Consider the following 72089-nt stretch of genomic DNA (forward strand, 5'->3'; position numbering starts at 1 on the left):
ACACCATGAAAAAATGTTTATTTCTTTAACTTCTATTTGATCTGTCTTCAAATAGTAGATCCCATCACCTGGAATATACTGATGTCTTATGTATTCCCCTATATTAGGGCGACATCAGACAAGAGTGTGTGCAAATACACTTGGCTCAGCGCAACATATTTGCACAGTGAACGAGGTTTGTTTTCACGCGTGCCTGCATGTTCGCATGGGAAGGGGACACCTCGAATGGTTATAGAGCCTAATGGGGTCCAAATGTGTTCTTCTCCTGGAATTGTGCAGTGTGTTGCACATTTGCGCTTGTATTAAGTGCAATTTATGCACCTCGCATACATTTCTATGGGCCATTTGACATGCAAATATGCATCAAAATAGAGCATGTTTTATTTTTTTGCATGTGCACAAATTACACGCGCAAAATTTGTAAACGTGAATGACCCCATTGACACCTATTCTGTGCATATTTTGTGGGCAAAAACGCACGCAAATATGCCTTTTGAAGTCGCCAACCCCTTAGTGACGGAAGTTTTTGTTTATTTCTATTTTCCTTTTTTCCTCCCCCCTCTTAAAAAATCATAACTTCTTTATCTATCCATTGATGTCGCTGTATGAGGGCTTGTTTTATGCGGGACGAGCTATATTTTTCAATAGTGCTATTTAATGTACCATACAATGTACTGAAAACCTTTTTAAAAATTCTAAGTAGAGAGAAATGGAAAGAAAATGAAATTCTGCCATACCATTTTGGAAAACACACAACTTTTTGATTTTTATTGCACTTTTTCTTGGAGACCGGGTGAGGGTGACTACCCACTAGCGGTTTTTTTAGGCTGCATTCACACGAACGTATATCGGCTCGGTTTTTACGCCGAGCCGATATACGTCGTCCTCATCTGCAGGGGGGGGGGGGGAAATGGAAGAGCCAGGAGCAGGAACTGAGCTCCCGCCCCCTCTCTGCCTCCTCTCCGCCCCTCTGCACTATTTGCAATAAAAGGAGGCGGGACTTGGGTGGGGCTAAGTCCCACGAATTAGCCCCGCCCCGTCCCACCTCTCCTCATTGCAAATAGTGCAGAGGGGCGGAGAGGAGGCAGAGGGGGGGCGGGAGCTCAGTTCCTGCTCCTGCCTCTTCCATCCTCCCCCCCTGCAGATGAGGACGACGTATATAGGCTCGGCGTGAAAACCGAGCCGATATACGTTTGTGTGAATGCACCCTAATGCTGCGAATTTGCTGCTATTATTTCTTCCAATTGTAAATGGGACTTTCTAATGTTAAAAACGCAAAGTTGCGTCGCGTTCCGGTTTCAACATTAGGAAGTCCTATTGACAATTGGAAGAAAAAATAGCAAATTCGCAGCAGAAAAAAAACCGCTAGTGGATAGTCAACCTGACCAAAAAAGTGCATTTCTGGAGTTTTTTTTCTGATGACGTTCATTGTAAATAATAGGTAAATAATGCATTATTTTGACGTGGCGATACCAAATATGTATTTTTGTTTTATGATTTAGGTTCTTTTATCATAAATTTGGCAAAAGGGGGGTGATTTAAACTTTCCAAAAAATGTTTTTGTACAATTAGTAAAACTTTATTGATCTTATTTTTACTTTTTTTTTGTTCCCCTAGGGCAGGGGTCCCCAACTCCAGTCCTCAGGGACCACCAACAGCTCATGTTTTCAGGATATCCTATGGTAAGAACACCTGTGGCAATGTCTGAGGCACTGATGATAATTACATCACCTGTGCAACACTGAGGAAATCCTGAAAACATGACCTGTTGGCGGTCCCTGAGAACTGAAGTTGGGGAACACTGCCCTAGGGGACAACAACTTGCGAAACTTTGATTACTCCTGCAGTATGATGTAATACCATAGCATTACGTCATACTGGGATCTGACAGGCAGTCTATCAAGCCACCCCACGGGGATGGCTTAACATGCATTCTGCCATGACAGCCCTGGGGCATTTCAGAAGGCCCCGGCTGCCATGACACCCGCACGGCTCCTTGCGATCTCATTGCGGGGGGCCGTACGGGATCCCCAAACATCATTCGGGAATTTAAAAGCTGCTGTCAGACTTGACAATAGCATTTAAAGAGTTAATGAGGCACAAGGCTCATTGCAGCTGTGGCCACCGGGTGTCGGCTGTAAGAAACATAGCCTTGCGATCTCCCTTCATACACGTCCTTCATATGTTCGTAAAAATACTATAGGGCGGTCACTAAGGAGTTAAGTATGGCTTCACACAAGCGCATGCACAAAAACACTCGCCACAGTGCAGCATATTTGTGCATGAACAAGGTTTGTAGAGGTACATGTGTCTGAGGATAGTACTGTAATTTTTGCTCACCCAAGGCCAGTTCACATACGGCGACACACCTTTTCCTTGGATTTCTAGGCTAATTAACCCCTTAATGACACGGCCCCCTTTTTTTTCCATTTTCAAATTTTCCGCCCCCCTTTAAAAAAATCGTAACTCCTTTATTTATCCATTGACGTCGCTGTATGAAGGCTTGTTTTTTTGCAGGACGAGTTGTATTTTTTAATGGTGCTATTTAAAATACCATATAATGTACTGAAAAACTTTAAAAAAATTCTAAGTGGAGAAAAATGAAAAAAAAAAATGACATTTCGCCATCTTTCAGTGCGTCTTGTTTCTGCGGCGCACAAACTGCAACAAAAATGACATGATAACTTTATTCTAAGGGTCAGTTCGATTGCTACGATACCAAACTTGTATAGTTTTTTTTTTACTGCACTACTCTTTTTTTTTTTTTCAAAGACATTTCATTTTTTCTTAATTATCTTCTGCACGCAATAACTTTTTTTTTTTTCTGTCGACGTAGTTGTGCGAAGGTCATTTTTTGCAGGATGTCCTGTAGTTTGTTACTTCCAATTCAGAATGCGTGCGACTTTTTGATCGCTTTTTATTGAGTTTTTTTCTGGGAGACAGGTAACTAAAAAAGTGCATTTCTGGTGTTCTTTTTTTTTTTTTCGGACGATGTTCACCGTGCGGGGTAAATAATGCACTAATTTGATAGATCACACTTTTTTACGGACACGGCGATACCAAATATGTATTTTTCTTTTATGATTTAGATTTTTTAATTATAGATATGGCAAAAGGGCAGTGATTTAAACTTATTACTTTTTTTTTAAACAATTAATAAAACTTTATTAATCTTATTTGCATTTTTTTTTAAGCCCCCCTGGGTGACTACAACATGCGATGCTTTGATCGCTCCTGCAGTATGATGTAATGCTATAGCATTACAAATCCCACCCACAAAATGTGGAGAATAGAACCCGCTGATTTCATTGGTTTCATTGTCACTTCTTTTTTCTGCAAAAACATCGGGAACTAATTAGGCTGCACAGCTCCGGTGTGTCCCGTGCCTATGTGAACAGTCCCTGGCAGCGCAGAAATTACAGTAAGAGCCACAGATACACGTGTGATAGCATGATGATCACAGTGCAAAAGTCATGCTATTGTGAGCATTTTGACGCTTATGTCCTTCTGAAGGAGCCATAAGGTCAGACTCACAAGGGCGTGTTTGCGCACCAAAGGCCCCATAAATGTCTATGAGAGGTGTGCAAATGCGCACTCAAAAAACACGCGATTGTGCAATACATTGCACAATTTCGCTGAGAAAAGAACACATCTGGAATAGAGATGAGCGAACGTACTCGGTAAGGGCGATTTCGCAATCGAGCACCGCGATTTTCCGAGTACCGAGTACGTTCGCTCATCTCTAATCTGGAACTAAATAGCCTTTAAAATCGGGCCGCAGCTATATCCGGTGCTCATGTGAAAAAGCCCTGCAAGCGCAAAAATGCACGTAAAAGCACATTGTTCATGGCAAATATGCGCTCTGCTACCGCTTGCATTTTTGCTCATACGCCTGTGGGAGTCTGACCTAAACAAAATAAGTAAAAAATCTTGTTTGCGCATAACTTTTATTTTACTACAATCTGTGTCTTTTTCAGGATCGTTTTACACAGATGTATTTGTGTACATTTTGCACATGAAGAAAATTGCGTACGCAATATGTAGTGAATTCTTCTATATTTTCCTATGTATTTGCACACCAATGGCTGTGATTGGTTCATCAAGCGCTCAAGAACTAATCCGAGCAATCTCTTGCTGGAGGCGAGGTTTCCAACCCCTTTACCAGAAATAGATAGATACTCTGTCAGCGCTGACAAGTGCACAGGAAGCCTATAGGAGAGTCGAAGAACAGTGGGATGGACTCGGATGGCTCCTGCTAGGTGAGTATTGTTTTTTTTTTTTAGCCTCCCTCACACAATCGTTTTTTACAGCGTTTAGTGCTGCCTTTTCAGCGCTGCACTAAATGCCGTTCAACACTTCCAATCATTTCAATGGGGCTGTTCACACAAGCGTCAAAAATGCAGCGTGTTTAATGTTGCGCTTTGACAGCGATGCATGTCCTATCTTTGGCTATTTTCAGCCCTGCGTCGTCCATTGAAATGAACGGGCAGCGTTAACAGCGCTGCTGAAAACGCAGCACAACTTGGTGCCGTGCTTTGGGCAGCGCTAGCTGCACTACCAAAAAAAAGTTATACTCACCGATGCTGGCGCTGCCCGGGTCCCTGGTGCTGCTTTTCGAGGCTCCAGGCACTTGTCAGAGGATCTTTTGCTATTGACGGTATTTGAAGACCCCGCCTCCAGCAAGAGATTGCTCTGATTGGCTAATCCAGTGCCAATCACACCCTGCGCCAATCACAGCCAACCACAATGAATGAATGGCTCGTGGGTCAGCCAATCAGGGCAATCTCTTACTGGAGGCATGGTCTTGAAGCCCCGTTACTAGCAAGAGATGCTCTGCAGGCACAGACAAGTGCCTGGAAGTTTGCAGGGATGGCATAAGGCGCCTACTAGGTGAGTATTTGATTTTGGTTGCTGTACTGAAAACGCAGCCAAAACACTGGCATAACGCACGCCAGCGCTGCTGAAATTGCAGTAAATGCAGTGTTGAAAAACTCAGCGTTTCTACAAATGTGTGTGTGAGGGAGGCCTAAGAGACTCCAACTCCTGTATAACAAGACCAACATGATATTAAAAGTGTTGCAAAGTCCATCATGTTTGTGACAACGACTCACACCTTACTGACTGCAGCCATGGCTTTGTAGCACTTCGCAGTCCATAGAATATAATGTTCTGGTGTTTTGTGGTTTGCTGTAATGTAAAGCCCTTAAATAACCAGTTACCCACAAGTTGTTCTAGACAAGTATTTCCTGTATTCTCACAGTGCTGCTCGACCGCAGCTCGATATGTTAGCAGCGGAAAGCATGTAATAACGTCTCTTATACGTGACAGCTTTACATTTAGTTTGGATGGTGATTCCACCACTATCCAACCAGCTGGTTTCCTCTTACAAAGCCTCACTCAAACAGTCACTTCAGATGCTCTTTTTACCCATGAGAATAACTCTGTATTTACTAACATTGTAACAGTTTGGAAGCTAATAATGTTATTATATATCCTAAATGATAGAACATTAGGCAATGTTCACATATTGTCTATATTGTCAGGATTCAGGCGTGGATTCTACTCACATGCTCTGCAAAAAGTCACTTTAAAATAGCATACGTTTAGGGCTCAGTCAGATGGGCGGTTTCTTTTGCGCAAAACACATGCGCACAAAAATTCGAGTGACTGAAGCCAGCGTCATGTTAAAAAAAAAAGCACTTGGCTGCGTTCAAAATTCACACATAAAGTGCGTTGTCCGCTATTCCCTGCTGCGGGTGTGACAGCTGCAGCAGGGGATTCCTTGGATGTGAAACCCCTGGATGCTATCACATCCAGGAGTTTCACCTTTTGGTTATTGGGGCCGGTGGCAGCAGCGCCGACCCCATTGAGAACATACAGGGAAGATCGCGATCCTCTGGCACAGCTGTGACAGCTGTGGCCAAGGATTTCTTTATCTCCGTGGGGAGTCCCCTCATCACTGAACATTGTGACAGCATTGTCACAGTGCCCAGTGACAATGGGACTCCCTGCGGGGATGAAGAATTCCCCTTCCACAGCTGTTGCACAGGAGCCTGATGTTTTCCCATTACTTTCAATGGGGCCGGCGCTTTTGCAGCTCCATTGAAAGCAATGGGCTGCCGGCAACCTCTGCAGTGATTTTCAGGGAAGGGCTTTAAATATAAGCCCCTCCCTGAAAAATCATCCCTAGAATGTGTAAAGAAAATCGAAAAAAAAATATATACTCACCTCTCCGCCACTACCAGGCCTCAATGAATGGCTGAATTCGATGAATGGCTGAGTGCTGCCTCTGATTGGCTAAGTGCAGGGACCAATCACAGGCAGTGCTCAGCTGTCTTTTAAGGCAGAGCGCTGCCTCTGATTGGTCACTACGCTCAGCCAATCAGAGGCAGCCCTTTCAGCAGCCAGGGGGCTCAAATCCCCGCCTGCTGAAAGCACTTCAGAGCAGTTCAGTAGGACAAGCGGCTAGACGCGCCTGAGCCTCGGCAGCGGCGAAGAGGTGACATATATATATATATATTTTTTTTTTTTTGCACATTCTAGGGATGATTTTTCAGGGAAGAGCTTATATTTAAAGACCTTCCCCAAAAATCACTGCAGGGGTTGCCGGCAGCCCATTGCTTTCAATGGGGCTGCAGAAGCGCCGCCTCATTGAAAGCAATGGGAGAACATCGCACTCCTGTGCCACAGCTGTGACAGCTGTGGCAGGGGAATTCTTCATCCCCACGGGGAGTTCCCTTGTCACTGGACACTGTGAGAATGCTGACAATTTAGACCTTTGTTTCTTATTAGAGATGAGCGAACGTGTTCTTCCGAGCTTGATATTCGTGCGAATATTAGGGTGTTCAGGATGTTCGTTATTCGTAACGAACACCATGCGGTGTTCTGGTTACTTTCACTTCCTTCCCTGAGACGTTAGCGCGCTTTTTTTGGCCAATTGAAAGACAGGGAAGGCATTACAACTTCCCCCTGTGACGTTCAAGCCCTATACCACCCCCCTGCTGTGAGTGGCTGGGAAGATCAGGTGTCACCCGAACATAAAAGTCGGCCCCTCCCGCGGCTCGCCTCAGATGCCTGGTGAGTTAGCTGAGGGACAGTGCTGTTTGTACCGGAGCTGCTGTAGGGAAAGAATTGGTAGTTAGTGTAGGCTTCAAGACCCCCCAAAGGTCCTTATTAGGGCCACTGATAGCTGTGTGTTGGCTGCTGTTAGCAGTGCCATTTTTTCTCAAAATCGGCTCTGCAGAGCGTTGCACCCGGCATTAGGGACAGAAGTGCTGCATAGGCAGGGAGAGTGTTAGGAGTGAGTGTAGCCTTCAAGAACCTCAACGGTCCTTTCTAGGGCCATATTTATCCGTGTGCAGTACTGTCCAGGCTGCTGTTAGCTGTGCTGCATTTTTTTTTGCTTCTCAAAATCGCCTCTGCAGAGCATTCCACCCTCCATTGATACTGCAGGGAAAGAATTGTATAGGCAGGGCCACAACACAGTTATTATTCATAGAATATATGCAGTGCTGCCTTTTGCTTGTAAAACAAGTGAAAATAATTCTATTTGTCCTGCCTCTGTCCGTCCTAACGCCGGTGGACACGTGTCGGCTGCGTCTGCAACCTGTAAAAATCATACGCACCCAGCTACGTTTTACTCCTGGCTTCGCCATTTGCTTTCCTTAATTGGGAAAAAAAATACCTGCTCTGCCACAGTTAATAACTCTGCTACCCTCACGTTCTGTGACACATTAGCAGGAAAACAGCACAGTTATTAAACTTCTCATGTTCATAGAATATACGCAGTGCTGCCTTTTGGTGCAAAAAAACGGAAAATAATTCTATTTGTCCTGCCTCTGTCCGTCCTAACGCCGGTGGACACGTGTCGGCTGCGTCTGCAACCTGTAAAAATCAGACGCACCCAGCTACGTTTTACTCCTGGCTTCGCCATTTGCTTTCCTTAATTGGGAAAAAAAATATCTGCTCTGCCACAGTTAATAACTCTGCTACCCTCACGTTCTGTGACACATTAGCAGGAAAACAGCACAGTTATTAAACTTAGATTATTCATTCACTAGAGGCAGTGGGGCCTTTCGTTTTCAAAAAAGGGAAAAAATTATATTTGGCCTGCAGTCTTGCGCCAATTTATTAGCTGCCTGTGAAATCAAATCACTGGTAATACAGCATGCTGAGAGGTTGGGGTAGGCCTAGAGGACGTGGACGCGGCCGAGGACGCGGAGGGCCAAGTCAGGGTGTGGGCACAGGCCAAGCTCCTGATCCAGGTGTGTCGCAGCCGACTGCTGCGCGATTAGGAGAGAGGCACGTTTCTGGCGTCCCCACATTCATCGCCCAATTAATGGGTCCACGCGGGAGACGGTTATTAGAAAATGAGCAGTGTGAGCAGGTCCTGTCCTGGATGGCAGAAAGTGCTTCGAGCAACCTATCGTCTACCCGCAGTTCTGCGCCGTCCACTGCTGATAATCCGAATCCTCTGTCTGCTGCTCCTCCTCCCTCCCAGCCTCCTCACTCCACTACAATAACACCTGCTCAGGAGCGGGAACACTCCCAGGAACTGTTCTCGGGCCACTGCTTAGATTGGGCAGCAGCGGTTCCTCTCCCACCAGAGGAGTTTATCGTCACTGATGCCCAACCATTCGAAAGTTCCCGGGGTCCGGGGGAAGAGGCTGGGGACTTCCGCCAACTGTCTCAACAACTTTCTGTGGGTGAGGAGGACGATGACGATCAGACACAGTTGTCTTGCAGTGAGGCAGTAGTAAGGGCAGTAAGTCCGAGGGAGCAGCGCACAGAGGATTCGGAGGAAGAGCAGCAGGACGATGAGGTAACTGACCCCACCTGGTGTGCAACGCTTACTCAGGAGGACAGGTCTTCAGAGGGGGAGTCAAGGGCATCAGCAGGGCAGGTTGTAAGAGGCAGTGCGGTGGCCAGGGGTAGAGGCAGGGCCAGACCGAATAATCCACCAAGTGTTTCCCAAAGCGCCCCCTCGCGCCATGCCACCCTGCAGAGGCCGAGGTGCTCTAAGGTCTGGCAGTTTTTCACAGAGACGCCTGACGACCGACGAACAGTGGTGTGCAACCTTTGTCGCGCAAAGCTCAGCCGGGGAGCCAACACCAACAGCCTCAGCACCACCACCATGCGCAGACATATGATGGCCAAGCACCCCGCAAGGTGGGACGAAGGCCGTTCAGCGCCTCCGGTTTGCACCCCTGCCTCTCCCCCTGTGCCCCAACCTGCCACTGAGATGCAACCCCCCTCTCAGGACACAGGCACTACCGTCTCCTGGCCTGCACCCACACCCTCACCTCCGCTGTCCTCGGCCCCATCCAGCAGTGTAGTTCAGCGCACCGTCCAGCCGTCGCTTGCGCAACTGTTGGAGCGCAAGCGCAAGTACGCCGCCACGCACCCGCACGCTCAAACGTTAACCGTCCGCATAGCAAAATTCATCAGCCTTGAGATGCTGCCGTATAGGGTTGTGGAAACGGAGTCCTTGAAAAGTATCATGGAGGCGGCGGCCCCGCGCTACTCAGTTCCCAGTCGCCACTACTTTTCCCGATGTGCCGTCCCAGCCCTGCACGACCACGTCTCCCGCAACATTGTACGCGCCCTCACCAACGCGGTTACTGCCACGGTCCACTTAACTACGGACACGTGGACAAGCACAGGCGGGCAGGGCCACTACATCTCCCTGACGGCACATTGGGTGAATTTAGTGGAGGCTGGGACAGAGTCAGAGCCTGGGACCGCTCATGTCCTACCCACCCCCAGAATTGCGGGCCCCAGCTCGGTGGTGGTATCTGCGGAGGTGTATGCTTCCTCCACTAAAGCACCCTCCTCCTCCTCCTCCTCCTCTGTCTCGCAATCAAGATGTGTTAGCAGCAGCATGTCGCCAGCAGTCGGTGTCGCGCGGTGTGGCAGCACAGCGGTGGGCAAGCGTCAGCAGGCCGTGCTGAAACTACTCAGCTTAGGCGATAAGAGGCACACGGCCCACGAACTGCTGCAGGGTCTGACACAGCAGACCGACCGCTGGCTTGCGCCGCTGAGCCTCCAACCGGGCATGGTCGTGTGTGACAACGGCCGTAACCTGGTGGCGGCTCTGCAGCTCGGCAGCCTCACGCACGTGCCATGCCTGGCCCACGTCTTTAATTTGGTGGTTCAGCGCTTTCTGAAAAGCTACCCACGCTTGTCAGACCTGCTCGTAAAGGCGCGCCGGCTCTGCGCACATTTCCGCAACTCCCACACGGACGCTGCCACCCTGCGCACCCTGCAACATCACTTTAAGCTGCCAGTGCACCGACTGCTGTGCGACGTGCCCACACGGTGGAACTCTACACTCCACATGTTGGCCAGGCTCTATGAACAACGTAGAGCTATAGTCGAATACCAACTCCAACATGGGCGGCGCAGTGGGAGTCAGCCTCCTCAATTCCTTTCAGAAGAGTGGGCCTGGTTGGCAGACATCTGCCATGTCCTTGGTAATTTTGAGGAGTCTACCCAGGTGGTGAGCGGCGATGCTACAATCATTAGCGTCACCATTCCTCTGCTATGCATCTTGAGAAATTCCCTGCAAACCATAAAGGCAGCTGCTTTGCGCTCGGAAACGGGGGCGGGGGAAGACAGTATGCCGCTGGATAGTCAGGGCACCCTCCTGTCTATTTCTCAGCGCGTACAGGAGGAGGAGGAGGAGCATGAGGAGGATGAGGAGGAGGGGGAAGAGACAGCTTGGGCCGCTGCTGACGGTACACCGGCTGATTGCCTGTCATCCTTTCAGCGTGTATGGCCTGAGGAGGAGGAGGAGGAGGAGGATCCTGAAAGTGATCTTCCTAGTGAAGACAGCCATGTGTTGCGTACAGGTACCCTGGCACACATGGCTGACTTCATGTTAGGATGCCTTTCTCGTGACCCTCGCGTTGCACGCATTCTGGCCACGACGGATTACTGGGTGTACACACTGCTCGATCCACGGTATAAGGAGAACCTGCCCACTCTGATTCCCGAAGAGGAAAGGGGTTCGAGAGTGTTGCTATACCACAGGACACTTGCGGACAAGCTGATGGTAAAATTCCCAGCCGACAGCGCTAGTGGCAGAAGGCGCAGTACCGAGGGCAAGGTAGCAGGGGATGTGCGTAGATCGAGCAGCATGTACATCCCAGGCAGTGCAACAGTCTTTAAGGGCCTGGCCAGCTTTATGGCTCCCCACCAAGACTGTGTCACCGCTCCCCAGTCACGGCTGAGTCGGCGGGAGCACTGTAAAAGGATGGTGAGGGAGTACGTAGCGGATCGCACGACCATCCTTGGTGACGCCTCTGCCCCCTACAACTACTGGGTGTCGAAGCTGGACACGTGGCCTGAACTAGCGCTGTATGCCCTGGAGGTGCTTGCTTGTCCTGCGGCTAGCGTCTTGTCGGAGAGGGTGTTTAGTGCGGCTGGGGGAATCATCACAGATAAGCGTAGCTGCTTGTCAACCGACAGTGCCGACAGGCTAACACTCATCAAGATGAACAAAGGCTGGATTTCCCCAGACTTCTGTTCTCCACCAGCGGACAGCAGCGATACGTAAGCAATACGTAGGCTGCACCCGCGGATGGAAGCTACGTTCTCTCTCACCATCCAAAACGGGGACATTTCTGCTTCATCAATCTGTGTCTAATATTCCTCCTCCTCCTCCTCCTGCTCCTCCTCCTGAAACCTCACGTAATCACGCTGAACGGGCAATTTTTCTTAGGGCCACAAGGCTCACTCAAATAATTTTTCTGAACAATTTTTATAAGTTTCAATGCGCTTAAAATCATTGGAACTTTAACTTGAACCAATTTTTCGTTACACTGGGCTGCCTCCAGGCCTAGTTACCACTTAAGCCACATTAACCAAAGCGATTAATGGGTTTCACCTGCCCTCTTGGCTGGCCATGGCCAATTTTTGGGATGTACATTAGTACTGTTGATACAGCAATTTTTGTGGGCCCTCGCCTACAGTGTAATCAAATTAATTTTTAGCCCACCTGCATTACAGCTGACGTTACCTCAGCTGTGTTGGGCAATGCAATGGGATATTTTTGTGTACCGCTGGTGGGTTCCAGGGAGCCACCCATGCTGTAGGTGCACACGGAGTTTTTAACACATCTGTACACTTGTAAAGAACCCCAGTCTGACTGGGGCATGCAGTGTGGGCCGAAGCCCACCTGTATTACACACAACATTACTACCTCAGCTGTGTTGGGCAATGCAATGGGATATTTCTATGTACCGCCGGTGGCTTCCTGGCACCCACCCAGGCAGTGGGTCCACAGGGAGTTTAACCTACATGTGTCCACTTCTAAAGAACCCCAGTCTGACTGGGGCATGCAGTGTGGGCCGAAGCCCACCTGTATTACACACAACATTACTACCTCAGCTGTGTTGGGCAATGCAATGGGATATTTCTATGTACCGCCGGTGGCTTCCTGGCACCCACCCAGGCAGTGGGTCCACAGGGAGTTTAATAGAGATGAGCGAACACCAAAATGTTCGGGTGTTCGTTATTCGTAACGAACTTCCCGTGATGCTCGAGGGTTCGTTTCGAACAACGAACCCCATTGAAGTCAATGGGCGACCGGAACATTTTTGTATTTCGCCGATGCTCGCTAAGGTTTTCATGTGTGAAAATCTGGGCAATTCAGGAAAGTGATGGGAATGACACAGTGACGGATAGGGCAGGCGAGGGGCTACATGGTGGGCTGCATCTCAAGTTCACAGGTCCCACTATTAAGCCACAATAGCGGCAAGAGTGCCCCCCCCCCCCCACTGTCAGCATAAAGATCGTCCTCCTCTGGCACAGCTGTAACAGCTGTAGCAGAGAAGAACGATGTTTGCCCATTGAATTCAATGGAACCGGCAATACAGCCGACTCCACTGAATGCAATGGGCTGCCGGCGATCGCAGGATGAATGGTCGGAAAGGGGTTAAATATATAACCCCTTTCCTGCAATTCATCCAGAAATGTGTTACACTAAAAATATATACCGGCGTATAAGACGACCCCCCAACTGTCACCTTATACGCCGGTAATACAGTGGAGCAAAGAATAAAAAGCATTACTTACGTTTTTAGATGATCTGCGGCGCTCCTGCAGGCTGTCACTCCCTCCTGGTCCACGGCAGACAAGCTTTCTCCACGAAAGACTTTAAATCCCTGCCTCCAGAAGCACATGTGCCTTCAGCCAATCACAGCCAATGACAATGATGTCATTGAATGGCTGTGATTGGCTGTGTTTCTGGAGGCGGGGATTTCAAGGCTTGAAATCCCCGCCTCCAGAAACACAGCCAATCACAGCCATTCAATGACATCATTGTCATTGGCTGTGATTGGCTGAAGGCACATGTGCTTCTGGAGGCAGGGATTTAAAGTCTTTCGTGGAGAAAGCTTGTCTGCCGTGGACCAGGAGGGAGTGACAGCCTGCAGGAGCGCCGCAGATCATCTAAAAACGTAAGTAATGCTTTTTATTCTTTGCTCCACTGTATTGCCGGCGTATAAGGTGACAGTTGGGGGGTCCTCTTATACGCCCCGTCGCCTTATACGCCGGTATATATTTTTAGTGTAACACATTTCTGGATGAATTGCAGGAAAGGGGTTATATATTTAACCCCTTTCCGACCATTCATCCTGCGATCGCCGGCAGCCCATTGCATTCAGTGGAGTCGGCTGTATTGCCGGTTCCATTGAATTCAATGGGCAAACATCGTTCTTCTCTGCTACAGCTGTTACAGCTGTGCCAGAGAAGAAGGATTTGTCTTCTATATGTTCTCAATGGGGTCAGCGCTGCTGCCGCTGGCCCCATTGAGCGCATATAGAATGCATCCATAGCGAGCAGCGGGAGGGGCAGATTTCAATACTCGGGTGACACCTTATCTCCCCAGCCACTCACAGCAGGGGGGTGGTATAGGGCTTAAACGTTGCAGGGGGAAGTTGTAATGCCTTCCCTGTCTTTATATTGGCCAAAAAAAAGCGCTAACGTCTCAGGGAAGAAAGTTTAATTTACCAGAACACCGCATGGTGTTCGTTACGAATAACGAACATCCCGAACACCCTAATATTCGCACGAATAGCAAGCTCGGACGAACGCGTTCGCTCATCTCTAGAGTTTAACCTACATGTGTCCACTTCTAAAGAACCCCAGTCTTACTGGGGCATGCAGTGTGGGCCGAAGCCCACCTGTATTACACACGACATTACTACCTCAGCTGTGTTGGGCAATGCAATGGGATATTTTTGTGTACCGCCGGTGGGTTCCAGGGAGCCACCCATGCTGTAGGTGCACACGGAGTTTTTAACACATCTGTACACTTGTAAAGAACCCCAGTCTGACTGGGGCATGCAGTGTGGGCCGGAGCCCACCTGTATTACACACAACATTACTACCTCAGCTGTGTTGGGCAATGCAATGGGATATTTCTATGTACCGCCGGTGGCTTCCTGGCACCCACCCAGGCAGTGGGTCCACAGGGAGTTTAACCTACATGTGTCCACTTCTAAAGAACCCCAGTCTGACTGGGGCATGCAGTGTGGGCCGAAGCCCACCTGCATTATGCACGACATTACTACCTCAGCTGTGTTGGGCAATGCAATGGGATATTTCTATGTACCGCCGGTGGCTTCCTGGCACCCACCCATGCTGTCAGTCCACAGGGACTTCACAATAGGGAGTTGTACCTGCCTGTGTCTATGAATTAAAAAGCCTGGTCTAACTGGGGCATGCAGACAACTTGACAGAATGAATAGTGTGTGGCACATAGGTTCCCCATTGCTATGCCTACGTGTGCAGCTCCTGATGGCGGTGGCACAGGATTCTATTTCTCATTGCTTCTGTACAGCATTGTGGGCTATCGACCCGCCCCTTTTAAAGAGGGTCGCTGCCTAGCCGTGCCAACCCTCTGCAGTGTGTGCCTGCGGTTCCTCCTCATGGCAGACGCACTTCTAAATAGACATGAGGCTGGTGTGGCATGAGGGCAGCTGAAGGCTGCGCAGGGACACTTTGGTGTGCGCTGTGGGGGGGAGGGGGGGCGGTTGGTCAGCATGTAACCCAGGAGAAGTGGCAGCGGAGTGTCATCCAGGCAGTGATTGTGCTTTGTTGTAGCTAGTGTGGTGCTTAGCAAAGGTATGCCATGCTAATGAGGGCTTTTCAGAAGTAAAAGTTGTTGGGAGGGGGGGGGGGGCCCACTCTTGCCGGTATTGTGGCTTAATAGTGGGACCTGTGAACTTGAGATGCAGCCCAACATGTAGCCCCTCGCCTACCCTATCCGTTTCTGTGTCATTCCCATCACTTTGTTGAATTGCCCAGATTTTCACACATGAAAACCTTAGCGAGCATCGGCGAAATACAAAAATGCTCTGGTCGCCCATTGACTTCAATGGGGTTCGTTGTTCGAAACGAACCCTCGAGCATCGCGGGAAGTTCGTTCCGAATAACGAGCACCCGAACATTTTGGTGTTCGCTCATCTCTATTTCTTATCAATTTTCTTGACTTTATTTTACCAGGAGTTTTACTTGGTAAACCATGAATGGGAGCTTTCTGGAACCCTCAAACAGTTGATTGGCTGAATTGAGAGTTGGACCCCTACATTTTATATTGACAGCCTATTCTACGCATAGTCTATCAATTTAAAAGTCTTCGATAACCCCTTTTCTTTTGTCCACCCTCTAATGATAATGAGACGACTGCTGGCTCCATGTGAAACCTTGGGTAGTGCTTGATGGAAATATAACTTCACAGCAGGAATTAACAGTTGTTGTCAAATCCTAATTTTTAACCTAAAGACCTATCAAAATGTATACATGCTTTTGTTTCTCCATGGCAGGGCTACTGCATCAATCTGATTGTGCTAAAAGGGCGGTTGGCAAATTACCTGCAATCAAAGCAGTGCATCTGCTAAAAAATAGACTGACCACAAAGCCTAATAATAGACTGATACTTTCTATTTGTAGAGAAAGCTCTGCAGCACTCATCTCACCAACATCACAGGCAGGATTACACTGACAGGTAACACCTATATGTAGATAACCTAGAATACATCATTCACTGTTGTTGATCACCTGTGACTTTTTATTTCCCTCCCTGCAAAATGACTCCTGAACGGGTCCCAGACCATTTCTAGAACGGTCTCCCATACAAAGTCAATGGATCCCCTCCTGATAATTGGTTAAGGTGGATAGCAGCACTACCAATATAACCAGGAGTGGAGAAACATGTGGTGCACGATCCAAACACCAGGGTCCGGACTTAATAAACCCATTAGACATGAACTCCAATCAGCAACAGACCAGATCAGCATACTGGAACTTGTCAATCCAAATGTATAAACCTCTTTATTTCTCAGCATCAAATGACAGAGCTGTGACGTTTCGACCTTAAGGTCGAGTTCCAGTGTGCTGATCCGGTCTGTTGCTGAATGGATCCCCTCCTGTCGATGGTGCGAATTGCGCAAGACGTTGCTGTAAAGCACAGCTCTAAATGCTGTTAAATACAGCTCATGCAAGATGGCCACCCCCATAGTGATATATAGAGAACAGAATAAAAAAATTCAATAGGCAGAAAATAAAAACAGAATAGAAAAATGTAATGTGTTTCATTATCTGATTTTAATTAATAAATAATATTTGGTTGCATAGTCCCTTTAATGAGCAAATTGTCACCTGGGTGTTACCATTTGGGGGCATCACAACACACTCACATATTGCTTAATCAGTGCTATCAGCATCCCACTCTGTAGGAACATACCCATTTGTCAAGTTCAGTGGCAACACCTAGTTGTCAATTTATTCAGAAATGTCTAAGAGGAACAACAGAGGAATGGCAGAACAAATATTTATAAGAAAAGATGTTGCAGGATTGTTATTTTATTTATTAAAACAGACATATTTTATTTTAAAAAGTTTCTTAAAATTACACGACCTTTTTTAAGGATAAACAGCAGTGCGTGTTAAAAGTCATTTCTGCTATTATATATTAAGCAAGCTGGATGATATATTGGGAATCAGGTTAAAGGATTTTCCAGGATTAGAAAAACATGAATCCCTTCTTTCAGAATAAGCACCTATCTATTGATTTTGCATCTTAACTCCATTGATGTGAATAAGGCTGTAGACCGGCATGACACTGTCTATGGAAAAAAAGCAGCCAGGTTGTTTTAGTCCAGGAAAACCCTTTCAGTACATTCCTGGATATATTCTATATATTTGATAAAAGGCCAGAAAAGTCCAGAAGAAGCTGCTGATCTGGTTCATAAGATACATATGCAAAGGTTGATAAAGCCTGGGTACGTTAAATCTTCACTTGTCCACGCATTGGTGTCTGCAAAAAAAAAAAAAAAGAAACCAGCAGTGATCAAACAGGAGGGGCAGTTTGTGTGAGAGAATAGGGGAAAATTAGGGAAAAGTCTGATGGAGAGGCAAAGGGACATGTTGGTAACAGCAGGATTAGGTGAGGTTATGAATATGGTAGATATGTGCTGGGAAGACTTGGGGCAAAAGATGTCTGTGGTTCAAATTCTACAGAGACAAGACATAGCTGGAAGAAGTTGTCATGACAGCCAGGACCAGATAGAGAAGATAAGAAAACAAAATTCCGCAGCATTTACAGTACAATGCAAGTGAATGATATTTTACTAATCTGCTTTACATGTCTCAGATTTCTTCTGCTACAGAAAAGCACAAATTTGGAAAATGCTGCGGTTTACCAATCTGCAGCATGTTTATTTATGTTATGGAAATTGCGTTTATCTGCAGTAGATTTTTTCCATAAAGACCAATAGGTAACTTAAAAACTGCACTATAATCCGCAAATAGAGTATTGTTGCTTTTATTGCAGCTTTTCTACTGTGGAAATGCACTGAATCAGCTGGAAAATCCTTGTTTGTTAACAATAAAGATTGCCAGAAGCAGGAACTTCCACTACCATATCACAAAAACGGAAGACATTCCAGAGTGGAAAATCCGCACATAAAAACACAATTACATATGCAAATTCCACACAGCTCATTACTGTGCCATCTACAGAAATACAACAGAAATTCTGCGGATTTTCTGCAGTTAAAATGTTCTACTTGAAGGAACTCTTAAGGTGTCCATACCCATTAAATGAAACTCCACCAAATCTGCCGAAGGGGAAGTCCCAATTCTATCCTGATGGCCGACATCGGGAAAGAAGAATTGAACTTATTGAACTTCAACATGCTTGATCCTTTGTTACCACAGAAGATAAGCCACTATCCAAGAAGTCTGTCAGTGTCTTATTCTTCTCTCACCATTGAAATAAACAGGTATGACTGTGGGAGTCAAGTACTGTGACCTTTACTCTTACCTGACCAGACCGGCATTAAGGCCATATGCATGATCCATCTATTTACTAGGTTTATCTGTACTGCCACTTTTCTATGGACTTTTTATACCTTTGTTAAATGTGTGTTCATACCTCACATTATGAAGATTTTGGCACTCAAGAGCAGATTGAAGGCTAGGGTTTTCGCAAATAATGCCCTCATTCCGAGAACAGTGAAGGAGAGCATATTGATTTGTTCTGTGCTCTGAACTGGAAGATAGCAACGATTTGAAGGAATGTAAAAACAAAATTTATTAAGTTAGTGGATTTAAGGAAAACAGGTAAAACAATGAGAATTTCCTGAACAATCATGAAATATGTCTTCTAAGTATATTAGTCTGTCATCACATGCCACCGTTTCTTGGATAGCATCTATACTGAAGTTGAAAACTTGGGCACCCTGTCAACCAAAAGAATTCTAATCTTATAATTATACACCTTGTGAAGTGGGAGAAACCACTAACTAAATATAGCCCGAATGTCATTCATTTCTAAAACAAGGTGGCTTCGGCTTCTCTCAGCTGTTATTGCCAGGAGAAGCTTCGTCTGGGCATACCTAATTGGAAATGTAGCATGACATAGCAGTCATTGAAAATAATGGCTGTCTATGTAATGTATTAACATGTTGGGTCTACCAGAGTAGGATCCTTCTTTGTAATGTCCATATACTGAAATAGAGCATATGGATGGATGTTATCTTCCTACAACACTGAGACAACAGCTGTAATAACCTACAGGGCACTTCCTAACATCTCACAAAATATCAATATTGAGAGAAAGAACACCAAAGCAGTTTAGTAGATACTCACTGTTGGTGTAGAGTAGATAAACAGGGCATTATTATCATACGGTACAGTTTAGAATGTATCACTTACGAGATGTTTCTTCTCTACAAGTGTTGTTTTTCTCCTCCTCCAATGGATAATCAATCTCTGCATGGACAGGAAGCAGTTTAGTAATTGGCTATTCTAGTGTTTCAATGACTATTGTGGTCTACTTGTGACAATACTGCACATCACACATTTACTGTATATAGTGGTGAGAATTCTAAAATTATTTACAAAGTCTCAATTTTTCAGTCTTTGAATAACTGTATGGAATCTGTTCAGGCTTAAAGTAACTCTCTAGTCTCAGACAAACCAAGATAGCTGTACAGCTTCTCTGACTACTTGATATGCAAAAAGGAGATGTTACAATGCCTTAGCAGTGCCATTTATTGGAAGGTAGCTCTTCTCCAAGTCAGTGTCCAATGTTTTAACAGATCTTATTACTCAACTGTACATGGTGTGGTACTGCCGTAGCAAGAATGACCTGTAGGGGATTTCAGAGCGCAGTTACTGTGTTTGCTTAGTTAACCTGCACCTGGCAGGGTGCGGTCACACAGGTTAAAGTTCCCCTCCCTCATGAGCTCAGTGTCTGGTGGAAGTGATAGCTCAGTGGAGCAGAATGGCTGCTAGCCAGAGGTCCAGTGTGGACCAGTGAGAGGCAGTGAAGGAGCCATGTCAGGGACTCGGAGCCTGGGACCCAGGGCGAACTAGCTTGGGCCAATCACCTGTGTGACAAAGGAGGATGCCCGCTGGATGGTGGGGTTAGTGGCTAGGAACATGTGGGCTGTAAACCCTGGACTGTGTACATGAACTGTGATATGCTGTATTGCAGTGACATGAAATAAATAATGGCAGATGGCAGTTTTAAAGAAATCCTGTCTCTGGAGCATCGATCTACATATGTGGTGTCCATTTCCTGTCCGAGAGGTCGGATATCCTCAGGCGAGGAACCCTACATGCCACAATGGTTATCTTCTCTTTCTGATGAAGACTCTGGTTTTTGCATATTTTGCCAGTCATGTTATAAGGCCTGTTAAAAGGCTGGACATTAACTTGAAGGAAAGTTACCTTCCAATCGGTGGTGCCGCCAAGGCATTATAATGTCTGACTACCTGGTGTACACTGGATTTACAATGCTTTGTATGTTTTACATTAGTCTAACCTTTCACACTAGTGTGTTGCCTGCACTGAGCCTTTCAATCTCTTTGTTCGATTTTGGAACAGAAAAATGGAATTAGAACTAAAATAAACGTTTAAGTTTGATTTCAATTGTTTGTTTAAAAAAAACAACAAAAAAAAACTGTTTTTCTTTTTTACAGTCATATAAAACAGTCATATAAATAGAGCCGGAAAAAAGCAAATAATTAATAATGATTCTAATTACTCTGAGAAACACGCCAGATAAAGCAAGTAAACAAATTTTCACCTTTTGACTTGGCAGTCGTGTTTGGCACCAACATTTGAGGTTGTAGAACTTTACATATCGAGTTATTCGACTTTACATTCTGAACACTGACTGCGCTGTAGAATCCCTCATTAGATAATTTTGTACTAATATATTCTTGCTTGATGTCATTAACGAAAATTTCAATATCCTTAGGGTAGAAATCCTTTGCCATACAGGCGGTGGAAGCTTGCTGTTTCGCTTCTAATTGGAACACTTGAGGAGCTTTGGTAGGCTGCTCTTCTGGAATAACAGGAAAATCAAAAATTGGACGGTGGTAATTTTAATAGAATACAAAACAACACAGGCATGACTCTAAGGCCTCATGTCCACTGGACATTTAGAATTAGCAAATCCACGCAGGTGTCCTGCACGCATGATCCGCGCCCATAGGGATGCATTGGACACCCGTAAGTAAATACCTACGGATGTCAATTTTCCCTGCCGCGTGGATCGCACGTGCAGGAAAACACCCGCAGCATGGTCCATTTTCTGAGGGTTCCCCGCAGGCTTCCCTAGAAGCCTATGGAAGCTGGCAGAGGGAAAAAAGATCCGGCCACGACGGACGGGAACCCGCAGCGTCCGGACATGTGAGTTAAATCATTTTTCAGGTCTCATGTCCGCGGGAAAGGAGGGACCCGCTGCGGAATTTTGCATGGAGAATCCGCGCGGGCCCGAATTTCCTAGTGGACATGAGGCCTAAATCTTGCATAAAAAATCAAAACAATAAGAAATAAGTATAATTGGTATTGATCCAGAAAAGTGCATATCATATTATTTATCCCAAATAAAAATTAGCTGCAGCACCAATGGGTTAAAGTAGATTTAGGTTTTAAGCTATAGTCGTTTTAATATAGGATTCTAATAGTTGAGGTTGTTATGGTTTGGGTTGGCAAGAATATTTTGATTATTTGTTTTATAGTATTCATTAAATATCATGTTTTATTACATTTTGGGAAGGGGATGTGGAAACATGATTTTTTTTAAAGGCTGCTTACCATACAGTTTAAATTTTTTTTGAACTTCATTCTGTAAGGTCATTACAATTACTGTGATACCAAATACATGCAGCTTTTTATGTTGTAGTACTTTACACAATAAAAGCATGTTTTATGGGAAAAAATAAATAATTTTTGGGTTGACACATTCCGAGAGGCATATTTGTAATTTTCCCATTGATGTAGCTTTATGTAGTCTTGTTTTATATAGGATGAGTTTTCATTCGAGCCATTTTGAAGTGCTTATAATTCCTTCACTAGGTCTTGTTATTCTTTGTGGGGATGGTAAAATCAACATATTTTGTTGTTCAATTATTTATCCTTTTACTTCTTAGAACAGTACTATGATTTTTAATTAAAAGAAAAGTTTCATTAATTTTAGCTCTGTTAAGCTTTATTTTTACACTTTTTGTCCCATTGATGCTTTGTAGCACTTGGTATGCTAAAGCATTATTGCCTGTCAGTATATAGTCTCATAGGTATAGCACCAGCCAGAGATGGATATATCATTGATCGTTAAGGGGTTACACTAGATTACATTTCAGATGAATATCACATAAAAATGTATAACTATAGCTATATACCCATCCTTTGTAAAAGTATCAGTGAATTATATTTTACAAGCAACATGATAAATCTGTTTTGGGACCATAATATGACCTCTGCGTTCTCCTATTCAAAACTCAGAAACAATGTTTGCCTCAAGTACCCAGCAAACACTAAAACATAAACTTTTTTCTTCTGTTCTGCTAAATGATAATAGACTTTATCATGACTTTAACTACACATACGCTTAGTTACTGATATAGTTATGATATACATGTATTATATAGTTACTGATATACATGTAGCATTGATTATAACTATAAAATAGTAAGAATATTAAATATCAGAAACCTAAGCTTGTAACTAATACAAAATATAGTTGATACAATTTAAATATACATGTAAAAATGTATTATTTATAAACTAAAGACATTGGATGCAAAGTAGACAAATTTAATGTAGAAAAGATATGAAAAAATATTGAATAAATGCAAATGATTTTGATTTAATAATAAAGTATGAGATAATGGTCATGGGAAAATATTGCATATGAAATGTCCAAAAATGAAAGTTGTTATTCAATTCCTTAGGAAACAGCCTGTTGGGGTATGTTTCTAAGGGGTGTAAATGCTGCAAATTTACACTGAAGAACTGCAGCATTAACAGTAGCAGTGTGATGGATGAGAGTTGAACACATTTCATTAACATGTTGTGCAAAAAATCTGTATAAAATCTGCATGGAATTTGACATATTTTAAATCTGTAGCACATCACATATTTTAAATCTGTAGCACATCCCATATATGCTGCAGATTTTCATTGTGGATTTTACTCTGTGGCAAATCCACAGCATTTCCGCATGGAAATCCATAACATCCATGTAGTTGCAGATTCCAAGCTGAATCATGGAATATTTTCAACTATGTGACCTACACAGTGAGCCTGTCCCATGGAAACATATAATAAAAGTGAGTTAAGACAGGTAGGCTAAAACACTTCATATTAGTAACTGTATATTGAGCTATGAAAGATTGTACTGTAACCAGATTCATATTTCATTATATTAAATGCCCTAAATTGGAGCTGAACATTTCTTGTGTACTTTTACTGTTTTTCAAGTCAAGTTATAAAAATCAGACATTTATACTATGCCTTGAATATTACTAATACATTTGATTTGTTTTAATTTAAATGTATTTCAGTATGTTTCTAGATCGTATTATATATAGTTAAGATTTTTCTAGAATTCTGTACAATAAATCATTTCTTACAAAAGCTGTAAAATTAATAAGGTCTAATAAAGTCTAATAATCTTTAGAACCCACTCAAGATGATATAGATTTAAACCTTACTTATTACCGGTAATTGCTATTTAACTACTGCCAAACTTTCTGAAGTAAATCAAATCTCCTCAGCTTTTCCAAAAATGTCCTACAAATGTTAGATATAGATATAAATTGAGCTACATTAAGGAGTTTTAGTCACTTACTTGGCCGGACATCAAGCCTTGTTCCAGTTCCAAAAATGAGACCATCTGTATCAGACACTGTGTTAGCTCACTGTCACAAAACTTACATTACTTTCAGTTAAAATTATGAAATTAGCTCTTAGAGAATGACGTTTCTCTCTGGCAGAAATGTTTACAATGAGCATGAAGAGAAATGAAAGAGTTAGTTATGACTATTGTAAATATAAAATAGTAAAGAGTAATATTAGTCCCTGAAAATGTAAACTTTACTATGATGTATAGGATATTCTTTATTTTGCTTATTTTTGGCAATACTTATTTCTTTATGAGAGTCAGGATATAAATAAGTAATCTTACCAGTTGTCAGTTTTATGTTTAATCACATTTTACTTCATCTTCAGTCTTTTTGGAGTTCAGGCTTTGTGTACTGGTGAAAGCTGTGTTTAATCACTGTGGTAACCCAGTACACTGTGAAATAAGCTAATTCAAAAACATCATCCTACAGAGCTCATATATATAGCAACTAGCTGATATACCCGGCTTCGCCCGAGTTACTTTGGTACTGGTGTTTATCTGGTGTTCACACGGAAAATCTTATGAAGTAGTGGTTACTTTTTTTTTTTTAACTCGTTTTATTGAACAATATGTATTTCGTACATTGCATGAATAAACAACTTTGGTTACATCATAGGCTCTTGTGATTATGTAATTACCTTTGAATACGTTACATTAACATATGCTGGTATTGAATACAGTGTGGCAGTATATTTGCTCATGGTGTCAGTGGAGGGCCGTAACGTGTTTTACCGGTTCGTTCTATATACGGTTGCTCTCAGTAGGCTTTGGAATCTGTCTTGCGTGAATATTGTACTTGTTGATCCGCACCATCTTTCCCATACCTTATCGAATTTCTCGGGGCATTTTCTGTTTTTGTACACTATTTTTTCATATGGTAAGATAGCATTCACTATGTTCTGCCATTTTGAGAGTGTCGGGGGGCATCTATCCATCCATTGCAAGGCTATTGCCTTGCGGGCGTAGAATAGTGTCTTAGTGAGGAATACCCTGTCATGGTATTGCCACTGCTCTTCATCTAGAATGCCCAGTAGGCATACTGCTGGGTCTTGTGGTACCGGTATACCCATCAGTTGGGTTAGGAATTCTGTGATTTCTCTCCAGTATGTGTAGATGTTGGGGCAGCTCCATATTAGATGGTTGAAGTTTGCATTGGAGGCTCTACATCTATGGCATTGGTTTGTGGGTATCCTCTTCATTTTGTGCAGTCTGATCGGTGTCAGATAGCACTGGTGTAGTATATATAATTGAGTCAGTTTGTTGTTTGCGGCTGGTGATACCGCGGTGTACGTGGACATTGCGGTTTCCCAGTCTTCACTGGTGAGAGTGGGGATGAGCTCTTTCCATCTCTCCACCACTGTCATTGGCATTTCGGGGATCTTGGATTGTAATAGGTGGGTGTACAACGCCGATATCAATCCTTTGGGTCCCTGGGTGCACAGTATACCTATTAACGGGTACTGAGAGAAGGGTTGTCTGGGTTCTGGGAATTGTGCTGTTAAGGCGTGCCTAAGTTGTAGGTACCTGTAGAAGCCCGTTCTTGGGATTTGGTGTAGTTGTTGTAGTTGCTCGAAGGAAATTAGTACTTGGTCAGTATATAGGTGTTCTAAAGTAGTGACTCCTAGATTTATCCAGAATTGTTTGGTAGATTCGCCAGGTGTGGTAATGCTCTATTGTCCCATAAAGGGGTCTCCAGAGGGGTGCCATCTCATTGGTCAGTAGCTTGCATGCCTGCCATACATTGGTCGCAAGTCTATGGATGGGTAGCATCTGTTTAGTCAACAATCCTGGTTTCTCCAGGAGGATCCAAAGAGATGCTTCCGAAAGGAAAAACATCAGGTGGTGCTCGGAGTTGGGGAGAGAAGAGCCCGATAGCCAGTGGCGGATATATCTGACCTGTCCCGCTAAATAATAGAGCTTGAAGTCTGGTAGTGCCATTCCTGCCATTTCTTTAGATCGCTGTAATGTGTCCATTCGAAGTTTAGCTCTGGTGTTCCCTTAAATGAATGATACTATTAGGGAATTAGTTTTTTTTGAAGAATTTCTGTGGTATTGTTGTTTCTGCGTGTTCTAGGCAGTATAAGTACTGGGGAGTATTATCATTTTTATGAGGTTTATTCTGCCTGCTACCGACAGTAGCACAGAGCTCCAGGATTTCAGTTTTAGTTGTAGGGTTGTTAGTAAGGGGGTGATGTTTAGGTCGAGGCTCAGGGTATGGTCCCTGGTAATATGGATCCCGAGGTATTTAAATTGGGGGGTGACTTGTAGGTTACAGAATACCTCCCCCGTCTGCCAACTCTCTGGTCTTAAAGGCATATATGCGGATTTCTGCCAATTTATACGGAGGCCTGAGAAATTCCCAAATTGGTTTATTAGGGTGATAGCTAGAGGTAGGGTGTTCTTGGGGTCCGACATATATAGTATTATGTCGTCTGCATATAGCCCTATCCTGTCTTCTCTGGGTCCCACTTGGACACCCCTATATGAGGCGTGCTGCCGGATCCTCAAGGCCAGGGGTTCTATGGCAATTGCGAACAGGAGAGGGGAAAGCGGGCAGCCCTGTCGGGTCCCCCTGTGAAGCAGGAAGGAGGTGGAGGTCAGGCCATTTACCACTACTCTAGCCGTCGGTGCCTTGTATAGAATAGAGATCCATCTAATGAATGCATCCCCGAATCCAAACTTCCGTAAGGTCCTCATCAAGTATGGCCATTCAACCGAGTCGAATGCCTTAGCTGCATCTAATGAGGCCAGGGCCCAGTCCGATCTCCACCTCCACCCCACCTGCGTAATTACCTGCGTCCTTCTAATGTTATCTGACATGGACATTCCAGGAATGAAGCCTGTTTGGTCTGGGTGTATAATATCTTTTATGGCTTGGTTTAGGCGTGAAGCCAGTATTTTAGTGAGGATTTTGTAGTCCGTATTCAGTAATGAAATTGGCCTATGCGAACTACAGTCTTCTGGGTTTTTTTCTGGCTTTAAGATGAGGACTATGGTGGCTTCTAACATTGATTCTGGGAGCTGCTTTTTATCGAATATGTGGTGGTATAGGGAAAGTACGTGTGGTATTATTTATTTTTTGTATTGTTGATAGACCTCTATCGGTAAACCATCCGGCCCCGGGGTTTTGTTCTTTGCCATGTCGTTTATTGCTTCCTCAATCTCCTCGTTTGTTATGGGGGAGTCTAATAGGGACTTGTGGGCGTCTTGTAGCTCTGGGAATATTATATGTCTGTTAAGTAGATTTCCAAGTCCTCTGGTGAATAGTCAGTCCGTGTTTGGTATAAATCAGTATAATATTGTTGAAATCTATTTAGGATCTCTTTTGGGCCTGTGAGTGTTGCTCCTTGGGCTGATTTGACTCTCAGTACCGTCGGGGGCGCAGTTTCCTGCCGGGCCATCCAGGCTAATAGTTTGCTAGATTGATTTCCCAGTTCAAAAAAGGACTGTCGAGTATAGAAAAGGTTTCTCTGGGCTTTTTCTCTTAAGTATAGTAAGTAATTCCTGCCCGTCTGGAGCCATCTGTCTCTTTTAGTGTCTGTTGGGTCTGCAATAAATTCTCTCTCTAGCAGTTTGCATTGCTCTACTAATTTTTCTCCTTCTCGTGAAGTGGCTTTTTTTCATAAAGGAGATTGAGGATCTGAAGCATCCTCTGAGGTAAGACTTAAATGCCTCCCACACTAGCGTCTTGTCTGAGTGTGCCTCATGTGCTTCATAGTAGATTTGAATCTGGTCCGGTATGCGATCATTAGGGACGAACAGCGAGAGCCAGAATGGATCTATTTTAAGTCTTTTATGTATAGTCAGACTTGGGTTTTTAAGGGCCATACGGATTGGTGAGTGATCCGAGATTCCACGAGGGAGGAACTCTATGGAGTTGACTTAATAAAAATAATGAAGGAGACCCGAATAAGTAATCAATTCGGCTAAGCACGTGGTTGTGGACTGCGTGGCAGGTAAATTCTTGTGGTAGTGGATGAAATATGCGCCACAAATCCAGCCACCCCGTCACTGATATGATAGAAGCCAATCGGGTCATGCCGATGTCTCCCCCCCTCCGAGCACAACCCCCGAATCTGTCCGTAAGGGGGTCCATTACCATATTCATATCCCCCATGCAGATAATGGTTGCATCTGGTGAGAATGACGCAAATTGAATGCCGTCTGCTAAAATAGCTGTTGTTGCTGGTGGTGGGTTATAGCAGCATAAAAGGACATATGGGTCATTATTGATTTTAGTTCTTACAAATATATATATCTCCCCTCTGGGTCTCTTTTAATTTGTTCTACTTCCCATCTTAGTGACCTTCCTATTAGTAGAGACACCCCTCTGGAGTATGTCATGTGACACGAGTGAGCGGACCACTGAACCCATGGCTTTAACAGGACTTTTGTAGTTTCGGGTGTAAGGTGGGTCTCCTGCAGACATAGTACATGCGGCCGCCAGGATCATATTAAGGAGTTTATTGCTGATCGCTTTCTGGCTGATCCCATGCCCCTGACATTCCATGACACGAAAATTACCTCCACCATAGACAAGGACAGGTAGATCGAGTCCATATAAATTGCTCTGTAGTTTTCTGTCTGTCAGGAGTTCCGCCATGACACCCGGTTATATTTTTATCATACGTCATGCAACTGTATTTCAGTACATTTCTAACAACAATATAGAGCACTTGATGTATACAACATTTAAACATTGCGGTAATATATTACCAACTTAGAACTTAAACAACTTGTCTTTAGACAAAGATTAAATTTAAATGCTTTCTCTACTGAGATAAAATTCGTGGCGAACTAGTATTGGGGGGAACCTACATAGTTTAGCTTTAACCTTGGCTATACTTGAGGTATTGTTATGTTAGTGAAATCATAGTAAAAGCCGGCCTTAGCCTGGTGAGTTTTTACTGGGTGGGCCCCCTTGGGGTGGAGTTTCCTCCTCTCTGGGCTTTTCAACTTCGCGTTTATTCTATTTGAGTGTTGAATTGAGCTGAGGGGGGGGGGGGGGGGGGGAAGAGACACGGTAGGTCAGGGGGGGTGGGGGAGGTGCAGGCTGTTAGTACTTGGGGAGAGGTCATCTTGCCGCTGTCATCTGAGGGGTGTGGGCTGAGTATTTATCCTAGGCAGTAGGGGATTCAGTTCTGTGTCTCAGGTTTGGACATTAACACATTATTTCTAGGGCGTTATTACTAGCATACATTAAAAGAGCTTTAGGTATACATTTGCATATTTATACGAGAGTCCCGTCACCTAGAGGAAGGAAGGAAAATGGTTATGTATACGTTACAGTCCTTCTGGTGGACGTCTGGTAGCCAGCCAGTTTTCTGCTTCAGATGGTGAAGTAAAGAAGCAGGTGTGTTCTCCATCCACTACTCGTAGTCGTACCAGGTATGCTATGGAGTACGATATTTGCAGGTCTCGTAGTTGCCTTTTGATTCCGAAGAATGATGCTCGTTGTTTCTGGAGATCTGCTGAGAAATCCGGGAATATGGATATTGTAGCGTTGTCGTACTGCAGGGGACCTCCTTTTCTTGCAGCTTGTAGGATTATGTCCCTATTGCGGGAGTTAAGTAGTTTCGCCAGTAAGGGTCTAGGTGGTGCCCCAGGTATGGGTGGTTTCATGGGCACCTGGTGGGCTCGCTTGATTACAAAGACTTGTGAGAGTCCTGCATTAGGGAAAAGTTCACAGAGCCATTTCTCCATAAATTCTTCCGGTCTCTGCCCATCAGCTCGTTCTGGTAGACCCACTATGCGTAAATTATTCCGCCGTGAACGGTTTTCGAGGTCGTCCGCTTTTTGTCTCCAATATTCAGCTTTTTGTGTGAGGTCACGTATCGCGGCTGACATTGGGGAGACAGTGTCATCTAGTGTAGAAATTCTATCTTCTGTGCTTGTGACTCGTTCTCTCAAATTTTGAAGATCTTGCCTTAGTAGGCTTACGTCCACCTTTACTTCATCGATTTTGCCAGTAAGAGTAGCGGTAGACGTCTGTATTGCGGATAGAAGTTGTTCAGACAGTTGTTGTAGGGTTTGGACCGTGCCCTCAGGTGGTCTTGGGCTGGCGTCTTTTGCCGCTGATGTTCCTGCTGTGACGGGTGTAGTGGGTTCACGGCCAGGGTCTCTATGGGCATCTCCCCTGGCGAACGCTTTTAGTTTGTCGGCTGCAGGGTTCTGTCCATTGTGATATCTTTTGGTGTTTCTCTTTTGAGAGAGGTGTTCTATAGGATATTGGATTCCCGACAGGGGGCCTATAAATGTCTCTGCTCTGTTGCACAGCCTCCTTGGGGTATGTGCTTTGTGTATTGATTAGTGGGTACTCCGCTGCTTAGGGGCTGCTGTGGCTGCACTTTAATGGTTGCTGTGGCACAGGTAGCGCCCTTTGGTCAAGCATGTAGTGTTCACAATATTCTGGGCACTGCTCTGTTCTCCCCCCTTTCCTCTGGGTGGCTGCTGGCTGTGCTGTATCTTCTGCTTGCCAGGAGCCAGTAGTTATGCACTCCTGGAGGTGGCCTCGGTATCATGGTGCTGGTGAGTATTTCCCTCACTGGGCTGTATGGGCTGCTTTCTGTGCTGCTTGCTCTCTGCAGCGTCCCCCTCGGCCCCCCCGCGGTTGTGGCGGGAAAGATCGCAGCTCCCGTTCTCAGGGCTATATATGGGCGCCGCTTCGGCTACTCTCCCTCCTGCCTCCCCGCTCAGTCAGCTCCATCCCCGCGCTGTTTCTGCCACTCCAGGAGCCTCTTCCGTGCGCTCCCCGAGTCTCCTCTCTCCCCGCGGCCAGCACTGTGTTAAAGATGGCGGCGGCAGCGGTCGCGGCGTCGCGGGTCCGCTGCCGATGTTACCTCCGCGGTGGGTGCTGTGTTCTCTCTGCGGGCGGCTCGGCCTCCTCTCCCCTCACTGCAGGTGGTGTTTGTTGGGTCCAGAGGCCCTCAGGATGGGTTCAGGATCGTGTTTTGGTCGGCTTAGGTAGGAGCCTCTCCTACATGCGGCCGGTCTGCTCAGCTGCTTGGCCATGCCCCCCAAGTCGTGGTTACTTTAGAGATACCAAGGAAAAAAATATGTTCACCATTTTGCATGGTTCTTTGTGTTGCCAAGGAAACACCACATGGAGGTAATCATGCGACATTTCCTTTATATAAAATGACATCAGGAAGTGAGAGAATTAGGTTACGTATGTAAAATTTGGACGCTAATTCTTTTGCGCTAAAATTCAATAATTGAGTTGGGAGCCATTAACTTTTCTTATTTATGACATTATCAATGCCCGTGCCAAATTTCAAATTTCTATGACATCGGGAAGTGAGAGAATTACATTACGTACGTAAAATTTGGACGCTAGTTCTTTTGTGCTAGAACTGAATAATCGAGTTGGGACCTATTTACTTTTCCTATTTTGGACATAATCTATGCTCGTGCTAAATTTCAAGTTTCTACGACATCGGGAAGTTGGAGAATTAGTGGCGAGTCAGTGAGTGAGTCAGTCAGTCAGACAGTGAGTCAGTGAGGGCTTTCGTCTTTATATATATAGATTTGATGTGATCTTTAGTCTTCAGTTTAACCTTTATATTTATTTTAATTGATACTACATATTACATTTTAATATAATATAACTAGAGATGAGCGAACACCAAAATGTTCGGGTGTTCGTTATTCGGAACGAACTTCCCGCGATGCTCGAGGGTTCGTTTCGAACAACGAACCCCATTGAAGTCAATGGGCGACCAGAGCATTTTTGTATTTCGCCGATGCTCGCTAAGGTTTTCATGTGTGAAAATCTGGGCAATTCAAGAAAGTGATGGGAATGACACAGAAACGGATAGGGCAGGCGAGGGGCTACATGTTGGGCTGCATCTCAAGTTCACAGGTCCCACTATTAAGCCACAATACCGGCAAGAGTGGCCCCCCCCCCTCCCAACAACTTTTACTTCTGAAAAACCCTGATTACCAATGCATACCTTAGCTAAGCACCACACTACCTCCAACAAAGCACAATCACTGCCTGCATGACACTCCGCTGCCACTTCTCCTGGGTTACATGCTGCCCAACCGCACCCCCTCCCCCCCACAGCGCACACCAAAGTGTCCCTGGGCAGCCTTCAGCTGCCCTCATGCCACACCACGCTCATGTCTATTTAGAATTGCGTCTGCCATGACGAGGGACCGCAGGCACACACTGCAGAGGTTGGCACGGCTAGGCAGCGACCCTCTTTAAAAGTGGCGGAGCGATAGCCCACAATGCTGTACAGAAGCAATGAGAAATAGAATCCTGTGCCACCGCCATCAGGAGCTGCACACGTGGGCATAGCAATGGGGAACCTATGTGCCACACACTATTCATTCTGTCAAGGTGTCTGCATGCCCCAGTCAGACCGGGCTTTTTAATTCATAGACACAGGCAGGTACAACTCCCTATTGTGAAGTCCCTGTCGACCCACAGCATGGGTGGCTCCCTGGAACCCACCGGCGGTACACAGAAATATCCCATTGCATTGCCCAACACAGCTGAGGTAGTAATGTCGTGCTTAATGCAGGTGGGCTTCGGCCCACACTGCATGCCCCAGTCTGACTGGGGTTCTTTATAAGTGTACAGATGTAGTAAAAACTCCGTGTGCACCTACAGCATGGGTGGGTGCCAGGAAGCCACCGGCGGTACATAGAAATATCCCATTGCATTGACCAACACAGCTGAGGTAGTAATGTTGTGCTTAACCCTTTCCAATCCAATTTGTATATGGTTTTCCTAGGGGGCTTACTCTTTTTCTGCCGTTATACAACGGCGCTATATGCTGGCTAAAGCCAGTACTGCATGAGCTGACACGTAGGATAGGCTCCAACAGCAGAGAGGCTGGCAATATACAGTAAGAGAACCCCGACGGACGTCTACCAACAACGGAGCTGTACAGCCTTAAACCCTAATGTCTTCACAGGTCACACAGTGGACTGGAAAGGGTTAATGCAGGTGGGTTTCGGCCCACACTGCATGCCCCAGTCAGACTGGGTTTCTTTATAAGTGGAAACAGATGCATTTATAATTCCCTGTGGACCCACAGCATGGGTGGGTGCCAGGAAGCCACCGGCGGTACATAGAAATATCCCATTGCATTGCCCAACACAGCTGAGGTAGTAATGTCGTGCGTAACACAGGTGGGCTTCGGCCCACACTGCATGCCCCAGTCTGACCGGGGTTCTTTACAAGTGGACACATGTAGGTTAAACTCCCTGTGGACCCACTGCCTGGGTGGGTGCCAGGAAGCCACCGGCGGTACATAGAAATATCCCATTGCATTGCCCAACACAGCTGAGGTAGTAATGTCGTGCGTAATACAGGTGGGCTTCGGCCCACACTGCATGCCCCAGTCAGACTGGGGTTCTTTAGAAGTGGACACATGTATTAAAAACTCCGTGTGCACCTACAGCATGGGTGGCTCCCTAGAACCCACCGGCGGTACATAAAAATATCCCATTGCATTGCCCAACACAGCTGAGGTAACATCAGCTGTAATGCAGGTGGGCTAAAAATTAATTTGATTACACTGTAGGCGAGGGCCCACAAAAATTGGTGTACCAACAGTACTAATGTACATCCCAAAAATTGGCCATGGCCAGCCAAGAGGGCAGGTGAAACCCATTAACCGCTTTGGTTAATGTGGCTTAAGTGGTAACTAGGCCTGGAGGCAGCCCAGTGTAACGAAAAATTGGTTCAAGTTAAAGTTCCAACGCTTTTAAGCGCATTGAAACTTATAAAAATTGTTCAGAAAAATTATTTGAGTGAGCCTTGTGGCCCTAAGAAAAATTGCCCGTTCAGCGTGATTACGTGAGGTTTCAGGAGGAGGAGCAGGAGGAGGAGGAGGAATATTAGACACAGATTGATGAAGCAGAAATGTCCCCGTTTTGGATGGTGAGAGAGAACGTAGCTTCCATCCGCGGGTGCAGCCTACGTATTGCTTACGTATTGCTGCTGTCCGCTGGTGGAGAACAGAAGTCTGGGGAAATCCAGCCTTTGTTCATCTTGATGAGTGTTAGCCTGTCGGCACTGTCGGTTGACAAGCGGCTACGCTTATCTGTGATGATTCCCCCAGCCGCACTAAACACCCTCTCCGACAAGACGCTAGCCGCAGGACAAGCAAGCACCTCCAGGGCATACAGCGCTAGTTCAGGCCACGTGTCCAGCTTCGACACCCAGTAGTTGTAGGGGGCAGAGGTGTCACCAAGGATGGTCGTGCGATCCGCTACGTACTCCCTCACCATCCTTTTACAGTGCTCCCGCCGACTCAGCCGTGACTGGGGAGCGGTGACACAGTCTTGGTGGGGAGCCATAAAGCTGGCCAGGCCCTTAAAGACTGTTGCACTGCCTGGGATGTACATGCTGCTCGATCTACGCACATCCCCTGCTACCTTGCCCTCGGTACTGCGCCTTCTGCCACTAGCGCTGTCGGCTGGGAATTTTACCATCAGCTTGTCCGCAAGGGTCCTGTGGTATAGCAACACTCTCGAACCCCTTTCCTCTTCGGGAATCAGAGTGGGCAGGTTCTCCTTATACCGTGGATCGAGCAGTGTGTACACCCAGTAATCCGTCGTGGCCAGAATGCGTGCAACGCGAGGGTCACGAGAAAGGCATCCTAACATGAAGTCAGCCATGTGTGCCAGGGTACCTGTACGCAACACATGGCTGTCTTCACTAGGAAGATCACTTTCAGGATCCTCCTCCTCCTCCTCCTCCTCCTCAGGCCATACACGCTGAAAGGATGACAGGCAATCAGCCGGTGTACCGTCAGCAGCGGCCCAAGCTGTCTCTTCCCCCTCCTCCTCATCCTCCTCATGCTCCTCCTCCTCCTCCTGTACGCGCTGAGAAATAGACAGGAGGGTGCCCTGACTATCCAGCGGCATACTGTCTTCCCCCGCCCCCGTTTCCGAGCGCAAAGCAGCTGCCTTTATGGTTTGCAGGGAATTTCTCAAGATGCATAGCAGAGGAATGGTGACGCTAATGATTGTAGCATCGCCGCTCACCACCTGGGTAGACTCCTCAAAATTACCAAGGACATGGCAGATGTCTGCCAACCAGGCCCACTCTTCTGAAAGGAATTGAGGAGGCTGACTCCCACTGCGCCGCCCATGTTGGAGTTGGTATTCGACTATAGCTCTACGTTGTTCATAGAGCCTGGCCAACATGTGGAGCGTAGAGTTCCACCGTGTGGGCACGTCGCACAGCAGTCGGTGCACTGGCAGCTTAAAGTGATGTTGCAGGGTGCGCAGGGTGGCAGCGTCCGTGTGGGACTTGCGAAAATGTGCGCAGAGCCGGCGCGCCTTTACGAGCAGGTCTGACAAGCGTGGGTAGCTTTTCAGAAAGCGCTGAACCACCAAATTAAAGACGTGGGCCAGGCATGGCACGTGCGTGAGGCTGCCGAGCTGCAGAGCCGCCACCAGGTTACGGCCGTTGTCACACACGACCATGCCCGGTTGGAGGCTCAGCGGCGCAAGCCAGCAGTCGGTCTGCTGTGTCAGACCCTGCAGCAGTTCGTGGGCCGTGTGCCTCTTATCGCCTAAGCTGAGTAGTTTCAGCACGGCCTGCTGACGCTTGCCAACCGCTGTGCTGCCACACCGCGCGACACCGACTGCTGGCGACATGCTGCTGCTAACACATCTTGATTGCGAGACAGAGGAGGAGGAGGAGGAGGAGGGTGCTTTAGTGGAGGAAGCATACACCTCCGCAGATACCACCACAGAGCTGGGGCCCGCAATTCTGGGGGTGGGTAGGACGTGAGCGGTCCCGGGCTCTGACTCTGTCCCAGCCTCCACTAAATTCACCCAATGTGCCGTCAGGGAGATGTAGTGGCCCTGCCCGCCTGTGCTTGTCCACGTGTCCGTAGTTAAGTGGACCGTGGCAGTAACCGCATTGGTGAGGGCGCGTACAATGTTGCGGGAGACGTGGTCGTGCAGGGCTGGGACGGCACATCGGGAAAAGTAGTGGCGACTGGGAACTGAGTAGCGCGGGGCCGCCGCCTCCATGATACTTTTGAAGGACTCCGTTTCCACAACCCTATACGGCAGCATCTCAAGGCTGATGAATTTTGCTATGCGGACGGTTAACGTTTGAGCGTGCGGGTGCGTGGCGGCGTACTTGCGCTTGCGCTCCAACAGTTGCGCAAGCGACGGCTGGACGGTGCGCTGAGCTACACTGCTGGATGGGGCCGAAGACAGCGGAGGTGAGGGTGTGGGTGCAGGCCAGGAGACGGTAGTGCCTGTGTCCTGAGAGGGGGGTTGCATCTCAGTGGCAGGTTGGGGCACAGGGGGAGAGGCAGGGGTGCAAACCGGAGGCGCTGAACGGCCTTCGTCCCACCTTGCGGGGTGCTTGGCCATCATATGTCTGCGCATGGTGGTGGTGGTGAGGCTGTTGGTGTTGGCTCCCCGGCTGAGCTTTGCGCGACAAAGGTTGCACACCACTGTTCGTCGGTCGTCAGGCGTCTCTGTGAAAAACTGCCAGACCTTAGAGCACCTCGGCCTCTGCAGGGTGGCATGGCGCGAGGGTGCGCTTTGGGAAACAGTTGGTGGATTATTCGGTCTGGCCCTGCCTCTACCCCTGGCCACCGCACTGCCTCTTGCAACCTGCCCTGCTGATGCCCTTGACTCCCCCTCTGAAGACCTGTCCTCCTGAGTAAGTGTTGCACACCAGGTGGGGTCAGTCACCTCATCGTCCTGCTGCTCTTCCTCCGAATCCTCTGTGCGCTGCTCCCTCGGACTTACTGCCCTTACTACTACCTCACTGCAAGACAACTGTGTCTGATCGTCATCGTCCTCCTCACCCACAGAAAGTTGTTGAGACAGTTGGCGGAAGTCCCCAGCCTCTTCCCCCGGACCCCGGGAACTTTCGAATGGTTGGGCATCAGTGACGATAAACTCCTCTGGTGGGAGAGGAACCGCTGCTGCCCAATCTAAGCAGGGGCCCGAGAACAGTTCCTGGGAGTGCTCCCGCTCCTGAGCAGGTGTTATTGTAGTGGAGTGAGGAGGCTGGGAGGAAGGAGGAGCAGCAGACAGAGGATTCGGATTGGCAGCAGTGGACGGCGCAGAACTGCGGGTAGACGATAGGTTGCTCGAAGCACTTTCTGCCATCCAGGACAGGACCTGCTCACACTGCTCATTTTCTAATAACCGTCTCCCGCGTGGACCCATTAATTGGGCGATGAATGTGGGGACGCCAGAAACGTGCCTCTCTCCTAATCGCGCAGCAGTCGGCTGCGACACACCTGGATCAGGAGCTTGGCCTGTGCCCACACCCTGACTTGGCCCTCCGCGTCCTCGGCCGCGTCCACGTCCTCTAGGCCTACCCCTCAGCATGCTGTATTACCAGTGATTTGATTTCACAGGCAGGAAATAAATTGGCGCAAGACTGCAGGCCAAATATAATTTTTTCCCTTTTTTGAAAACGAAAGGCCCCACTGCCTCTAGTGAATGAATAATCTAAGTTTAATAACTGTGCTGTGTCCCTGCTAATGTGTCACAGAACGTGAGGGTAGCAGAGTTATTAACTGTGGCAGAGCAGGTATTTTTTTTCCCAATTAAGGAAAGCAAATGGCGAAGCCAGGAGTAAAACGTAGCTGGGTGCGTATGATTTTTAAAGGTGTCACACGCAGCCGACACGTGTCCACAGCCCTTAGGACGGACAGAGGCTGGACAAATAGAATTATTTTCACTTGTTTTACAAGCAAAAGGCAGCACTGCGTATATTCAATGAATAATAACTGTGTTGTGGCCCTGCCTATACAATTCTTTCCCTGCAGTATCAATGGAGGGTGCAATGCTCTGCAGAAGCGATTTTGAGAAGCAAAAAAAAATGCAGCACAGCTAACAGCAGCCTGGACAGTACTGCACACGGATAAATATGGCCCTAGAAAGGACCGTTGAGGTTCTTGAAGGCTACACTCACTCCTAACACTCTCCCTGCCTATGCAGCACTTCTGTCCCTAATGCCAGGTGCAACGGTCTGCAGAGGCGATTTTGAGAAAAAAAAAATTGCCACTGCTAACAGCAGCCAACACACAGCTATCAGTGGCCCTAATAAGGACCTTTGGGGGGTCTTGAAGCCTACACTAACTACCAATTCTTTCCCTACAGCAGCTCCGGTACAAACAGCACTGTTCCTCATCTAACTCACACGGCATCTGAGGCGAACCGCGGGAGGGGCCGACTTTTATGTTCGGGTGACACCTGATCTTCCCAGCCACTCACAGCAGGGGGGTGGTATAGGGCTTGAATGTCACAGGGGGAAGTTGTAATGCCTTCCCTGTCTTTCAATTGGCCAGAAAAGCGCGCTAACGTCTCAGGGAAGGAAGTGAAAATAACCAGAACACCGCATGGTGTTCGTTACGAATAACGAACATCCCGAACACCCTAATATTCGCACGAATATCAAGCTCGGAAGAACACGTTCGCTCATCTCTAAATATAACACTCATAAAAGTGTGAAGGGGTGCATAAAAAGTTAGAACTATTTCACTTTCAGACTAGCGTATTGCCACACTTCCATAATACAGATCTGTAATGCGAATATGTTTCAACCGTATGCCATCAGTATGTGATCTGTATTCGCTGTCATTGGTTTTATTTTCTACGCGGAAAATACAATAAATAATACCAATGAACGCAAATGCGAAGTGAAAAACTGACAAAAATAGGCCATGCTGCATGAAAAGATATACATTTTTATTAGTCTTGTGTTATGGTTCACAAAAATGGACCAATTACTGAGTTAAAATATGCTCATCTGAAAGCGTCCATAGCACGTAAATGACTTGGACCCAGCTTCACTTTAATATCATCTGCTTATAGCCACAATAAGTTAATCTCTGGATTTTCTGTCCATTATGATAGCTGCACTATATTGCACGTACAGTACATATCCTTAATTGGCATAAAAAGAATAGTTGTTTTGAAACATTGTAACACAACTAATTAGTTACTACCAATATACCACCATGATGAAAGCAGATAATTCAGAATATAAATATCTTACTTGCAGCAGTGATCCAGCATTTTCTTGAAGTGTATTTCATGCTTCCTTGCAAGCAAATGAATAATTATATAGGTTGTTTGAAACAACGTACACATTAAGTAATATAAAAAAAAACAGTCCTGCTGCATTAACCATTAAAGGGAATTCTCAGTAAAATCCAGATTCTCACATGTGAATTCTCACAAGTAATCATGATGTGTGATGTCAAAACTGTTGCTATAGCCACATTGTGGCCAGAGTGTGAAAGATTTAGTCTACATAGAATAATTTAGTGCCAGTTTCTTTTCATATAATAATAATATTTATTTATGTAGCGCCAACATATTCCACAGAGCTTACAAGACAGGGAAACAGAAAACAAAGCCACTACAAAGGAAGATGATGACCAAACACTTGATGCCCCTAGGAGTCCACGCACCTAGGCTAGGATGCATACACATGGACAACTGGACAAGATAAGAAGACACACAGAGCCAAAATCACACCATACAGGAGCCAATAATACTAGTAGCAGATGTTAATGCTATAAATGCCAGGTATTTGTTGACATTTTGGCCAAAATATGGAAGCTAGTGTGCCATGTCACGGCTCCCAGCAATATCGCTAGTCCCTACACTAACCAGGTGTCCAGCGACATAACCAAATAAAACCACAAGACACAAACCTTTTTGCAGCCAGCACATAGAACCTGCTCACACAACACAGAGAGAGAAATGAGAACAGAGAAAGCTGACCACACCCGCACCTGGGAAGACAGCTTTATGTGTACTGTACTAGACTGATTGGCTGACTGGAGACACACACACACCCAGCCAGCACAATTCCTTACAGCTGAGCGGCACAATTCCCTACAGCTGAGCAGGAAAGCTGCAGGAACCTGTAGTACAACAGATCTCAGGAGACAGATGTGACAGTAATCAATTGATGGAAACAGTAGAGGTCGGGGGCCTGCTCCAAAGAGCTTACATACTACAAATAATAGGGTGATACAGAAGGTAAAGGGGCTTTAGATGTGCAAGGTATGGGGAGGTGGAGAGTGTGGGATGCTATACACATAGACAGTGGTCAAATTGAGCCATCTAGTGGCTGAATTGGTATGAGTGCAGGGGAAAGTTGATTACAGCCAGCAGAGATTGCAGTCAGTAGGACAGGGAGCATGTTATTAAGTGGAGTAAAGAAGGGTTTGTTTTAGGAGATATGGTATGCCTCCCTAAAGAGGTGCATTTTTAGAGCACGCTTGAAGTTTTGTGCGTCAGGGATTGCACAGATAGTTTTGGGTAGCGCATTCGAGAGGACTGGTGCTGCTCTGGAGAAGTCTTGGAGGCAGGAATGAGAGCTTCGACTTAAAGGGGCACATTATCTGATTTTGTTAGCAGAATGATAGGGCCCAGAAAGTACAATACTTTGCTCAAATAGGTTACCTCTCTCTGTCTCATTGGCAGGTTTTCACTGGTGACTGCAGCTCTCTTGCCTTCAGCCACCACATCTCCATTCTAGCTCCAGCAATATCAGCTTGCTTAAGGCCACGGGTCTGCTCCCAGCCAGTTTATTCTCAGTCCTTTAATTTGTCACTTGGTTCAAGTTGCTCAACCCTTTGTTTTAACCTCTGTCCCACATACACTGTCTATGTATTTATGTCACTGCCTATTCTTAATATTACATGTTACAATCAAGTATATATCTGTTTTAGGCCACTTTCAGATGAGTGAATTTTAATTTGTATTTGAGCCATGTTTTTTAGTCCATGATATGGAGCTAATGGAAATCTATGAATCTATTACATGGGCAAATTATTCATGGCCATGTTCTAAAACACAGCATGGGCTACTTTTATCCATTTTTTGATAAAAAATATAGACAGATTATAGTTTATTAAAAGTGATTAAAATACTGATGTACCTCTATATGCATTTGCATCCATAGGTGTAGCTTTCTACATCCATATTTGCCCATTAGAAAATAAAACCAATGAAAGCAAATATGGAAGGACATACGGGTCAAATAGTAATGCATTTTCCATGAGTGGTGTGAAATTGGGTAAACAGATAGAGAATAATTTATCATATCGTACAATATTTTCCAAGTCAGTTTCGCTGATTCATAAATGGCTCTAGATCCTAAGTAACAAGCCACACCCACTTTTCAATCCACTTTTAAAAACTGATGTTCATGGTGCAGATTGCTCTAATATCTAGAGCAAATGGATAATAAATGTGTCCCACAGCGGATGAGACATTATTTTGGAGTAAAATACACCAGTAAAAAACCCATATACATTGATAAATGTGTGCCAAAGTTTCTAACCTTATTAAAAAGGTTTAAATATGGTAGGAAGTCATAAGAATGTTTCCCAGAAACCTAAAAAAACCATCAACTTTACTTTTCTCTATTGTTAATGAGCAAGTAATGTCCTCTTATCCTGTATTTCAGGAGTGGTTGAAAAAGGATGAAGACCAACCAGAGGAAAAGAGTGATCCTAATGCTATGCTTAAAATTATACAGAAGCGTGATTCTAAAAGCTCTTCAGATTGGGACAGTCCATTTAAAGTACATCTGGTGGTTGTTGAAACTGTCAAAGACTTACTGCTTCTGCAGTCGAGCCCCAGAAGCACTGCTCCTCACCATTCAGTGACCGGACCAAATATGCAACGACTGTCAGGAACGTGAACCCGTTCGTAGATAGAGTCCGAATGAAAGAATATTTTGACAGTACACAGGTTGCAAAAAGTAACTTAGGAAACTTTATTATTCCATAACATGAAAACAGCGATGCTTCGACCAGATGGTCTTTTTCAAAATGTCATACAAATACAAATACCCGCTTAAATAGTCCCCACACCTATTGGGTCCTAAATTGAGAAATCTTGAAAAATATCAGTGAGAACAAAGAGGTATCATTCCTTCAATCCTCTAAAAAGCAGACTCCAGAACTTTTAGTGGAAGATCCAGGAGATATCCTGGATTTCAAGGAAATTTAATTCCTCTACCTGACAGAACATTCAGAACAAAGCAGGACCCCAACTGTGCTAAGAAAAAAACTACAATCAGAAAAACTCTTAACCATGACACTAGGCTTTCTATTATTTTGGTTGGCGGTAGACTGACGAATTTCACTTGTTTCTGATTGCGGTCTCCACAATCCAACCCTAATAGCTCTGGAAAGTTGCTCCATCTGCTATGCTATGAAAGAGTTTGGCCTATTTACATCATTCACTGAAGCCGTTCTATTGTCCAAAGCTCAAGTATGTCTTGTCCAAACCAACTTTCTCTCATTGGTTGACCCCTGCTTGTCTGTTCCAGATCAATTCTCTGGTTTCAGCTCAAATGAAGATATGCTCTGGGTTCAGAAGAAGTGGTCCAAGGAAGACCAAGCTTTCATCCAACTTAAAAGATCTCAATGCCATCATATCGGCTTTTTTCTATTTCCAGCCAATCTCCTAAAGCATCATGTTCAAGTCAAGTCAGACAATTTCTCTGCCATTTACTATTTAAACAAAGAAGACTGAACCAGAATCCTTCTTAACAAAAATAATGTTGGCTAATTATGCATTGGTCAGAAATCAACTTGAGTTTCATCCCAGCTGTGCATATTTAGAGGACTCTGAATTCAAGGATAGATTGGCTGACTCTGGATACTATGCTCACTAGGTTCATAGGTTCAGCTCGCTCGCAAAGTCAGACCTCTCCTTTGCCATAAATGGTTTTTCGGTGGGCTTAAAAGTTGTATAAGTGTTTCTACTCATTCCATAGTGTAGAAGCCTCAATGATACTTTTTCATTAGCCCAGAAGGGCCCTTTTGTCCTCTCATGTACAATCTTTCAAGAGGAGATTGTGGAGAATATCAACCTCCTAGAGTCCACTGTTTCACTTGCACATATGTTACATGTGACAACATGGAGATTAAGCTGTGCAGCTTTAAGAACAAGGGGCTGTCTACTATGAAGCTATATATCTTTGGAGAAGCTTGTCCTCATTTTGTTTTAACACCCACATACTACATGTAGATATCTACACAACCCTACAGGTCCTGTAAGTAAGGTACCAAAAAAGCCTCAAGTCTAACTTTTTTTAGAGCATTGAACTGCCATCAATACACAAATCTTGAAATCATATGTTTCCAGTTTCTCCTGATTTTCAGATTTTTCAGGATAATTAAGAAATAAAAGCATTTTTCTATGCTCCTGTACCTACAATTGCTTTTCCATTATCTTGAAACACCTTTCTTCATCTCTACTTGAACCACTGTTTAAAAGCCCTGCCCTACAAGACCTTGATCATAGTGGAAATAATTTCTAAGAGAAGAAATGTGGAGTCGCAGTCTTTGTCATGCCAAGAGCTATAATTGAGATTTTCTCTAAGTGCAGTGGTTCTAAGGACTATGCCGGGGTTTTTAACAAAAGTTTCTTTTACCTTAAATCAGATCCAAGACATTGTGCTGATTGTTCTTTTTTAGGATTTAACTCTGATTTCTCTTATTGCACCTACTGGACATTAAGAGGTCCCTTCTTGCTTTTCTCAGACGAACCCAGCCATTTAAGTCCTAAAAAACACCTTTCCATCCAGTTTTATAGCCATAATAGAGGCAAGAAGAACAGTATGGCCAAATTAGCCCAATAGGCCAAAGAGAGTATTACAGTCTGTTGATCTCTAGAAGTACTTGAATACCCGTTTTCCCTGTGGGCATGTAGCCTCTTGGGCAGAGAAGTGTCAGGTACTGTAGGAGCAGATCTGCACAGAAGCTAATTGGTTGTCATCTTCAACCTACAGTAAATGTTACAAACTCAGCATAATGCCCTTTTTTCTCAAAAAAGTACTGAAAGGTGCATCCAAATCTTAATCTGTTTCTTGCACTTCTGTTTAAGTCCCATTTGTGTGCTGCCTTAGAACGATCAGGCAGTGGAAAATTTTGCTTACCTGGAATTTTCATTTCCTGGAGTCCATAGACAGCACAATAACCCTAACCTATTACATTTTTTTTCACTGCTAAATGCTATACGCATGAAATTCATTCCTTCAGCAAAGGGACTGGCACATATACACTGAGGCTACAATGCCGGCGGGGCCTGGGGAGACATTTCCCCTTCCCTCCCCCTTGCTGGCTCACTTCCCCTTTCCTCCACTCTGGCTGTTTGCAATGGTAGGGGGTGGGATTGGGGTGGAGCTAAGCTTTCTCCCCTCATCCGCAGCCAGCAATGGGAGGGGCAGAGCGGGCAAGGGGCGAAGAAGAGAAGGGAGGGGGGTATAATAGTCACACTGCTAAACTCCCTCCCACCTCCTGTCTCGTAGAGCTAACATTGGCTTCCATAGGAATCTATGCAGCTGCTGGCGGCGGCGTGAAAGCACCCGGTCTGGCACTTTCACGCTGTGGAAATAGGCCACTGTGCACTGATGCATTGCAAGCCAATGCATCAGAAGGGCAGCGTATATTAGCTGGGCATGAAAACCCGGCCGACATACGCCTGTGTGAATAAGCCCTAAGGCGGTGTCAGCATATGTTCCAAAGCATTTAGATAGGGGGTGTATCTAGTAATCCTCTTGCTGGGGCCAGTGAAGAACAGATATCTGTTTGATCTTTAAACTGACTGCATCCAAGAGTTCTGCTACCATTCTGAACTAACCTCAACAGGTGATTGTCAAGGCCCCTGAAATTAGCCCCAAGACTCCTGGCCGTACATGAGATGTTTCTCTCTATTTTGTGAAACTGCTGAACAGTCCAGAAGCATTGGCAACTATGGGTGAACATAAATCACTAGATTGGTTCATGTGAATGATATATGTATTATTTATTATCTGATGACACAGTATACTATTATCTATTGATAGAAAATAAGAGACAAGACATTTTCTTTCCTGTAGTAAGAGTCAATGTTTACCACAGCATAGTAAAAGAAATAATGTATTTCTCATTTATTTATTTATTTAATACATCTGGCAGGATTTTTACAGGAAGTCGGTAGAAGTTTACCAATGTGGGCCGAACTGTATATACTGTATACCACAGTGATACATCATACAGCAAAAACTGAATGTTATAAACACATTCTTAAAGGAATCTTAATCACAAACGTAGGCAGAAGCATTAAGATAGCTTATATAAATGTCTACACATTCTTCCACCAAAAAGAAACATGGTTTAATAACAGTACATACAGAATAACAGTAATTTCTGTTCAAAATATTTTTATTCAAGATTTTCAAGCATTACAATTAGCACATGAACTCAGTTAAATTGCAAGAAAAATATACTTTCCCATGAGCTCATGGAATATCTCCATCGGCTATACCGAAAACCACAAACCAAAAACAAAAAGAGAGTAGGCCCATCTTCATCATCAGTTTCACTTGTGTCCTGCCGATATATTATAAACTTCCATCGTCTCCTTCCACAACAAAGCTACTGCAGGGCAGCTCCACCAAATATTTCCTCTGTCTCTGTTACATCTCCAATAGACTGGGGAGGTCTGAGGAAAAATTTTATGTAATTGATCTGGTGTCTTATACCACCGATATAGGATTTTGAAGTTTAGATCCTGAGCCTTGCAAGCAGGTGAAATTTTATGGCAAATGATCCAGGCTCTCTCCCAGTCCTCCCAAGGAAGGTTGCGCCCAAGTTCCCCCTCCCACGCCTGCACGTAAGGTTGGTATCTGGAACTTCATCTCTCGATTCAGCAGCAATCTGTAGAGGATGGATATCGAGTGTCTCTGCGAGGACGTTGACATACAAATTTACTCGAATAGTGTGAGGGGACTAGTGAGATTCAGCCAGGGACCCCACAAAACCTTTAAGTTGTAAATATTGTAACCGTGAGCCAGGTCTATGTCCTGTGATCTCCACTAGGGGCCTTAAGCCAGAGCTTGACACCTCGTCCCATATACGAGGCAATAGAGAAGGCGACAGCTCCAGAATGGGAGGACCTTGCATGGAGGCCTCAAATTGCTGATTAGAAACCAGGGGAGTGAGGGGCCCAGACACAGACAACTGTCCAGCGCAAACTCTGACCAGGTTTTAAGTAGCTGACCCAGGAATGGGATCTGGCTTATGTGCCTAGGTGGTATCCAGACTGCACCCCGCAAGGACCCCAGGACCAGGGTATGCTCTACTTCTACCCACAGTTTGGAGCTCTCTCTTTTGAGTAGGTCCAGAATACAGTTGGCAATATTGGCTTTGTAGTAAAGTGCAAAATTGGGCAGCCCCAAGCCTCCCTCTCTTTTCTTCTTGTGAGAAGTGAAAAATGCATTCGTGGCTTCTTCCCGCTCCAGACAAATGCTGTGATAAAGGACTGCAAAAGTTTTAGGTATGAACTTGGGAGCTTTAGTGGGACCATCTGACAAAGGTATAGGAACTTGGGTAGGGAATCCATTTTGATTACGTTGACCCTCCCACTCCAAGCGAAGAGCAATGTCTTCCATTTGCCTTAATCCCTCTCCAAGTCTGCCAGAAACGATAGATAAAGTTTAAATGCCTGAGAGATATCTGCTGGGAATTGTTATCCAATATATTTTATCGAAGAGTGTTTCCATCGGAAGGGGAACTGACTCTCTAACTGAGACACCTTGGCCTGTGGCAACGACACGTTTAGCACTTCTGACTTTTGAATATTGACTTTGTAATTGGTTACTCTATCAAAGCATTGGAACTCCTGTAAGATCACCGGTAGTCCAATGCGTGGGTTGGATAGATAAAGTAGGAGTTTGTTTGCGAAAAGCGCCATTTTGTGCTCTATCACTCCTATGCAGAGACCTGTGATAGAGTCATTGCGACAAATCGCATTCGCCAGTGCCTCCATTGTTAGGATATATAGGAACGGGAATAAAGGACACCCTGCCTAGTGCCATTCCTTATTTGAAAGACGTCCAACAGGGTCCAGTTCATTCTTATCCTGGCGGAGGGGTTATGATATAAGGACAGGATCCACTCCTTCATTCTTGGGCCAACCGCTATCTTTTCCAGGGTGGTAGAGAGGAAATTCCAACGACCCTGTCGAATGCCTTTTCAGCGTCTAGTGCAAGGAGACAAAGGGGACTATTTGCAAGCTTGGCTCTAGCAATCAGTGACAGGGACCTAATAGTGTTGTCCCTAGCTTCCCTGCCTGAGATGAAGCCCACTTGCTGCCTATGGATCAAGCGCGGGATTGTGTCCTGGAGACATGTGGCGATCAGTTTTGCGAAAAGTTTTATATCTATGTTGTGGAGGGAGATTGGTCTATAGTTGCCACATACCAAGGCATCCTTACCCAGTTTGGGGATAACCATGATGTGTGCCAACAGGGCCTGAGCCTGGAAGGGGCACCCCAGCCCCACTGCATTAAATGCCCTGAGGGCCAGTGGCAAAAATCTATTCCCGGAACACCTTATAAAACCTGGCTGAGAAGCCATCTGGCCCTGGGCTCTTACCCACTTTCAGGTTTTTAATCAGCTCTGAGAGCTCCAGGGAAGAGAAGTCTGCCTCTAAGCCCTCCACCTCCTCAAGAGTCATTCTTTTCGGTGCGTTAGTGGCAAGATAGGCCTCTGCCTCCTCTGCTGAGCTCCGAGAGCCTGACTGCATGGACCCTTCAATATTGTAGAGTTTGGAATAGTATCTCCTGAATTCTTCTAAAGTGATTGGGGTGAAATGGTCTGGGCCCTGCCGACTCAAGTGAATTTTTGGGATATGGGAGAGGGTCGTTCTTGGATGCAATGCCCTAGCTAGCCAGCTCCAACATTTGTCTCCATACTCAAAGGCACCTCTGCGCAAACTTTCTCTGCACCTCTGTGTTAGAAATGTGGTTACCACTAGGGGCGACGGTGTCCAGTTGGTGTGGGATGCTCGCCCAAGTGCTGTGAGGGCCCGGGCTGGTGGCTCTGTCCGGGGTTCTCCCACTCTGGTGGTTGGTCGCGGTGGCTGGCAGTGCATCCTACGTCGTGCAGGATTGCAGGGAGAATTTGGTGTCAGTGCAGGTGGATTCCACTGAGTGTAATGTAAGGGGGCTACCTCCGTACATTGAGGATTTTTCTAACGTTTTTTCGAAACAACTTTCAGAGACGTTACCTCCACACCGTGAATAGGATTGCAAGATCAATCTTATTCCCGGGAGCAAGATCCCCAAGGGGGTAATATATAATGTTACGGTCCCTGAATGCAAGGCAATGAAGGAGTATATTACGGAGAGACTCGCCAAGGGACAGATACGTCCTTCCGAATCACCCGCAGTGGCAGGGTTATTTTTTGTGGAGAAGGATGGTGACCTTTTGCCCTGTGTTGATTATAGAGCCTTGAACAGGATAGCCATGAAGAATCAGTACTCTTTACCCCTGATTCCTGACCTTCTCAACCAGGTTGTGGGAGCCTGTTGGTTTTCCAAGCTTGATCTTCGGGGAGCCTATAATCCCATCCGTATCAGAGAGGGGGATGAATGGAAAACGGCATTTAATACTCCTTGTCGGCATTTTGAATGTCCGGTCATGCCGGTCAAGAGGGCTTTCTCCACAGCACTGGTTTTGGCTCAGCCGGATCTAGATTGCCAGTTCATCATTGAAGTGGATGCCTCTGAGCATGGTGTGGGGGCAGTCCTTTCGCAGGAATCTCCCAGCCGACCTTGTCTCTAGCCCTGTGCGTTCTTTTCCAGGAAGTATAATCAGGCAGAACACAACTATGATATTGGCAACAGGGAATTATTAACCAAAAAATGGGCATTTGATGAATGGAGACATTTCTTAGAGGGCCCTCGTCATACTATTACGGTCCTCACAGACCATAAGAATTTGGTTTATCTAGAGTCCGCCAAACACTTGAACGCTCGTCAGGTAAGGTGGGCATTGTTTTTGTTGCGCTTCAATTTTTTAGTCACATATGTGCCTGGGTCTTAGAATGTCAAAGCTGATGCTTTGTCATGCAGCTTCGGGGTACCCGAGGTAGAGGATCCTCAGCCGGAGAGTATTCAGGGCCCGTGAGTGATGGTAGCCGCCCTTATGTCCAACACCTCTGCTTTACTCCTGGCAGCTCAACAGTTCGTTCCCAAGGGCCTCCCTGAGGGGAGGTTATTTGTTCCCCGTGCCTTGCAGCTCCTTATATTGGACGATATTCATTCATCGGTCTTAGCTGGTCATCCAGGAGTCTGAAACACCCTGGAGCTGTGTGGCTGTATGTATTGGTGGCCACAAATGTCTCGGGACGTCAGGTAATTTGTCAAGTCCTGCCCTATCTGTGCCCAAGGGAAGAATGTACAGAGATGGCCTGAATGTCCGCTTTGTCCTCTTCCCTTTCCAAAATGACCATGGACTCATCTGTCGATGGATTTTATTACTGACTTGCTCGAGTCCCAGGGGTGCTCAGTCATCTTTGTGGTCGTCGACAGATTTTCCAAGATGGCGCATTTTACTGCTCTTAAGAAGCTTCCGTCCACTCCTAAGTTAGCCACCATATTTATCAAGGAGGTTGTGCGCCTGCATGGGGTCCCCAAGGATATTGTTTCCGACCCGGGAGTCCAATTTGTTTCCCGGTTTTGGAGGGTTTTTTGTAAGAGTATCGGTATTGGGTTGTCGTTTTCCTCTGCCTTCCATCCGGAGTCTAATGGGCAGATTGAACATATGAACCAGGAACTGGTTCAGTACCTCAGAATGTACGTGAGTGATTGTCAGAGTCTCTGGGTCAATTATATGGCGTTTGCTGAATTTGCTATCAATAACCATACACATTCAGCGTCTGGCGTGTCTCCCTTCTTCTGTAATTTTGGTTTTAATCCCAGTCTTGCGGTGTCTTTGCCCTCTTCCTCTAACAATCCTTCTGCACTCGGGTACAGGACCTGTGGGAGGTGTGGGAGAAGGTGCGAGGCAACTTGGAGCTGTCCAGGGGTGCGGTGCTGAGGAGGAGTAGAGGTACATGTACTATTTCTGAACCTTTTTCTGTGCGCCAGTTGGTATGCTTGTCTTCCAAGAATCTGAAGTTAAAAGTGCTTTCTTGGAAGCTGGCTCCCCGATTTGTGGGCCCTTTTCCAGTTACCAGAGTGATTAATCCTGTGGCGTACGAGCTGGCACTGCCGGACATGTGAAGAATCCATAGAGTTTTCCACAAGTCGCTTCTTAAGAGGTACATCCCTCTAGTGGTGCCCACCTCCGGTCCACCGCTGCCCACCCTAACTCAGGACAAGATAGAATATGAGATGAATAAAGTTCTGGAATCTAGGAGAGTACGAGGTTCTCTCCAGTACCTTATTTTGTGGAAGAGATTTGGTCCGGAGGAGCAGTCATGGGTCCCGGCTAGAGATGTGTTCGCCCCACGTATGGTCTGCTACTTCCACAGGACTCATCCTCTTAAGCCCACTCTGGTTCTTGGGAGTCCGGAGGCCCCTGTAAGAGGGAGGGGGTACTGTTAGAAATGGGGTTACCACTAGGGGCGCTGGGGTCCGGTTGGTGCTGGATGCTTGCCCTAGTGCTGCAGGGGCCCGGGCTGGTGGCTCTGTCCAGGGTCCCCCACTCTGGTGGTTGGTTGCGGCGGTTGGTGGCATGTCCTGCATTGTGCGCGAGTGCACCTATCCATTGGTTGGATGCACAGCGCTCGGGTCGGTGCGCGCCACCAGGGGGAGGCAGCTTTATGATTCCCTATGGTCGTCATGTGACTTCGCCAAGCCCCTCTGGGTGGGGAGTTCTGCATATATACCTTGCTGAGCCTGACTCTGGTTGCCAGTATTTGGTTTTGACTTGTCTGCCTACACCCGCAATATTTGACCTGACGTTTTGTGTGTTTGACTTCGGCCTTTGGTTTTGACTCTGCCTCTGTTTTGCCCTCCAGTACTCTGCACGTGTCTTTCGGTTTGACCCTGCTTTTTACAACTACTCTCTGGTCTGCTCACTTCTACTTCCAGTCAGCTACACGGTGCTCACCTGCTGGTCTCCCTGTCCCTCCTTCTTTGGGGTCCCTGTCACTAGTGCATCACAGGGACCGTTGCCCAGTTGTTGCCCTGGGGCCTAGCCCAGGGGGGCAAGTAGGTAGGGACACGGGAGAGGGCTGGCGTAGGGATCCCCTGTCCATCTGCCCCCGCCAGTCTTAATACTCTGCCTCTAATCTAGGATTGCTAAGATCTGCTGATGCAGGTTCCAGATCTCCGCCTTGAGCGTTTTTGTTTTGGAATCTTTTGTTAGAAGCCTCTTTAGTCTGCACGTTTAGGATAAGCTTGCGCAGCCTCGCAGCATTTTCCTTTTTAAGTCTAGCTCCATGTAAAATTAGGATGCCCCTGATGACGCATTTTAGTGCTTCTCACTGGGTGAGAGCCCCCCTAGCATCGGATTGGTGGACTTCGGTGAACTCCTCGATTGCATTTTTGATGTCTGTTACGCATATGGGGTCTTTGAGCAATTTATCATTGAGTCTGCAGGAGAAGCCCCTTGGACGGCCACTCCACTTGGAAAACTCGCCAAAAACTGGTGCGTGGTTAGACCAAATAAAGTCACCCAGGGAGCACCTTGGGGAGCAGTCAAGTAGGCTCTGTGAGACCAGGAGCAGATCTATTCTGGTATATGCGTTGTGTACAGAGGAATGGAATGTGTAGTCCCTGACCCCCGGGTGAAGGATCCTTCATAAGTCTACTAGGTGCAGGGCATTTAAGATTTTTTTGAGTGAGTGTAGTGCCGATCGGGAAAGGGAGGTCCTACCTGAAGACGCATCGAGCTCCGGATTCAGCACCAGGTTCAGGTCCCCACCCAGGATAATTTTGAAGCCATCTGCGAACTCAGCCAATGCCTTCAGTATCCTGGAGGCGCATGGAACCTGTTCCTGGTTGGGGAGATAAACATTAGCCAGAGTTAAGGAGAAGGCATGCGATATCCCTTGCTTGGATTGCGGTGTACACCTTGAGGGGAGGGGGGATTTTAGAGGGGGAGAGTGGACACACTGGAAGGACAAAACACAGACTGGATTATATAACAAATAAAACATAAAATGACTATCATCAAATGATAGGCTGCAAAGACTAATGATGCCTTCGCTTCTGACCTGGACACTGTAATCCAACAAACACACGAACAACCGCTCCCGCCTCCCGCAATCTATTTTCTTTTTGCTTGAACTTTAAACAAATGTTAACCCAAAACAAGTGTGGGACCCCTCTCGAACACACTCAGGCTCCAACCACGACGTAAGCAAGGGAAGAACAGTGCAGTCTTCTCAGGTTGGTTCTCTCGGTGAGGACACTGGGGTCCCCAGGTTCTTCTGACGTGATGCCTGGTATCGCTTGCCATGGCCTGCTGTCTGCCATTCACTTCTAGGTGGGGGAAGCGACAGAGAGGAAGATCTTGGCCACTTCAGAAGAGACACGGTCGGGAGCTCGAGAGTGCCCAGGAAATTAGGCAGATCCCCCAAACTTCTAAATGTGGCCGACTTGCCCCCTTTGCTCGTGTGCAGCTGGAAGGGAAAAGGCCAGCAATAGTTGATCTCCTGTGAGCAGCAGCTACAGGGCTTTTCACAGCTGGAGGGTGTGGCGTGATAAATCCGACAGGATCATTAACAGGCGATCCCGATAAGATAATTCTCCAATTCCTCTACTACGTTGGAGGATCAGTTCTTTAAGGGTGACTACTAGGGATGAGCAAGTATACTCGCTAAAGCACTACTTGTTCGAGTAATGTGCTTTAGACGAGTATCTCCCTGCTCGTCCCTGAAGATTCGGGGGCCGCCGCGGAGCGGGGAGCTGCAGGGGAGAGCGGGGAGGAATGGAGGGGAGATCCCTCTCTCCCGCCCGCTTTCCCCTGCTCCCCGCCGCAACTCACCTGTCAGCTGAGCTGACTCACTCATCCTTAGTGACTACCCACTACCATTCTTTTCCCTCTGAAATGTCGCTGCTTTTTTTCCAGATGTCTATGGGACTTTCTAATGTTAAAATCGCAATGCACGAAAAACACAATTTAGTGGTAAATTGCATTTTTTGTGCATTGCAATTTTAACATTAGAAAGTCCCACAGACATCTGAAAAAAAAACGAAATCGCAGCGGGAAAAAAACGGTAGTGGGTAGTTACCCTTAGGCCTAATTCCCACGGGCGGATTTCCGCCGCATGTCTATTGAACCTAATAGTGCAATTCCACCCCGTGAAACCACCCATGTTGTATTTGCCACGGGCGTACGCTTGGATGGCTTCCATTGCAGTCAATGGAAGCCATCTGTCATGCTATCTTCCATTGTAGCACAGCGGTAGATGGCGTGAGAACGCTTCCCCGCCCACGTCATATGATGTGGCTGGTGCGTCACGTGACACTGCCGCGCGTGTCATGCGCTGTACTGCGCATACACGCCAGCACGGGATGCGGGACGTCGGCCAGTAGATCCGGGGGTAAGTATGGGGTCTCTGGGGGGGGGGGGGGGGGCGCCATGATGGACTCCCCTTCAGAATTACGCTTGTGGAGCCCGTCACGGCCGTGGGCACTAGGCCTAAGTTTGTAGAAGTCCACTCTGCACTCTATGTCCCTAGGTCTGTTAGAGTCAAAGGGTTTGTGACCCAGAGAGTGGTGAATTTTATCAATTTCGATCTCAGAGTCCTGTGGTTTTAGTAAAAGCTCATTGAAAAATTCACGGGCCCAATTTTCCAGCTGAGTGTTGCCAATTTCTACAGTGAGTCCCCTTATTCTCAGGTTGTTTCTACGATGGCGATTTTTAAGGTTGTCCATCAAGGCATATAACTCAGACATCTGCTGGGAGTGCTGCAGTAGCTCATGAGAATGGGAGTCCATGGTATTAATAATTTGCTTCTGCATATTTAAAATCTCCTTAATCCTCTGACCTGTATGGCGGATATCCTATTGAAGGGCGGCAGTGTCTTCTTATGTGAGGATTCCATTTTCTGAACGAGGCTAATAATTTCATTCTTACTTGGTAGGGCATGCATGTGTTCCTTCCAATCCCAGTCATTCTAGGCAGCTGGAGGTTTTGTGAAGGGGTAGCCCAGCCTCCTGGATTCAGACCACTCCCGTTCAGCAGCAGAATATGGCGGGCTAGATGTGGTGAATGCTGAGAGTGCCCAGGGGGCTCTGTTGTCTTCACCAGGGGGTGTCTCTGGCATAGCCCCTTTTCCCTTGGGGTTTCTCCCTTCTTCCCCTCTGTCTGATCCTCTTGTTGGTGGGGAAGCTTGTGGGAGTGAGTGTCTCTCTTGACCCCTTGTTGTTGTTTCTTTCGGGCTCCATAGCCCCCTTTAATGAAAGTCCCTGGGGCGGCCCCTTTTCCCAAGGGGTTTTTCCCCTCTTCCCCTCTGTCTGATCCTCTGGATGGTGAGGGGGTTGGGGGGGGGGGCTGAGAATGCACCCCTTATGTCCCCTGCATGCTGGTATTGTAGGGCTCCATTGTACCCTTTAGGAGGAGTCTCTGAGGAGGCACATTCTGGGCCTCTGGGCAGTGAGATGGCCTGAGGGGGGTCTGAGCATGTGTCTCTCCTCTCTCCTGCACATCTTGTGATGGGGGGTCCCTGTCCGGTGTGCACTCTCTGCCATGTGTTGCACCCCAGTCCCGCTGCCTCTGAGGCTTAGGTGAGCTGGTTGGTGTGAGCAGTGACCCACCAGGACTCCCCACCTGCTCCCTCTTTACTGTGGGTGTACTGCCGGCCGAAGCAGCAAGAGGGGCTCCACCTGATTCAGTGCTCTCAGCCTGAAAGCTGGCAGCGGTAACCCGTGGATCTGTCCTGCGGCTGCCATCTCATCTGCTGGCTTCCTCCCGTCCGGCTCTCCCTCCACGCAGTCTCTCTCCTCCAGCGGCGGTGCCATCTTGGCAGGTAAGCCACGTTCTCCAGCCTCCCCCGTGTTGTGGAGGAAAGCCACAAGGCTCCCTCCTTGGCTGGATGTTGCCTTTTTAGGACCCTCCTGGGTCTTTCTACCTCCCATCTAGCTGTTTGCAGGGGTCTCCTTCCCGTCAGGGGTCTTGAATGCAGCGTTGGGGCCGGGAGCGGTCTAGGGATGCGACTTACTCGCTCATCATCTGGCCACGTCCCTCCAGAATAACATTAATTTCACGCTTACAACAATATATGTTAGCATGGTGCTGCTCCGCCTTTCAAGCTCTATTACCAGCCTACATCTTAGAGTTAACGTCAACAAGTGTAAAGGCGCGGTAACATCAAACACAACTATTATTCAACCTTTTAGAAATTAAGCACAAGGCAATTTACAGACACATAATGAGGACGACTCTTTTATTTTTTTTCATTGTTACATCAATCATGTTGATAAACAAGCAATGCAACTGCTAACAACATTATGAAAAATAGAAAATCCCTTGTCGATTTTCGGGGCTCAACATAGGGAAGAAGTAAGTAATTAAAGCAAACAAAAAAAGGATTCCAAACATTACTTACGAGGCCACATCCACGAAGCATCAGTCGCATATGCATGTACGATCTTTTGGTCTTTTCCCCTGCTCCTTTTCTATGTTGTGCCCCGTATTCCCTGCAAAACTCATCATGGGCGCTTCCCAGATTTGTTAACATTATCCATTGCAATAGAAAAGCAAAAAGCAATGTTTAAATTCAGAGTTTAAAAAAAGAAAATAAAAAAGGGGCAAAACACTTATGCATTTTGTGAGGTTACAATAAATTGTAACCACAAAGGAACACCAAGACTTGAAAAGGTTATTGCAGAGCAGTGTTCGTTGGGATAAGTATAAAAAAAACTGCATGAAATCTGTATAAATTCTTGTGCAAAAGACACCCAAATACTGACATGTAATGTTCAGGGTCCAAAGGATCGCACAGCAAACTTCCAGATTGTCTTTGTGCTTTGTGTTGCATTTTGCACCTGAAAAACACGGTGTGAAATTGCTCTCAACAATCAAATACTAATAAGAGACTTCTAAACACTCCGTGACGTTAAGTAGACTCACAAAAAGATTTCTGCACATCATTCTCCCACCTCTCCTCAAAACCTGCACTGGCCACTTATTCCCAATATGTGTCCTTCTGAAATGTGTCCTTGTAGGCACCACATGATGTGTGGCGCAATGCAGGCCTCTGCTCCACTGTTACAATCAGCATCTCCATACCGACTGCTCGTTGTGTCCTCTCAAACTACTCAACAGAAATGCTTGCTAGGCCACACTTGCTATTTCCATTTTTTTTTAAATTGCCTAGCAACATTAAAAAAAAATGCAACATATACGCGTATATGCATATTTACATGCTCAGGGGCAGGTTGGGCAGAGGGCAATGTGCCAACTGGCCTAGGCCACCAGCAATATGTTTGGGGCCATCTGACTTTTCTCTACTGACAGTTGGCATCTGCTCTGCTGCAACCAACTTCTGTTGTAGCCACTTTCCTCTCGGAGAAAAGTTGTCACAGCACAAGTCTGGATGTCAGGAAGTCCTACAGTGTGCAGGAGATGAGAGAGGGACTGGGATTGGGACTTCCTACATCCCAATGCAGGTGGTGTGATAAGATCATTCCATCACACCGCCTGCATCCGGTCAGTAGAGGGCTCTGTATCTGTCATGCCTAGGTAAGTATATATTCCTTTTTTTTGCTTTTGGCATTTGCTGGGGCACTATTACTATTGAGACCACTTTCAGACACTTACTACTCAGTGGCCACTATTATTATTTAGGCGGCACTATTACTACTAAGGGGAAACTTGTAAGCGCTATTACCATTCAAGGGCCACTTAAGGTACTATTACAATTAAATGGCCATGTGAGGGAACTATTACTCGTAAAGGGACACTTGGGGGGTGCGATTAGTATTCAGAGGCCACAGGGGGACACTGTTACTATTAATGAGCTCTTAGGGGCACAATTACTATTCAGGGGGCCACCTGGGGCATTAATAGTACTAAGGGCACCCTGGGAGCAGCACTACTATTCAGGGGCCACTTGAAGATGCTACTACTATTATTAAGGAGACACTTGTGGGTAATATTACTATTCAGGTGACACTTGGCGGCACTATTACTACTAAGGGGGCTTGTTTACCCTTAAGCAGGGACTTTGGGATAATTTTACTATTAAGAAGACACTAGTACTATTCAGAGGCCACTTGGGGATGCTGTTACTATTCGTAGGCACTTGGTGGGCACTATTACTATTCAAGGGACACCTCGAGGCACTATTACTGCTAAGGGGTCACTTAAGGATACTATTAATATTCAGGGGCCACTTGGGGCACTAATAAAACTAAGTGGACACTTGGGGGCACCACTACTCTTCAGGGGTTACTTGGAGACTATCCTATTATTTAGGGGACACTTGCAGGTATTATTACTATTCAGGAGACACTTGGGGTATGTTTACTATTAAGGAAAGACTTTGGGATAATTTTACTATTCAGGGTCCACTTGATGGCACTATTACTACTAAGGGGACTCTTGGGAACAGAATTACTATTCAGGGGTCACTTAGGGATACCATTAGTATTTAGGGGCAACTTGCGACGCTATTACTACTATGGAGACTCTGAGGGCACCATTACTATTCAGTTGGAGACACTACTATTATTAAGGGAAAACATACGGGCACTATTACTATTTAGGGGGCATGTTTACTTTTAAGGGTGTACTTTTGGATAATATTACTATTAAGGAGACATTTGGGGGCACTGTTGTTGTTAATGGGGCACTTTGGAGCACTATTGCATTGTAAGAGGCACAATGGTGAGCATTATTAGTATATGAGGGCACAAAAGAGCTATTATTACTGTGTTGGGGGTAGTAGCATAGGTTTTGTAGGGAAAAGGTTAGGGGAGTGCTCAAAAAGTGAGGACTCAAAGATGTCTGTGTTGCAAACTTTACAGAAACATGTCATGGCTGGAAGAAATATTCATGGCAGTCTAGGTCATATAGAAAAGATGGGAAGATTCAATTTCAGAAAGGACATTACTTGTAAGTCTGTTACGCCTGTCTGCTCATGGTTTAGTTTGCCAGCACACCTTGTTCTATCCAGACGCGCCAGGGTTAACATCTCTTGTGCCTTCCAGTCAGGTTAATTACCCCGCTATGTGTCTGAGTAGTGTGCTGGTGAATGACAGGTCTATCTACCTATTGACTCCTCCCGCCTCCCTATAAAATCCAGCTTTTGCTGTCTGGGAGTGGCCGATTATTTTTCAGTCTTCAGTGTCTGCTGAGCAGTCCAGCTACTCTGACCTGCTGGTAATCTGGCCCTGGTACTTTGTGCCATTCCCTCAGTCCACTGGGCAAACAAAACCCAGTGGAACGATCCAGCTTTGAGAAGTCAGTTTTGCTTTGGTTTGTCAGGCAGGGTAAAGAATGTTGTGGTTTAGTATGTGTACACCTTGAATGTTGGAGGATGCTATGGCCTTGGCGATTAGGATTGATCGCCGCCTACGGGAGAGAAAGCAGGAGACTATGTTTGAATCTCCTTCCTCATCGTCTATGTCCCCTGAAGAGATTGTAGAGGAATCTATGGAGATAGGGACAGTCGCTACTAATAAAGCTCGTAAAGATATTCGTCTAAAGAACGGTTTGTGCTTTTATTGTGGGTATGACGGGCATTTTATTTGCAGCTGTCCAGTGAGATTCCGGAACAAGCAACCAGTGATTCAGCGGAATCCACAAGTGGCTTGGTTGACTAAATCCAGACAACATGTCACTGCTGAGGTAAAATTAGATGATAACGTCATATCTGCTGGTGTTTGTCTAGATAGTGGGTCAGACATTAATGTGATTAATTCTCAGTTTACCCTAAAAGCTAGTCTGAAGATAAAGACCCTCCCTAAACCAATGTCATTTACCACTGTAGACTTGTCTCTGTTGTGTCTGTGACACATTGTTCCAGACGTGCGTTTAAAGGTCGGACATTTTCATGTGGAAACTATATCCTTGTATGCAGGGGCGTAACTAAAGGCTCAGGGGCCCTGATGCAAAACGTGAGCTGGGGCCCCCCCTCTATCTGTATTTGTACCCGTACCCATACCTAAACCATGCTGCACAGAGACATAACTTGAAGCTTCTGGGCCCCAATGCAAAACCTGTACCAGGGCCCCCAACTATAATGTTTTATTCATAGTACTGGGCTCCCTATATGGAGAAGAGAGGCCTTATGGGCCCCCTAAGGCTCCTGGGCCCGAGTGCAACCGCATCCCCTGCACCCTCTATAGTAACGCCCCTGCTTGTATGTATGTGAGGGTCTGCCTTCTGATATAATCCTTGGATTACACTGGTTTAAAATTCATAACCCGATTGTCAACTGCGGTTCTAATGAGATTTTTGGGTGGAGAACCCATTGTCTAATCAGGTACATTCCTGTGAATACCCCTGTCAGGGACTATTAGCCCCGTTCTGGGAAAAGTAATAATTTTTTGGGGGGGATTACTTTTGCACTTTCCTGTTCCTTACAAACTATTGTTGCGGAGACATATTGTGTTGGCGCAATCTGTTCAAGGTATATATGTACTTTTCCTCTCCTTATTGGGACTGCTATGCGTTATTTCAGGCTGTATTCATAAGTCCTGTAAGACGTGCATCCATTGAAGGAGTTGGTATATATGTACTTTTCCGCTCCTTATTGGGACTGCTATGCGTTATTTCAGGCCGTATTCATAAGTCCTGTAGATGTGCGTCTATTAAAGGAGTTGGTATATCTATATTTTTTTTGGTTTGCCTAAAGGGTCCGGAGGCCCCTTTTTTGAGGGGGGATCATGTTACTGGTACTTTGTGCCATTCCCTCGGTCTTCTAGCCAGTCTGCCTCGTTTGGTATCCTGCCTCTGTTACCTTGTCCGCTAGTCCTTGCTGTTATCAGCCAGGGTTTTCCAGTCCGCCTCTGTTTGTATCTTGCTTCTGTCAGTTTGTCTGCTAGACCTCACTGTTATCAGCCAGGCCTTACCATCTGCGTCTGTTCTGTTTGTATTGTTTCGTGTTGGTTCTTGTCATCTGCCTTTCCTGTCGTGCTAGTGGGTAGTTGTCTCTTGCAAAGGTACTGCGGTAGCTGCCTATCCCCCCCTAGTAAGCGTAGGATTAGAGTTGGTGGCCTGGATGTGTCCACCATCAGGGCTATTTCCAGGAAGAGACAGTGGTGTAGGTGTAGATCAGGGAGCCCCGTGCGGTGCGCACCTAAGCACCCCACTAGTACTCTAACAAAGTCACTAAATATAACTGCACTGTAATCACTTATATGATCTGCAGAGCACTTATATAGAACTTGTATCTACCACCATATGATTGCTGTATAGTTGTAATATTGTCTTTGTGTAACCACACTGATTAGGATGCGAGTCTACTGACCAGAACTATGATGAGTTCTGGTCAGTAGACTCACAATCTGGTCGGGACACTCGTCTGTTGTATAAGTGTAATAATGCACTTGTCTGAAATTGACCATACAGCCGTGAAATATAATTTTTGGTGCCATATTTATGGTATGTGGGAGATGACCATGAGATGTTTGCAATTTTGCATGTATTTTCTGTTGTCAACTGTGAAGATTCTAAAATGGGGATGCTAGTTGTATCTGTAATCTAAACCTCTGGGGGAAGGGAACATCCCCCACCCCCAAGAATTGAAGGAGCAGTGATTTTGTCCAAAAACAGGTCAGTCTAGTTTTGACCAGCAGAAGACATTTACAAGGCTTAGGTTACAGCCGCATGGCAAAAAGGAATGTTGTTGTGTTAAAGGACAGGAAATGGCTGGAGAGAAACAGGAAGTATTTCTTCTGGACAGCAAGTCAAGAATGAAAAGAGCATGCTGAATGGAAGCTCCGTCCCAGTGAATGAGCTCACAGCTACCTCACAAATACCTCCTTATGAGAATGACCTTTCAGTTCACAAAATGCTGTAACTGTACCTGAAGGACCCAACTTCCTGCGTTTGAAACCTTATATAAACTTTTAACTGCCTGAATAAAGGTTAGATCCCTTTGGGTGTACATTATGTAGATGTGTGTTCACTTGAGGGTCTCTGGGCCTGTATATTAATCAAATCTAATATGGCACCCACAGTATATCGAATAGCGAAAATTGCGCTAACAAATTTGGAGGCACTGCTGAGATGAAAATACAGAAATTTCATCTCTTCCTGACCCAAGGGGACTTCGAAGCAGGGATGGACAGATAATGAGCTCAAACAAGGTAATAACCTTTATTCTTATAAAGTGCAATGTTGATAAATTTATCACATCGTTAAATATATCCATAGATATTTCTGCAATTTTCACAACACCCATCTACTGGAGTGAGATTCTGCTAAATTTTGCAACCTTTTTTTAAAGCTGCAATTCACAAATGTGTCTAAATCCTAGCTAAGCAGCAAGCCACAGCCACTTTTCAGTCTACTGATGTTCATTGTGCAGATTGCTCTAATATCTAGAGCGAATGGATAATAAATGTATCCCACAGCAGATGAGACATTATTTTGGAGTAAAATACACTAGTAAAAAACCATATACATTGATATAAAATGGTAGAAAGTCATAAAAATGTTTCCCATAAACCTAAAAAAAACCATGAACTTTACTTCTCTCTATTGTTAAAGAACAATTAATTTCCTATTATCCTGTATTTCAGGAGTGGTTGAAAAAGGATGAAGACTAACCAGAGGAAAAAAGTGATTCTAATGCTATGTTTAAATTTGTACAGAAACGTGATTCTTAAAGCTCTTCAGATCGGGACAATCCATCTAAAGTAGATCTGGTGGTTGTTGAAACTGTCAAAGACTTGCTACTTCTTTGAGGCAGTTTATAAGATTGCTTCTGTCTGAGTGGCCTAAAGCTCTACATCTCTGGTTGAGTCAACTCATGCAAAATTTTGAGGAAGGAGTCTCTACAGAGAAAAGTATGAATTCTTTTCCATTAATTAAGTGGACAGTGGACTTTTTTGAGAACAGTCTTTTGACATCACAAAATTCTCCTCTGGATCTATGATGCTTTCTAATGCAGCTCACAGAGGCCTCTAGAGCAAGCAGTCCTTGAGCAATATTCCGTTTAGATACCATTTTTGTTTTTCTGCCCTTCTATCTCTTCTCCCTATTGGGTCCTAAATTGAGAAATCTTGAAAAATATCAGTGAGAACAAAGAGGTATCATTACCTCAATCTTCTAGAAATCCAGACTCCAGAACTCTTAGGGTAAGATCCAGAAGATATCCTGGATTTCAAGGAAATCTAATTCCTCTACCTGACAGAGAACATTCAGAACAAAGCAGGACTCCAACTGTGCTAAGAAAAAAAACTACAATCAGAGAAACTCTTAATTATGACACCAGGCTTTCTATTTGTTTAGTTTGCGGTAGACTGAAGAACTTCACTCGTTTCTGGTTATGGTCTCCACAATCCAACTCTGATAGCTCTGGAAACTTGCTCTGTCTTCTATGCCGTGAAAGGGCTTGGCTTATTCACATCATTCACTGAAGCTGTTCTATTGTCCAAAACTCAAGTATGTCTCATCCAAACCTACTTTCTCTCATTGTTTGACTTGTTTGTTCCAGATCAAGTCTCTGGTTTCAGCTCAAATGAAGATATGCTCTGGGTTCAGAAGAAGTGGTCCAAGGAAGGCCAAACTTTCATCCAACTTAGAAGATCTCAATGCCATCATATTGGCTTTTTTTCTATTTTAAGCCTAATTTCCTAAAGCATCATGTTCAAGTCAAGTCAGTCTCTCTGCCATTTACTATTTAAACAAACAAGATTAAACCAGAAGTCCTCCTTTACAGAAAGAATGTTGTGTAATTATGCATTGGACAGAAATAAACTTGAGTTTCATCTCAGCTGTGCATATTTAGAGGACTCTGAATTCAAGGATAGATTGGCTGACTCTGGATGCTATGTCCACTAGGTTCAGCTCCCTTGCAAAGTCAGACCTTTCCTTTGCCATAAATGGTTTTTCAGTGGGCTTAAAAGTTGTATAAGTGTTCCTACCCATCCAATAGCGTAGAAGCCTCAATGAAACTTTTTCATTAGCCCAGAAGGCAGATTTTGGAGAATATCAACTCCCTGAGACCTCCTCCTAGAGTCCTCTGTTTTACTTGTACATAGGTTGCATGTGACAACATGAAGATTGAGCTGTGCAGCTTTAAGAACAAGGGGCTGTCTACAGTGAAGGTGTAGATGTTTGGAGAATCTTGTCTTCATTTTGTTTTAACACCCACATACTACATGTAGATATCTACACAACCCTACATGTCTTTCAAGTAAGATACCAAAAGGGCCTCAATCTAACTTTTTTAGAGCATTGAACTGCCATCAATACACACATCTTGAAAGCAAATGTTTCCAGTTTCCTTCTAATTTTCAGACTTTTCAGGACAATTAAGAAATAAAAGCATTTTTCTATGCTCCTGTACTTACAATTGCTTTTCCATTATCTTGAAACACCTTTCTTTATCTCTACTTGAACCACTGTTTAAAAGCCCTGCCCTACAAGACCTTGATCATAGTGGCAATAATTTCTGACAGAAGAATTGTGGAGTTGCAGTCTTTGTCATGTCAAGAGCTATAATTGAGATTACTTCTAAGTGCAGTGGTTCTAAGGACTATGCCAGGGTTCTTAATTAAAGTCTATTTTGCCTTAAATCTGATCCAAAAAATTGTGCTGACTGTTCTTTTTTAGGATTCTGTCTCTGACTTCTCTTATATCACCTACTGGACATTAAGAGGCCCCTTCTTGCTTATCTCAAATAACCCAGCCATTCAAGACCTGAAAAACAGCATCCAGTTTTATAGCCATAATAGAGACAAGAAGATCAGTAAGGCTAAATTAGCCCAATAGATCAAAGAATGTATTACAGTCTGTTGATCTCTAGAAGCACTTGAATACCCGTTATCCCTGTGGGCATGCAGCCTCCTGGACAAAATGTGATTGTTCCCAGCAAGAGAAACCACGTAATCTTGTAGATATGATACCTTTTAATGGCTAACAAAAATACAGGATGTTACAGCGAGCTTCCGAACCAACGCAGGTTTCTTATTCAGGCTTAAATGGATTGGATCTGAAGAGGCATGGATATTTAAACACACTTATAACATATATACTTATGACAAGGCACAGATATGGATGTGATTGGTTCGCACTTAAAAGGGATTCTGCAACAGCAAACAAACTTTTTTTGTCTAGGCACTGATAGCGGAGTGAAAGTTTCATCGTCCCTGAATTACTGTTGGGGGGGGGGGGGGTCGTCAGGCTAGAAATGCTACAAGAGGTGCACAAACATTTTTAGCTAAACTCTGATAAGGGAGTGAAAGCTTATGGTCCCTGAATTACTGTTGATGGGGGTCTTATCTGTGCAATAAATGTCTCACACCTCCCATTCACGCATAAATCCTGGGGAATAATTTAACCCACTATTCAGCGTGTCAAAGGTTGTTATCAATTTATATTCCCAAATTCGTCTGTGGTTTTCTGACTTGAAACCACCCTTCAATATCAAAACTCTCATGTCTCCTATGTCATGTCCACAGTTAGGAAAGTGCTTAGCCACAAGTAATTCTCCCTTTCTGTGTTTAATCGTGTGGCGATGAGATCTCATCCTCGCTTTCAGTCTTTGCCCTGTTTCTCCGACATAAAGCCCCCCAACAGGACATTCATAGCACAGGATCAGGTACACAACATTGGATGTGGAATATGTGACTGTCCCCGGGATCTTATTGTCCTGCTGTGTGTTGGGGATCCGTATCCTGTCCGCAGTCAGTACATGTGAGCAGGTCTTGCAGCTACTTACATTACAGGGATAAGTTCCTTTTTGTGTGTCAGAGGGTAATGCACTCCTGATTATAAAGTTCCTTAAGTTAGGAGGTTGCCTATAACACAGAAGCGGAGGGTCTGGGAATATGGTTTTCAGACGGTCACCCTTGTGTAGGGTATGGTGGAGTTTCTTTGCTGTTTTCCTTAGTACCTCTAGTTGTGGATTGTAGGTCACTACTAGAGGAACACGATTGTTTCTTTCCTTCTCCTTGTATTGGAGTAGTTGATTCCTGGTATCTTGCTGGGAACAATCACATTTTGCTCTACTGGCTAACACGGTACCAAACCTTTGTTTTCATTATGCCTCCTGGACAGAGATGTATTAGGTACTGTAGGAGCAGATCTGCACAGAAGCTAATTGGTTTTCATCTTCAACCTACATTAAATGTTACAAACTCAGTATAATACCCTCTGAGATTTAAGTTTTTTCTCAAAAATGTACTGGAAGGTGCATCCAAATCTTAATCCGTTTCTTGCACTTCTTTGGAAGTCCCATTTTTGTGCTGCCTTAGAACATTCAGGAAGTGGAAAATTTGCTTACCTTGAATTTTCATTTCCTGGAGTCCATAGGCAGCACAATAACCCTATCCTATTAGACTCTATGAAATGTAACATTACAGACTCTAGGATATGTAACTTTCAGGTAAGTAACTTTTCCACTTTCCCTTCATTCATAATTTATTGTTTTGGTGTTTTACTATTTATATTTTTTCTTATTGTTTTTTATTCATTTTTCTAATGTGTGATTCACTAGATGAGTTAACAAATAGTTTTTGGAGCTCAAAAATTGCAAAATTTGGCACAAGCTACGCAGTGGTGCAGTCACTCTAGATTGACGCATTTATGTATAATTTATGTCAGAAACAGGTGTAAATTATACCAGCAATCTACTAAGTATGAATCACAACTCTGCAGACTTTCCATTTCCTCATCTTTGAGCCCAATGACATAGTTTATGGGGCTTAAAGGTAACGACAGATTCCCTTTACGGAACTTGGCAATACTGTACGTCCTCTGCTGCTTTGGCCCTGAGGTCAAGTTTACCAGTTATCTCTAGCTGAGTCTAAGGACCTATTTACATAGCCGTAGGCATTTTATGTGCGTTCGCAGGTGCCGTAAAGGCGCCTGAACGGCAAAGGGCCCCATGCATATACACCGAGGCCGCAATGCTGTGGGGCCTGGGGAGACATTCTCCCTTTCTTCCCCCACGCCGACTCGCCTCCTCTCTCCTCCCTCCGTCTGCAATCGGAGGGGGTAAAATAGTGATTGAGCTAAGCTCCCGTCCCCTCCATGCCCCTTATCCACAGCCAGCAGTAGGAGGGGGTGGAGCTTAGCTCTGCCCCTGTCCCACCCCCTCCCATGGCAAACAGCGGGAGAGGGGCAGAGATAAGCTCCACCCCCTTCTATTGCTGGCTGTGGACAATAAGAGGCAAGACATTTTTTCCTGTAATAAAAGTCAATTTTTACCTCAGCATAATAAAATGAATGATTTATTTCTTATTTATTTATTTAATGCATCTGGCAGGATTTTTACAGGAAGTTAGTAGAAGTTTACCAATGTGGGTCGTATATACCACAGTGATACATCATACAGCAAAAACTGAATGCTATAAACAGATTCTTAGAGGAATCTTAATCCCAAAGGTAGGCAGAAGCATTAAGATAGCTTATATGAATGTCTACACATTCTTCCACCAAGAAGAAGCATGGTTTAATAACAGTACAAACAGAATAACAGTAATTTCACGTTTACAACAATATATGTTAGCATGGCGCTGCTTTGCCTTTTAAGCTCTATTGCTACCCTACATCTGAGAGGTGACGTCAACAAGTGTAAAGGCGCGGTAACATCAAATACAACTATTATTCGTCTTTTTAGAAATTAAGCACAAGGCAATTTACAGACACACAATGAGGACGACTCTTTTTATGTTTTTTTCATTGTTACATCAATCATGTTGATAAACAAGCAACACAACTGCTAATTATGAAAAATAGAAAATCCCTTGTCGATTTTTGGGGCTCAATAACACAGGTAAGAAGTAAGTATTTAATTAAAGCAAACAATAAAAGGATTCCAAACATTACTTACGAGGCCACATCCATGAAGCATCAGTTGCCGCATATGCATGTATGATCTTTTGGTCTTTTCACCTGCTCCACTTCTTGGTTGTGCCCCGTATTCCCTGCAAAACTCATCATGGGCGCTTCTCCAGATTTGTTAACATTATCCATTGCAATAGAAAAGCAAAAAGCAAAAAAATCAGAGTTTAAAAAAAAAAAAAATGTTGAAAAGGTTATTGCAGAGCAGCGTTCGTTGGGATAAGTATAAAAAAAACTGCATGAAATCTGCATAAATTCTTGTGCAAAAGACACCCAAATACTGACATGTAATATTCAGGGTCCAAAGGATCGCACAGCAAACTTCCAGATTGTCTTTGTGCTTTGTGTTGTATTTTGCACCTGAAAAACACGGTGTGAAATTGCTCTCAACAATCAAATATTAATAAGGGACTTCTAAACACTCCGTGAAGTTAAGTAGACTCACAAAAAGATTTCTGCACATCATTCTCCCACCTCTCCTCAAAACCTGCACTGGCCACCTATTTCCAATATGTGTCCTTCTGAAATCTGTCCTTGTAGGCATCACATGATGTGTGGCACAATGCAGGCCTCTGCTCCACTGTTACAATCAGCATCTCCATACCGACTGCTCATTGCGTTCTCTCAAACTACTCAGCAGAAATGCTTGCTAGGCCACACTTGCTATTTCCATTTTTTTTCAAAATTGCCTAGCAACATTTGAAAAAAAAAATGCAACATATATGCATGTATTTACATGCTCGGTGGCAGGTTGGGCAGAGGGCAATGTACCAACTGACCTGGGCCACCAGCAATATGTTTGGGGTCACCTGACTTTTCTCTACTGACAGTCGGCATCTGCTCTGCTGCAACCAACTTCTGTTGTAGCCACTTTCCTCTAAGAGAAAAGCTGCCGCAGCGGAAGTCAGGATGTCAGGCAGTCCTGCAGTGTGCAGGAGATGAGAGAGGGACTGGGATTGGGACTTCCAGCCTCTCAACACAGGTGGCGTGGTAAGATCATTCCATCACACTGACTGCATCGGTTCAGTAGAGGACTCTGTGCCCATCATGCCTAGGTATATATGTATTTTTTTTCTTAAGGGGAAACTTGGAAGCACTATTACTATTCAAGGGCCACTTGAGGTACTCTTACAATTAAAGGGCCATATGAGGGAACTATCACTCCTAAAGGGACACTTGGGGGAGCTATTAGTATTCAGGGACCACAGGGGGACACTGTTGCTAGTAATGAGCACTTGGGGGCACAATTACTATTCAGGGGCCACCTGGGGCATTAATAGTACTAAGGGCACCGTGGGAGCAGCACTACTATTCTGAGGCCACTTGAAGATGCTACTACTATTATTAAGGAGACACTTGTGAACACCATTACTATTCAAGTGACACTTGAGGCACTATTACTACTAAGGGGGCTTGTTTACCCTCAAGGGGCACTTTGAGATAATTTTACTATTAAGAAGACACTAGTACTATTCAGAGGCCACTTGGGGATGCTGTTACTATTAATAGGCACTTGGTGGGCTCTATTACTATTCAAAGGACACCTCAGGGCACTATTACTGCTAAGGGTTCAATTAAGGGTACTATTAATATTCAGGGGCCAATTGGGGCACTAACACTAAGGTGACACTTGGGGGCACCACTACTCTTCAGGGGCCACTTGGAGACTATACTATTATTAAGGGGACACTTGCAGGTATTATTACTATTCAGGAGACACTGGGGTATGTTTACTATTTAGGAAGGACTTTCAGATAATTTTACTATTAAGGAAACACTTAGGGGTACTATTACTATTGAGAGGCCATTTGGGAACATGGATACTATTAATGGGCACTTGAGGGCAATATTACTATACAGGGGCCACTTGGGGTACTATTAATGTTCAGGATCCCCTTGATGGCACTATTACTACTAAGGGGGCCCTTGGGAACAGTATTACTATTCAGGGTCACTAAGGGTTACTATTAATATTCAGGGGCAACTTGTGACACGATTACTACTAGGGGACCCTGAAGGCACCATTACTATTCAGGGGTCACTTGGAGACACTACTATTATGAGGGGACACTTGTGGGCACTATTACTGTTCAGGGGCCACTTTATGGTACTATTACTATTAAGGGGGCATGTTTACTCTTAAGGGCTTTTACCCACTAGCATTTTTTAACGCTGTGATATCGCTGTGTTTTTTTAAATAGGACTTTCTAATGTTAAAATCGCATCGCACAGAAATTGCAAAAGCACAAACCTGCGATATTTGTGCGATTCGATATTAACATTAGAAAGTCCCATTGAAAAAAGGCAGCGATATTGCAGCGTTAAAAAACGCTAGTGGGTGAAAGCCCTTAAGGGTGTAATTTGGGATAATATTACTATTAAGGAGACACTTGGGGGCACTGTTGTTGGTAATGGGGCACTTGGGAGCATTATTACATTGTAAGAGGCACAATGGTGAGCATTATTAGTATATGAGGGCACAAAGGAGCTATTATTACTGTGTTGGGATAGTAGCATAGTTTTTGTAGCGAAAAGGTTAGAGGAGTGCTCGAAAAGTGAGGACTCAAAGATGTCTGCGTTGTAAACTTTACAGAAACAATTCATGGGTGAAAGAAATCTTCATGGCAGTCTAGGTCAGATGGAAAAGATGGGAAGATTGAATTCCAGAAAGGACATCACCTGTAAGTCACTAACTATAACTGCACTGTAATCACTTATATGATCTGCAGAGCGCTTATGTAGAACTTGTATCTACCACCATATGGTTACTGTATAGTTGCAATATTGTCTTTGTGTAACCACATTGATTATGATGTGCTTCTATGATGAGTTCTGGTCAGTAGACTCACAATCGGGTTGGGACACTACTGTAAGTCACTAACTATAACTGCACTGTAATCATTTATATGATCTGCAGAGCGCTTATGTAGAACTTGTATCTACCACCATATGGTTACTGTATAGTTGTAATATTGTCTTTGTGTAACCACACTGATTATGATGTGCTTCTATGATGAGTTCTGGTCAGTAGACTCACAATCGGGTTGGGACTCTCGTCTGTTGTATAAGTGTAATAATGCACCTGTCTGAAATTTACCATACAGCAAAGAATTATAATTCTTGGTGCCATATTTATGGTATGAGTTGTCTCTTGTACAGTATTTATATAATAAGCTTGGTTCTGTTACCATATGTTATGAATTTTGTTCTTGTGCTGTATTTGTTATAAGCTTGGTCCTTGAGCTGTATTTGTATCATGAACTTGGTATTGGTGCTGTATTTATGGTGTGAGCTTAGTTCTGATGCTGTATGTACATATTGAGGATAGTTCTGGTGCTGTATTTATGTTAAATAAATGAATAGGCTTAGGGTAAAAACACATAGAGTGCTGATTGTACACTGCCAAATTATGCCCACCCACAGTCGCTATTGGCTGCACAATAATGGCAATAATTTGTGCAGCGATTAGTGGGTGGGTATAGTTTAGCTTTGTATGGCCATCACACCATGTGTTTTCACTTTTAGGTTGGTCCTCTACTTATGGCCAGTACTGTGTGCTTGCCCCACCAAAATAATGCACCAAAATAGGACATGCTGTGATCTTTTTCACATGACCAAAATATGCATGAAAAATATACATTTTTTTTAAATACCATTAGGAGACTTGAACATACAAAAGCTTGATTACTCAAACAATAAACTGCAATGCCTATGTATTGCAGTATATAATACTGTTTAACATTAGCCTGGCAGAACTTAAAGGAGTTGTCCAAGGTTGGAAAAAACATGGCTGCTTTCTTCCAAACACAGCACTGACCTTGTTTATAGGGTTGTGTGTTATTGCAGCTCAGCTCCATCAAAGTAACAAGGGCAAAGCATATTATTGTTTTTCTGTCATGTTTATCATATGGCCTAACAATTGTTCCTCTTTCCCTGCAGCTCGTATGGAAAATTTGATCACTATCTGTCACACCACTTTCATTCTGTATGGGTTTTTCCAAACTTTTGAGACACTCTGTATAAGGTTTCTTATATAAGCCTGTACTATTGATTCATGCAATGTTTATTGAACGCTCCGTGACCATTTATAGGATACATAACTGATCTTCATTTATCAAAACCATCATACAGAAAAAATGGAAATGCAGCATTTATTTTCCCAGAACAGCTTAAGAGATTAAAACGGAACACTGACTGCTTGCTAAGGGTAAGAAGACCAGACTCAATAACTGATTAGCAATTATACAAATATAGTATAAGTTAATATTAAGTAGAGTCCAGATGAAGCAGAAGATTTTGTTGCTCCATAAGTTGATGGTGTAAAGGTAAATAAAGCCCAAGTACGAAAAATCTTCACTTTGCCAAACACGGATACCTGTAAGAAGAAAGACTAATCAGTGATAAATTGATATATTATAAAATGCCCTAAGCCAGACATTATAGTATATGTAGCACATCCGTATGTCCGTATTAAAAGGACTGTATGAACTACAAGACCAGGCACAATATTTAGACAAGCATGACACTGTCTTTAAAAGAACCTTTTTTTGTTTAGAATCATAAACCTCAATAGTGAGGTCTAGTGCCTATGACCATGACGGGCTCCGCAAGCGGAATACGGCAGCGGAGTCCATCACGGCGCCCCCCCAATACTTATCTTCTGATCCGCTGCGTAACTCCTGCATGACACTGCCGGCGCGCATGCGCAGTACAGCGCATGACGCGCCGGCAGTGTCATATAACGTGGCGGCGGTGTCATATGACGCGCCAGCGGTGTCACATAATGCGCCCGGTGGCGGGCGGGGCGCACATTCACACTATACTTCTGCTGTGCTACAGTGGAAGTATAGTGTGACGGGCGGCTTCCATTGACTACAATGGAAGCCGTCCGCACGTATTCCAGCGGCAAATAGGGCATGCCACGGGTAATTTCATGCTGCGGAATTCTATGGTGGAATTTCACAGCATGTCCATTGAGCTATTAGGTTCAATAGAACCTAATAGCTGCAGTGAAACGCCGCAGATTTCCACTGCGTTCAACGCGGTGGAAATCCGGCCGTAGGCATTAGGCCTAATTACTGCAAGATTGTTTGTTCTAATCTATTTGGTAATCGTATCTATGGCAAATTCCGCTTGTAAGAATGTGGATTTTAATGCCGATTTGTCTGTGATTGAATCTTATGCCCTGCATGAAAGAACCATGTTAAATAGTTTTGTAATTCCCCATTAGAAATGTGCAGCTTAATGATTGGGTTTATGGTAGTAGTAAACGTAGAGGTCGTTGTCCTAGAAGTCTCATATGTAGAGATGAGCAAGCGTATTCGGCCACGCCCCTTTTTCGCCCGAGTACCGCGATTTTCGAGTACTTCCGTACTCGGGCGAAAAGATTCAGGGGGCGCCGTGGGTGAGTGGGGGGGAAAGGGAGAGAGAGAGGGTTCCCCCCTGTTCCCCGCTGCTACCCCCCGCGCTGCCACGCCTCCCCCCGCCCCCCGATGCCCCCCGAATCTTTTCACCCGAGTACTGAAGTACTCGAAAATCGCGGTGCTCGATCGAGTAATTACTTGAAACGAGTATGTTCGCTCATCTCTACTCATATGACAACGCCTTTCCTTACTGAAAATGGCTTCATAATCGCTGTCTTTGCCAGGGGAAGCT

The 72089-nt window shown here is 45.2% G+C and overlaps 2 gene segments (V, D, J or C); both read right to left on the reverse strand.

Moving 5' to 3' along the window:
- Positions 1-16953: 16953 nt before the first annotated feature.
- LOC136628891 (T cell receptor delta constant-like) lies at positions 16954-38751 on the reverse strand. The segment is given in 5 exon segments: positions 16954-17323; positions 18443-18559; positions 19225-19281; positions 20603-20863; positions 38712-38751. Coding segments are annotated over 4 exon segments (474 nt in total).
- Positions 38752-70517: 31766 nt separating this feature from the next.
- LOC136627023 (T cell receptor delta constant-like) overlaps positions 70518-72089 on the reverse strand; it is a 6427-nt gene continuing 4855 nt past the window's right edge. Inside the window, exon 4 of the C gene segment in view lies at positions 70518-70809.

Source organism: Eleutherodactylus coqui, chromosome 5, assembly GCF_035609145.1.
Source record: "Eleutherodactylus coqui strain aEleCoq1 chromosome 5, aEleCoq1.hap1, whole genome shotgun sequence".
In the NCBI taxonomy this organism is placed as follows: domain Eukaryota; kingdom Metazoa; phylum Chordata; class Amphibia; order Anura; family Eleutherodactylidae; genus Eleutherodactylus; species Eleutherodactylus coqui.